The sequence below is a fragment of the Sander lucioperca genome, chromosome 12 (genome assembly GCF_008315115.2).
Source record: "Sander lucioperca isolate FBNREF2018 chromosome 12, SLUC_FBN_1.2, whole genome shotgun sequence".
NCBI lineage: Eukaryota > Metazoa > Chordata > Actinopteri > Perciformes > Percidae > Sander > Sander lucioperca.
Window position 1 is genome coordinate 27,197,322 of NC_050184.1, and position 71,245 is coordinate 27,268,566.

The 71,245-nt window shown below is 40.3% G+C and overlaps 5 protein-coding genes across 8 annotated transcripts; 2 read left to right on the forward strand and 3 right to left on the reverse strand.

The window, feature by feature from the left end:
* Window positions 1-7,179: 7,179 nt before the first annotated feature.
* On the reverse strand, window positions 7,180-10,114 carry b3galt4 (UDP-Gal:betaGlcNAc beta 1,3-galactosyltransferase, polypeptide 4). Its single transcript, XM_031316829.2, has 2 exons — window positions 9,672-10,114; window positions 7,180-9,519 (listed from the first exon to the last, which is right to left on the reverse strand). The coding sequence occupies exon 2, from the start codon at window positions 9,486-9,488 to the stop codon at window positions 8,373-8,375; it is 1,116 nt and encodes a 371-aa protein (XP_031172689.1). The 5' UTR covers window positions 9,489-9,519; window positions 9,672-10,114; the 3' UTR covers window positions 7,180-8,372.
* Window positions 10,115-11,215: 1,101 nt separating this feature from the next.
* nr2c2 (nuclear receptor subfamily 2, group C, member 2) lies at window positions 11,216-24,707 on the forward strand. Of its 3 annotated transcripts, none has more exons than XR_004899050.1 (15): window positions 11,216-11,392; window positions 13,491-13,576; window positions 13,861-13,956; window positions 14,210-14,410; window positions 14,580-14,685; window positions 17,029-17,208; window positions 17,429-17,585; window positions 17,711-17,801; window positions 18,402-18,547; window positions 18,810-18,987; window positions 19,395-19,516; window positions 19,627-19,798; window positions 20,208-20,345; window positions 20,513-20,618; window positions 22,311-22,448. XR_004899050.1 is itself a non-coding variant. In XM_036008300.1 (15 exons), the coding sequence occupies exons 2-15, from the start codon at window positions 13,517-13,519 to the stop codon at window positions 22,398-22,400; spliced, it is 1,905 nt and encodes a 634-aa protein (XP_035864193.1). In that variant the 5' UTR covers window positions 11,216-11,392; window positions 13,491-13,516; the 3' UTR covers window positions 22,401-24,707. The 3 variants fall into 3 exon arrangements, 2 of the variants coding, with proteins under 2 accessions (XP_035864193.1, XP_031172553.1); XM_036008300.1 differs by having other exon boundaries at window positions 19,627-19,766; window positions 20,513-20,712; window positions 22,311-24,707; XM_031316693.2 differs by having other exon boundaries at window positions 19,627-19,766; window positions 22,311-24,707.
* Window positions 24,708-26,168: 1,461 nt separating this feature from the next.
* Window positions 26,169-29,150, forward strand: mrps25 (mitochondrial ribosomal protein S25). Its single transcript, XM_031316453.2, has 4 exons — window positions 26,169-26,420; window positions 27,508-27,614; window positions 27,725-27,812; window positions 28,214-29,150. Exons 1-4 carry the CDS (start codon window positions 26,287-26,289, stop codon window positions 28,401-28,403), a joined length of 519 nt encoding a protein of 172 aa, XP_031172313.1. The 5' UTR covers window positions 26,169-26,286; the 3' UTR covers window positions 28,404-29,150.
* A 1,885-nt stretch (window positions 29,151-31,035) lies between these two features.
* On the reverse strand, window positions 31,036-36,700 carry LOC116062016 (rabenosyn-5). Its single transcript, XM_031316450.2, has 12 exons — window positions 36,575-36,700; window positions 35,380-35,667; window positions 34,816-34,950; window positions 34,575-34,675; window positions 34,401-34,446; window positions 34,136-34,297; window positions 33,757-34,019; window positions 33,514-33,584; window positions 33,313-33,399; window positions 33,097-33,199; window positions 32,770-32,874; window positions 31,036-32,678 (listed from the first exon to the last, which is right to left on the reverse strand). The coding sequence occupies exons 2-12, from the start codon at window positions 35,540-35,542 to the stop codon at window positions 31,566-31,568; spliced, it is 2,349 nt and encodes a 782-aa protein (XP_031172310.1). The 5' UTR covers window positions 35,543-35,667; window positions 36,575-36,700; the 3' UTR covers window positions 31,036-31,565.
* A 6,958-nt stretch (window positions 36,701-43,658) lies between these two features.
* trh (thyrotropin-releasing hormone) lies at window positions 43,659-46,285 on the reverse strand. 2 transcript variants are annotated; one of them, XM_031316452.2, is made up of 3 exons: window positions 46,088-46,285; window positions 45,409-45,616; window positions 43,659-44,956 (listed from the first exon to the last, which is right to left on the reverse strand). In XM_031316452.2, the coding sequence occupies exons 2-3, from the start codon at window positions 45,596-45,598 to the stop codon at window positions 44,337-44,339; spliced, it is 810 nt and encodes a 269-aa protein (XP_031172312.1). In that variant the 5' UTR covers window positions 45,599-45,616; window positions 46,088-46,285; the 3' UTR covers window positions 43,659-44,336. The 2 variants fall into 2 exon arrangements, with proteins under 2 accessions (XP_031172312.1, XP_035863900.1); XM_036008007.1 differs by having other exon boundaries at window positions 46,049-46,212.
* Window positions 46,286-71,245: the final 24,960 nt, after the last annotated feature.

A 71,245-nucleotide genomic window follows, 5' to 3' on the forward strand; every position in this document is an offset into this window, starting at 1 on the left:
TGGGAGGCTAAGTGGGCTTAACCTTATCTTTATCTTATCTTTATCTCACTTAACTGCTCGGTGTCTTCATCTGGAAATGTGCTGCTTCTCCATTCCTGTCCGTGTTTCCTCTCGGAGATACTACAAACCACGCATTAGCTCGCAACATTTCCGCAACCCCACCTCTCTTACCTATCCCACCCGTTCCACACACATTCAACACCTTGTTGCAGGTGGCCTGTGGAACTGCCAGTCTGCCACTCACAAGACTGAGTTCATCTCTGGCTTTGCCAGCCTGAAATCCCTTGACTTCCTTGCTCTCACTGAGACCTGGATTACACCGACCAACACATCCACCCCTGCTGCCCTTTCTTCTGCCTACTCTTTCACCCACACACCAAGACCCACTGGTAGAGGTGGGGGGACAGGCCTACTCATTAACCCCAAGTGGAAATTTTCTCTCTACCCATTGCCACAGTTCACTCCACAATCTTTTGAACTACAACTAGTCATCATTGTTATCTACCGCCCACCAGGTCCTCTGGGAGAGATTTTGGAGGAGCTGGATGTCCTTCTTTCAAACATCCCTGAAACTGGCCCTCCGCTGGTACTTCTGGGCGACTTCAACATCCAGACAGAGAAGTTAGCTGCCTTTTCTCACCTTCTCTCTTCTTTTGCCCTCTCACTCTCTCCTTCACCACCCACTCACAAAGCTGGCAACCACTTAGATCTCATATTAACCAGAAACTGCTCTACAGCCAACCTCACTGTTACTCCACTCCATACCTCAGACCATTTCTTCATCTCTTACTCTCTCCCGCTCTCCCAAGCTCACAACCATATCTCAAGAGACAACATACCTGTCCGCCGTAATATTCGTTCACTCTCTCCTTCTTCTCTGGCGGCATGTACTTTATCAACCCTCCCTCCATCCGACTCTTTCTTACTCATGTCTCCCAATGATGCCACAGACACTCTCTTCTCTACTCTATCCTCCTCTCTCGACTCTCTCTGCCCTCTTACTTCACGACAGGCTCGCAAATCCTCCCCAGCTCCGTGGTTATCTAACTCAGTACGTGCTGAAAGATCAACTATACGGGCAGCGGAAAGGAAATGGCAGAAATCTAAACACCCAGATGATCTGCTTACCTATCAGTCTCTTCTTTCCTCCTTCGCTGCCTCTATTTCTGCAGCCAAAAGCTCTTTTTATCAAACCAAAATTGAATCCTCTTTCTCGAACCCCAAAAAACTTTTTTCCATCTTCTCTAACCTCCTAGATTCCCCCAGTCCACCTCCTCCCTCCTCCCTCCTACCAACCCACTTTGTCAACTACTTTGTAAAAAAGATAGATGACATACGCTCTTCATTCTCAACCACACCTCCTGAAATCACCTTACCATCCATCACTTCCAGTACTCTTTCCTCTTTCACCCCTTTATCTCCAAACCAAATTCTTACTTTGATTACCTCTGCCCGCCCAACCACCTGCCCCCTGGATCCTATCCCTTCTCACCTTCTCCAGTCCATTGCTCCGGACCTCCTTCCTTTCCTCACACATCTCATCAACATCTCCTTGTCAACTGGCTGTTTCCCCGATGCTCTCAAAGAGGCAAGAGTGACCCCACTGCTAAAAAAACCAACACTCGACTCCTCTGATGTAAATAACTATAGACCCGTCTCCCTTCTTCCATTTCTATCTAAAACTCTTGAGCGTGCCATTTATAATCAACTCTCTACCTATCTCCACCAGAACAACCTTCTTGATCCCCACCAGTCTGGCTTCAAGGCTGGCCACTCAACAGAAACTGCCCTCCTTGCTGTCACTGAGCAGCTTCACATCGCTAGAACAACCTCTCTCTCTTCCATTATCATCCTTCTGGATCTTTCTGCTGCCTTTGACACAGTGAACCACCAGATCCTCATTTCGACACTCCGAAATCTGGGTGTCTCAGGCTCTGCGCTCTCATTACTCACATCTTACCTGGCAGACCGAACCTACCGGGTAACCTGGAGAGGGTCTAGCTCAGAACCTTGCCCACTTCAAACTGGGGTTCCTCAAGGATCAGTCCTGGGTCCCCTCCTCTTCTCTCTGTACACCAACTCTCTCGGGTCTGTCATTCAGTCGCACGGCTTTTCTTATCACAGCTACGCAGATGACACCCAACTAATTCTCTCCTTTCCTGAGTCTGAAACTCAGGTAGCAGCACGTATCTCGGCCTGTCTGACTGACATCTCTTCTTGGATGTCCACACACCATCTGAAACTCAACCTCGACAAGACTGAGCTCCTTTTCCTTCCAGGGAAGGGCTCTCCTACCCAAGACCTGACTATAACAATTGACAACTCTATAGTAGTCCCCACCAAGACTGCTAGAAACCTGGGTGTAACACTTGACGACCAACTCTCCTTCACTGCTAACATTGCTGCAACCACCCGATCGTGTAGATACATGCTGCATAACATCAGAAGGATACGTCCCCTTCTAACGCAGAAGGCGGCTCAGGTTCTGGTTCAGGCTCTAGTCATCTCACGTCTAGACTACTGCAACTCCCTCCTGATTGGCCTGCCTGCATGTGCCATCCAACCCCTGCAGCTCATTCAGAATGCAGCGGCTCGACTTGTCTTCAACCTCCCCAAGTTCTCTCACACTACACCTCTCCTCCGCTCTCTTCACTGGCTACCAATTGCAGCCCGCATCCGCTTCAAGACACTAGTACTTACGTACAGGGCCACGAACGGATCAGCACCCGCTTACATCCAGAACATGGTCAAACCATATACCCCAACCCGCCCACTTCGTTCTGCATCAGCCAAACTGCTGGCTGCTCCCTCACAGCGAGGGAGAACTAATCCCTCAACGAAATCCTGACTGTTCACTGTCCTTGCTCCCAAATGGTGGAACGAGCTCCCCATCGATATCAGGATGGCCGAAAGCCTACACATCTTCCGCCAAAGGCTAAAAACGCATCTCTTCCGACTACACCTCGGATAAAATCTTGAACTTGCACTTTCGAACCTGCACTTTCATATGTCTCTTTGTAGCTTTGCCTATTTAAAGCTACTGTATTTGCACTTACTACTTATGGTCTGGAGTTTGAACCTTCACAGTTGAAAGCACTTAATTGTAAGTCGCTTTGGATAAAAGCGTCAGCTAAATGACATGTAATGTAATGTTGCTCCGCTTCCATTTCTTCCTCAATGTCAAGATCATCACATGCCTCGTGGAGAACAGCCAAGTTGTAGTTGTGGTCGGACATGATTCCAAACAAAGAAGAAAAAAAAACCAAAATGATGTAGTAGCTTACTTTTGTCACTTGATTTTGACCCTACATTGAATAGCTGGTTAGTAGAGGGGGTGTTACACTAATTTATCACATTTCCAGGACTAAAAGAAAATTTTTACCAGAGCCTGCAAAAAGTGCTGCCACTCACTCCGCCATCTTGAAACCCCCCCTAGCGTGGAACAGATCGTGCAGGTCGTATGGATACCTAAAACAGTATTATCTTGCGCATGTGCAGAACGGATCGTGCAGGCAGAACGGATCGTGTACCGACAGGTACCATGTTGTCGGTACACGATCCGTTCTGCCTGCACGATCCGTTCTGCACATGCGCAAGATAATACTGTTTTACGTATCCATACACGACCTGCACGATCTGTTCCACGCTAGCCTCCACCGGGAAGCTAACGTTAGTTTAGCTAACAGCTAATTCGGCTAACCGCTAGCTGACAGCTAGATTCAGTCTAAAATAACGTTAACTCAAACGTAATGGGAAAAGCAGGCTACAGCTAAATTAAGACTTCACAGTAATAACAATAAAGACAAGTATTGAGTGATTGTATTTTAAATGAGCACAAGTAAAGTAGAACTGACGTAACAGCTGTTATATATGTTAGGTGTTTGTTATATATGTCAACGTTTATTTTCAAGTTTTATTTTGAGGGTCTTTTAAAGTTATTACATGCTGTCTCAGCTAGCAGTTAGCCGAATTAGCTGTTAGCTAAACTAACGTTAGCTTGGCTGTCGACCGGAAGCGTGGAACAGATCGTGCAGTGTCGTAAATCCTCGTACAACCGCGCATGCGCGAACATTTTGCGCATGTGCAGAACGGATCGTGCAGGCAGAACGGATCGTGTACCGACACATGTAATGGAAAAACGCCATAACCACTTTCCCGGGCTTAGTGCCAACGTTCTATACACACTGTATGACGGCAGTCGTACAGCAACACGTCACTGTCGTAAACATCATACTAATTAGGGATGGGCAATACCACACTTTTAGGATTCGATACGATACCGATTTTTCTTGCATTTTCATCGATATCGATACCGTTAATTTCTTATTGTCAGTTTTTGTCAGTAAAAATATTATTACATTTAAGACAAATCACAAGACCAATACAGACCATTTATACAAAATGTATTATGGTCAATACATAATAAAATTAAAATAAATAACATAAATATGAATGAAATAAATTAGATATGAACAAAAACATACACATTTTCAGGCCCTTGGCTGTGTCGCTGTCGGCTGTGTCACACGTTGACGCTCATTCGCTCGTCTCCTGTCACTAGACATGGGCCAGCTCAATACGCCGCCAGGTACAGGGGTGTCCCGGCACATAGTAATTTAAGTAAGTAATCTAAAACAGCTGCAAGTGATGCATACACCCCCAATTATTATTTTTTAGTTTATATCGATATTCTTTTAAGGAAATCAATGCCAAATGAGTACGCCCATCCCTAATACTAATGTTGTGAACCTAAAACATTACACGGACATGCATGAATATTCATTCTACCCCACATAAGAGGGAAGCTCATGCTCTGAGGTGTTTGCATGACATAGACAGGAACAAACATCAAAAGCCAGAGTGGACACAGTATAAGACATCACCGCAGACATCAATGGAAAAAGATGTTGGGCCATGAATCTGAAATAGGCCCATGGCCTCCACGGAAGTGAAATGAGGCAAGAACATCAGATGCCCCCTAAAATATTAGGATGGTGAAGATGTAGGCTTACCCAGGCTGCAGGCTTCCTGGCTCTCTGTGTACTGTATCGTCATCCTGTAGGCCTATAGGGTTGTGGGCCTATGTGATGTGAACTGTGGCTGCACGATTCTTTTGTCAACTAATTTGCCAGACCAAAACATGATCATATAGTGATGAGCATATCACAGACTTGGACTAAAATAGACATCATGTACATCCAAGGCTTGTAGTTTAGGTTGACTCTTGTCTCTTATGCATTCCCATAACTGAAGCTATGGCTTTGTTTCCACAAATATTTAGGTGAAAGAATGTTTATTTTTACAAAGACAGATATAAATACAGCATATTTGTCCGCATTGGCCCCAGTGGTGATTTGGTGCAATACAGCTTTTTAAGCTTGTGTGCTGCCAAGTTGTTTTACTGTTTGTATTACCATAAATATGCTTGCAAAATATTACAGTAGTGTAGTTTCTAATATAATTACATTGATCATTGTGGGTTTTTGCTGTGGAGTTGTTGAGGCCATGCAGCGAGGGTTCTTGTCAGCCTCATTCAATGCATTAAACAGGTATGGCTGGTCCTATCTGTCTCAGTACCTCTGTTAATCCCTCTTCAAATAACTGCAAAGCTAAATACAAGTCCTACTCTATTGCTAGAATTTAGTAGACTTGCATTAAGAGATACTGGACATGATGATGTTTGACAGCGATTAAAACATACACAGTATGTATGAAACCACATTGAATAAGCTAAAATGGACCCCTATACATTATACCAATATTTACCCTCTGAAGAGTCTCTGATGCATATATTGGATAGTTAATTGTAAATATTGTGAAATGTTTTTACAAAGTAAACATACAGTACATTAATGGGATAAGTCTGTAGATATATTGAATAGTTGCTTTTAATCACTATGAAGTATTGTTTGTACATAGTAAACCTGATATATTAATGATTAAAGTACGGTATATTATATAGTTTATTTTTAACGCTATACAATATTGTTTATATAAAGTAAACCCTTATACATTTACGGGGAAAAGCCTGTAGACATATTGAAGAGTTGATTGTAATTACTGATAAATAATGTTTAAAGTAATTACTATAAAATAATGGTTCTGCAAGTTATTATCACATATTGTTTTTTGTACAGTAGAAAACCAGTATTAAACAGTTGGATAATCATGTAAAATAAATGCCTAAAGCTTTTAAGATACTATTAATGGGCTGTCAAATAGGGTAATTTTACATTAATTTGACATGATTTTTGTGTGTTTTACATCCAGACATCTGTACTTTAACAGGGAGTTCTTGTGGATGGATTGCATAATCTTGTGAATTTACCAAAGAAAACCGTATGAAAACAGCAGTTTTCATTTAAATTATGTAATGTTAAGGTATTTTGCGATATTTTTCAGTGTTTGTACAGATTTATACATTTGTTTAACATTCTAAATATGTTTTTTGATTACAATTCTTTTAATTTTTAAAATTCTTTGTAGAATAACATATGGTTATAATATAATAATAATTATAATTAATATACATAAGGTCATTTCACGGTAAGTGTTGGGCAACTTTTGCTGCCAGACTTTTTACCGTTTTTTTCAGATTGTTTTTTAACGTTTCTTTACATTAAATTTAAGGTTTAACTGTAAAAAAACAGAAAGATGCCTCAATTTTACACACCGTAAAATTATGTTTTTTTGTCTTTTTACATAAAATTCAATGTAATTTAACTTTCAAGACCATTAAGCAATGGAATTATCCTGTTAAACAACTATATTATCTCATTATATCAATTTACAGACTAAAACCTTAATTTAATGTTTTTTTTTAAAATAAAAGTATTTTTCTGTATTTATATGGCATTAACACTTAATGTAGAAAAAAACTGAAAAAATCCATAAAATTATACAGTGAATTCCAGTGAAATAACTTTTTTTACAGTGTACGGTCACTAGTAGCGATGACAACAGGAGTAGGGCTGTGTAAAATAATTTTGGTAAGGACATAAAATGATATACGTGAGAAATATAGAGGTAAGAGGAAAGTGAAACAGGCAATGAAGATGTGGGGTATTGCTTGAGAAATTACTAACACAAATTATACCTGAACTGAGAAGGTTTCCAGTAACATACACTTTATTACTGGAATAATTTAACAAGTGGAACAAACTTCGAGACACTCCCATAAGATACAGAGTAGTTTATTGTTGACCATATTTGATTCAAACATATTTCCTGAGTGTAAACACACAGACTTTCTCTTTGTTTACATTATGAGTGGATCAAGAAGCCTGAGGCTTCATCCTGACACCTTGTAAACTGTCTTTTAAAAATGTCCCTCTGGTGGTCTTCTGGCTCAACGGATAAGTTTGCTTGGATAAAGCCTGGCATCTGATGTCCCTCCCCTTCTGTTATAAATACAAACAAACAAGTGCATTTGATTTCCCCTATTCCAGAATAGATACGCGGTGTAGCCATACTCGTGACAGAACACCATCATTCACACCCCACTTAATGTTTAATCTCACTATTACAGCAGAAAGTAATATAATGCTACAATTCATTAGGATAGTAGCTATGTACAAGTCTAATGGTTATAGTTTTGATGTCAGATGATATGAGGCAGCAGAATAACCAAGCCTCCAAAGATGAAAGATCAAATTCCTCGTCTGTTCCCAGAACTGGCCAAATAAATCTCACTGTCTACAATTTGAACTGTCTAATTATTATTATTATTATTATTATTATTATTATTATTATTATCATCATGTCATTATTATTACTGAAAAACACAATATTGAAATTAATCGGATACATCCTGTAGGCTACTGAGGTAATTATGTTTCTGTTTTGAACATAAAAGGTTTTAGCGAATACATTTCTTTTTGTATTACTTTCTTCCTAAGCCTGTGGTTTGGTATCTATTGTACTATTAGTTAGAGCGTCATGCATTTAGGCATCTTAATAGACTAACATCTACACTTGAAGTACCTGGTGATAGACTTAACAGTTGTTATTTATGTGAAGGTAGCAGCCTATAGATGCCAGACTTGTGTATTAGAAATAATTGTGCATTCATCACATAAGCAGCTGTATTTCCTCAGTGTCAGCATGCCATTGTTTGTTCTACATCTACAGTATGTGTCGGTGATAATGAAGGATGCTATAACAGTCTAAGGATAACTTATGACTACTGTAACACTACTTCATACACCCAGCTGATCATCCTCTTTCCTGCAAAGAAAAATCCGGTTAAATACACAATACTGTTTAAAAAAATAAAGCTATAAAAATAAAATGACATTTTACAGCCTGAAGAGCACTTGTGCTGTTCACAGTATTGAAGCGAGGCACAGCCCCAATAAGTACAGTTTTCCTTATCACAACCCCTGTTCCAGCCCCAGAGCTGACCCGAGCATTGCCCTGATTTTGCAGAGCCCCAGAGAAGCACGCAGACTCAGCCAGGAGCAGGGGTGTGATGTATGGACATCAGCCCAGTAGTGTAGCATCTCCCTGGGTGGGATGTGGTGGATGGACACCATGGCCTGATAGCAGCAGCGCCCGTATGGCACACCTGGGCCACCAGAGAAGAGTGGGCAGTGCGAGGGCAGCACTCCAGCTGTCCGGGCACACAGACCAACAAACACATCCTCAGGAGGCAGAGGTGTGGATAAAGGTGATGCAGAGGCTGCCAGGGAAATCTTGAGCAATGCAGAGCGGGACAGAACATAGGCCGTACCACTGCAATAGTCCGGGAAGACAGAAGGAGGGTAGGCCCCTGCAGGGAGGTAGTGCTTGCTCTCCGGATCACGGTCCGGGGCCACATGGAGATGCACCCTGCCAAGGTACAAGTCTCCTTGTTCATAGGGGTTACGGCTCTTGTTTAGGTAGTGCAGGAGTGCGCTGGGATTGAACAGGACGTCATCATCCACTTTGGCCATGAAGTGAGCCTGAGGGCAGAACCGGCGGGCCCAGCCCAGCAAGGACAGGGTTTTTAGGGTGAGATTCGAGTAGGTGTCCAGAAAACGCCCCTGTATTAGATCTCCTCGCTCTCTGGCCTCCTCTATCAGCAGCTTAGCCAGTCCAGGGTCAGAAGCCACGCCCACCATGAATAGGGTCATGACCCGCAGGCCCCTCACCTCCACCTCCCCTCCCCAAGTGTTCCTGATGGCTTGGCGTGCCCTCTGGTTGGCAGGAGCCGAGATAACCATGGTAATGAGGTAAGGCTTTGCACGCTGGCACACGAGCGGGCTGGGCATGAGCAGGAACTCCTCGGGTCTGGTGGGAGAGACGCTCTGCGGAGGGATGATGCCTGCGTGCGGCTCCACTACCGTGTTCATGCTCATGGAGGTGACCCATGACTCGATGAAGTCCACAAAGAGCAGAGCCAACAGGGATGCGCTCGCTATCGCCGCGCACAGATATGGCAAAATACCAAGCCTGCTCCCCCGCTTTCCAAACCGGGGCTTACATACCCATATTCCCCGTCCGACCATAATCAACCTCGACTACCACTGCGCAGCTGCTCAGTGGCCAGCAGATAAGACTGAACCTTGTACTGGGCGGCTTCCAGGTATGAATGTGTAACTGTGTGATCAGGGCGTTCCTGCAAAAGAGACGTTGCCTATCAGTGAACCCTCCCTGAATAAATAAAGGTTAGCCTAAATAAATTTTTAAAAAAAGACCGCGGTAGCTGCTACAACTCGCCTGTTTCTCACCGGTCCTCCTTCCCTTGTCTCCCTGATTAAAATCCTTGCATTGCGTTTCCCCAGCTCTTGCCTCCTTGTTGCTCCTTTGCTCAGAGGTGCAGTAGCCTAACGCGCAGCAGCAGCCAGATGAGAGTCGTGTCCGTGAGGATGCGGTAAATGGAACTGGTATAGGCTACTCTTAAGTGCTGCTGCAGCCCAGTCCGTTTTACAAAAGTAGGATATGCAGCTGCGCAAATGCATGAAACGGTCGATTAGGCAACAGCCCGAAGCTATTTCTGCCCTGATTCTTTAGCCTACTATAACATGGAAGTACTCTGGGGTCAGTTGCAACAAAGGGAAATGTGCTAAATGATAAGAATTAGCATTTAGTGATAACGCGCTCTGGTGATGACTTCTGCTTGTGATGAGAAGTCTGAGTATCTGTTAGGCGTACCCTATAGGCCTAGGCTACAACTGTCCTGTGGGCAAATGCAGAATTAACATCAAAATCCTTATTGGCTTTCAGTATCGACAAATGTTGACCTAATGCATTAAGGCTTTTTAAATTCAGATTCCGATGATAGCTGCAATATGGGCAAATCATAGCGATGGTGCAGGGCGACACCTGGTGGTCATTCAGAGGTACTTCCTTTTTTTCTCAGGTTGTTTCCATAAAATGGGAGAGATGGTCATGCAAATACAAGCAAATGGTTAATGCCAATTTGAAGTCATTCTCATGGAAAATGGATCTAACCGAGTGCACAAAGAAACACTGGAAAGAAATGCGTGTTGAAAGATTATGTATGTGTTTATTTAAGATAGATAGATAGATAGATAGATAGATAGATAGATAGATAGATACAAGTAAAAGAGTAAAAAGTAAACAAAAAGTATGCCCTTTAAAGGTGCATGCATAGTGTGTAGGTTGTGCATTGGGTGTGCAAAATGGGGAATAATATAAATTGTACAAAAAGATTTATATTGCACTATGCCAAAGTTGCAAAGAATATAAATGTAAATGTAAGTCCAGTTACAGTTAGTGAGTGAGTCCAGAGAGACCTCAGCAGCCTTTCAGTCCACTGATGTCCATTCTAAATAAATTATATTATTTAGGGTAGTAGTTTACTTGATGAGGACAGTGCAGTTGCAAAACTACACAACTCCATTACCTCCATTTTTCTTTATAGGATGTGTTACATATCTTGACTTTTTATTTATTTATTATAGAAATATATAACATTTTAAACCATTTTTTACCAGATAAGTTATATGTTTTGTCTTATATGACACCTCCTTGATTTTGCTTGTAATGTTAGTCGTCACAGTTTCTCTCAGTCTCCCATCTCCAGGCTTTGTCATTATATTTTATCGAAGAGAGTAGACAAGAAAACAATGCTTATGATAAGTATGGCTTTAATACGTCTGTTAGTACACTTTTATTGTGTTAATTGTATAATACATAACTTGACAACAAAGTCCATAGACAGTAAGACATGATGACGTCAGTACTGTCTGGCTCGCGCCAAGGGTGGGTGGGGGGTGTTGGAGGCGCGCGGGGACACGACAGAGAGGAAGGAGAAAAAAAACCTCAACCATCATCAACGCGCTGGCGGTGCGGGGTCACGAACTATGACCTTTAACAGAAGAAAACCAAAACAAATATTTTATAAAATAGCAGAGAGCCGGAAATCTGTGACCAGCGTTTCTCGGAGGTAAGTCTCAGTCCCGAATTGAAAACCGTAGAAAGCTCCCTGAGATACTGGATGATAAAAGAGCGCAGCTAATCTTCTAGCTAACTTGTTAGCTAGCCGATGCGGAGCTCGCTTCCTGCCCGACTCTGGCAGCTCGGGATGCGGGCAAGGACCGTGAAACGCTGGGCGGAGTCTGGCTACGCTGATATTCTTAACAGACAGTTATACTAACTATTAATATGTGACACTACTGTAGACTGGAACATGAACCAATCCCTGCATGCTAGAATGGCAAATCCAGGGGAGAGACGGGTGCAGTCAGCTCTTGCTGCAGCCGTTGTTCCGTTTGATTGTATTAAGCTAGCTAGCTAGCTTAAACAGATAACATAGGAAAGCTGCAGTTGAACTCGACCCTATTACCTTTGCCATCTCGGGGACTTAAGTGTGTTGACATGCCTATTACATTATTTAACAAAGATGCATTTCTAGATTTACTACCAGCACATAAACAGTCTGCTGCTCTACTGTCTGGAAAGAAAATTGCTCTAATATATATCACAAGGATTCGTCTCCAGTGTTATTGGCTGACTGCCAGATTGTCCATTTTGTTCTCTGTGTTGTGATGCGTTTGTAAAGGGAGGTACAGATGGGCACTCTGTTAGACCAATCGGTAAACAATATGAAGCAGCATGCTCCTCCCTTTGGTCAGTAAGCGTAGGAGTAGCATAGGAGCTACTGCAGGCACATTAATCAGTTTATGCTGTCAAATTATTCTTTGTTATAATCCCAAATCAGCAAATATAGAGTCGAAACTCTCAAGTGCAAGGAGGTAATTGATGGTTGGAGTAGATGCTATTACTTACGTAATTCTGCCAAAGGAGATGCTCAAATGCATAGTGGTTACTCACAATTGATATGCAGTTTTATCGGTTTTCAAGAACCAACAGACTGGGTAGGGGAGATGTCCATAGCCTCAGTGGATAATACTTTATTACAGTGTTTCTTCACTGATTTGATGCACTTTGGCCAACTGTGTGTACAAAATGTAGTGATCTCAATGTGTGGTCACTTAGCATTTGATGATTTGTGGTTCTTTTTGCTCTTTAGACAACTATTACATAGAAAGAAAAACATTTAACAGAGTTCAACTATAACATTTTCGCAATCTTTATTTCTAATGAAGTAAAATCTTTTTCTGTGGTGTCAGCTTATTCTCTGTGTGTGAATATGCAGAGGTCCAACACTTTTGACTCTATAATCAGTATAAAGTCACATGTAAAGTGACACACCAGGTTTGTTACCTAAAAATGGAAGCGAAGATTGCAGGAAAAGCAGCCGTTATGTTATGTAGGGATGTTCATATAAAAGGTGGTACATTTCAATGGAGGGACATCAGTTGTCTGCCTTTGTTACAGTGTCATATTGGAAAATGCGAGGTTCCATCAGACTGTAGTATAATCTAGTTATCAACCGTCTCTCAAATCTCATGTCTAGGTCTCACTCAGAGGTCATAGACACGGCTTGTGGTGACATAGTCTATATTCACGACGTTCCACTTCCGGGATTGTTCCGGTGCCGCAGGAGATTCTGCCGGATGCATGTCTTTTTGCCGATGTCCGTTTCCTTCCACTTTCTTTGTGTTGGAATTTTAAACTCCTGTCGATTTATGAGGACTATGGTTAACTGCTCCTCAGATCTCTGCAGGTTAAATTGAGAGAGCTAGCTAGACTATCTGTCCAATCGGAGTTTTCTCTCGCACGACCAAAACAACTTTTCACATATTTTTTTTATGTTATAAGTGATGTTTTTTTTGTGACAGCAATTTCTTTTTAGACACTTATGTTTTTAACAGTGCGTCAAAACAATGGAGAATTGAATAATTGCTGTGCTGCTACATCATCCAAGTCAAATAAAATCAGACAAATCTTCCCCTCTAAGTCATCAAGAAGAAATTAACTTTTATCATGGATTAAACTTTGTATTTCAACCAATGTCATCATGTCATCTATGATCCACCAGCACTGACACTGTATTCATACATAAAGCTGAGCGTTTGGCCTGCTCTTCTGTGACAGTTTGCACCTTTGTGGTTGATTGTCTGTGGCATCTTTCCAAACAGACCTCACTAATGACCCTTACATCATCATGACGACCAACCTGAATCTGCTCTCTCAGCAGAAAGTGGACTCTGAGCATGAGGCAGAGGTGAGCGTGCAGAGGGAGAATTTCATGATGCACCGTGTGCTTGCAGTCTCAGTTGTTCCATATAACCATACAAAGGTTATTTAAGTTGAAATACTATAATGCTGCTGCTTTTATTTGTTGCCATAGATACATACTTTCTATAGACAGAGGTTTTCTAGACAGTTCAGACCTGTATTCACATAAAAGTGTTGTATAATAAAATTCAAGTAAAATATATGTGTTGCAGACTTATTGATTGTAATTTTTATGTCTTTAAGCTTGTTGAAATGTGTTTCAAAATGTAGGTGTCATCCTCTCCTTCAGACTCAGTGATGAGTGAGTCTCCACAGCGCTTTCAGGTCATCTCCACTGAGCCTGCAACAACACCACAAAGGATACAGGTAACTGCTGTACTCTCAACATTATTTGACCTTATTAGTGACACTGCTGCTACCTGTTGATGTAGTCCTCTTTCGGCGCATTAGCATTAGCATTAGCAACGAACAAGTTAAAACGTGTGACTTATCTCTCCCACCTTCAATGTCACTCTGTCTTTTTTTTTTTTTTTTTTTTTTAAACTTCAACCCCATTGGTGCATGTTTATTTACACCTCCCTCTCTTTCTGTCTCTCTCTTCCATCTCTAACATCCTCAGATTGTAACTGACCAGCAGACAGGTCAGAAGATCCAGATCGTGACAGCGATGAAGCCGTCCTGTGCTCCCAAACAGCAGTTCATTCTGACTACGGCGGACAGCTCAGGGGCCAGCAAGGTTATCCTGGCTTCACCAGACAGCCACAACACCAAGCAGCTCATCTTCACTGCTGCAGACAGCCTGATGCCAGGAAGGATACAGGTACAGTTCCCCCATAATATCACCCTCTGGTTCTTAGTGTTGATACTATTGGCAATATGTTCTTAGTCTTAGGCTTGATATTTGTTGTCAGTCAATGTCATAACCATAATTCTGACATTTTTAAGGTGAAACACAAGATTAGTGGCCTGTGTTTGACATTGCTTTTCAGATCGTCACAGATCCAGTGTCAATGGAACGGTTGTTAGGGCAGTCAGGGGACTTGAGCCGGCCACAGCCAGTGGAGTACTGTGTGGTGTGTGGGGACAAGGCTTCAGGTACTAAAGCTTAGAGCTGCATTACCTGGTGATGTAAGGATTTGTGTGTGTTTCACCTTGTGTATCCTGATGCCAAATGTAACTGAATGTTTTGAATGAATGAATGAAAAGAATGAATTAAATCTTTATTTAGAACTATTAAAAGATATATTTAAAATGTATAAACAAATAACATTTTTATATATATATATATATATATATATATATAAAACAAAACAAAAAAATTTCAACATAACACTCGACCCATTCGAAAAGGGATAGGTAGAAGCACTAGGCTTGTCAAGTCCTACCCCAAGTCTTTACCACATCTAAATCACAGTCAAACAAGATAAATCAAACAGACGATTTTAAATAATAATAAAAAATACTACTCCAATTTACGTCCTACTTTATCTAGATATTAAGATAAGGAAGAAAAAAAAAAGCAGCAGTAACATCAGTGTAACTCTCTTTCCTCACTTCGGTACTTTTCAAAAATAAATCTTTTGTACCTTTTTTTTTAAATTGCAACATGTTTACCCTATGTGTGTATCGATTAATTCAGACTATTCCACAAAAGCACCCCACAAATCGAAATACACATACTTTTAAGTTTTGTCAGAGCATACTGTTGTTTCAAATTTGCTGCAAATATTCCCCAGAACAGAAAATATTAGTATCATTGGCAAAAATCACAACTTTAAGAGGTTTATCACCCAACATATGTCATTTATATACAGAATAAATAATCTGGGACCCAAAATCGACCCCTGTGGGACTCCACAAGTGATACCCGTGCACTCTGATCTGAACTCTCCTTTTGCACAAATTGAAGTCTGTTACTTATGTAACTTTTCATCCAATCAAGTACAACCCCTCTATTACCATAGTTTTCCAGTGTATTGATTAATACATTACTAACAGTCCTCTCATCTATAAAATGCTGAGGGTAGTTTATATATTTATTGATCCATTCCTGATTATATTATTTAACACATTCCATATGCCCTTGTTATCATTTTTATTATTGTTTAATATTTTATTATAATACTCTTTCTTACTTATCCTCATATTACTAGTCAATTTATTTTTTTATATCTTCTGTACTTGTTATCTGCTTCTATAGTTCTGTATTTTATGAATTCTTTATACAAGGTATTCTCTTTTTTTGCAAGCATTTTGAAGTCCCTTTGTCATCCATGGTTTCTCTATGAATTTTTGCTTTTTGTTAAATTGTTTTAAAGGACAGTGTTCATCATATAATGATTTAAATATTGTCAGGAATGTATCATTAGCTCTGTTGGTATCAATCTTATCATACATTTTTCCACATTTCCAATTATGTTTTAGTAATTCCTTTTTAAATCACAAGATCACAAACACACATAACAAAAACTGGCAAATGGTCACTTATGTCATTTAGTAGTAACCCGCTCTTTATGCTATTGTCCATTCGGTTTGTGAATATGTTGTCAATTAGAGTTGCACAGTGAGATGTTATTCTGCTTGGTTAGTAGAAGAAAAATCATACTGAACATCGATAAATTGATCAGTCAGGTTGTGCTTGTTGGGATTTAAGAGATCTAACTTAAAATCCCCACAAATGAACACAGCTTTGTGATCTTTCTTGGCAAACAATCTTTCCATACTGTTCTTAAATATTTCAGTATTGGAACCAGGAGCTCACAGCTTACAATTACGTTTTTCTTTTTTTCCAGATTGATTTCAGTTATAATCTCCACCACATCATCAATATTAGTTATCATATTTTTCACAATTTTATAATTTAATCTTCTATCTACATACAAAGCCACTCCATCTCCTTTTTTATTCTCCCTATTGACGTAGTTCAGTTCCTATCCATTCAACTCACAATTCACACCCTTCTCAGTGGTAAGCCAGGTCTCAGATATGGCTATCACCTGGTTTAAGTTCAGATGACTTAAGTATTATTTGATGTTCTGCTATTGAAATGAATGATTAACATTCCATGTTCTGATTTTATGTTTGTGTTAAATTGATTGAGTAATAACAACAGTTGTTGTTTATATTGTTAAGAAAATTATTGTCAGGGTCACTATCTAGTTCAAAATCATGTAGATTATGATCAGTGAATTTAAGTGTTTTAAAGTTACGACCCACACAATTATCATTGTCACTCACATTTCCAGCTGTTGTCAAGTTTAAGCTGTCAAGCTCTTCAATAGAGTCCATAAACATTTTAGTTCAAGTCAGTCACACACACTGATACACAAGTCTGTTACCTTGGTGTGTTGCATGTTTTTGAGTAAATGCTGAACATTGTCAGCAATCAAAGGTGCGCACAGTGGCTCACACACTCTGACTAGTTTTCTCTGTTTTCAGGGCGTCACTACGGAGCAGTCAGTTGTGAGGGATGTAAAGGCTTCTTCAAGCGGAGCGTGAGGAAGAACCTGACCTACAGCTGCCGCAGTAAACAGGACTGCATCATCAACAAACACCACCGCAATCGCTGCCAGTTCTGTCGGTTAAGGAAATGCCTTAACATGGGGATGAAGACTGACTGTGAGTTTGCATCCAAATCCAGGACACCATACGAAAACATGTTGACAAAAACACTCAGAAACACATCAGGTATTATCAGGGTATCTGCAGGTCTTGAAGTTCCCTCAAAAAAAGCCTAAGAAGGTAATCTTAAATATAATTTACAAAGTCTGGAATATTGTTTTTTGCCTGCAATAGACAGTAAAAGTAGTTCTAACATTTTCTTTTTGTCTGTCCTCAGCTGTCCAGAGTGAGAGAAAGCCCATCGACGTAGTGCCCAGAGAGAAGCATGCCAACTGTGCTGCCTCCACCCAGAAGATCTATATTCGCAAGGACCTAAATAGTCCGCTCATCGCCACGCCAACCTTTATCTCCGATACAGAGACAGATGGCTCCAGGTCAGTGGGAATCAGACCTACAGACAAACCTCAGGCTCTGTTGTTCCATCTCTCAACTGTTGATGTTGTTGATATGTGAACTGGATTTTGATGATGATGATGATGATGCTCTGTGACATGTGCAGATCCAGCCTGCTGGACCAGGGCATGCTGGTTAATATCCAGCAGCCAGTCATCCAAAGTGATGGAACTTTGCTGCTGGCCACTGACTCAAAGGTATAGCTGCTTCTGCAGTTACTGTAAATAGAACTGCCTGCCTGTTCTGCTGCTGTCTGTCTCTTGAGATGTTGGAAGGTTTTGTTGCTCTTGCAGCTAAGGCTGTTATATTTGGTGTAGTATTTTGAGGTTAAAAAAAATAAAGTTTTTTAAGGTTGAAAATCTGTAAACCTGTTTTTATTCATCTTGTACTGTATGTTAACTCACAGTACATGTTTTAATCTGCCTTTTTGCCAGAACATGCAACTTTTATGTTCACACTGTACGTAAGGACTGAGCATCCAGTTGGTTTGCCCATTGACAGTTCCAATAAAGTTTATTCAAACAAGATAACTGTGTCCTCAATGTTGACAATAAGAGAGAAAGGCACTATGAACTATGAACCAAAAGAAAAATATAGAGCTGCAGATGGCTGGTTTTAGAACAACAAATTGTTCTTTATTTATCCTTTTAATATGTTTAAAGAACCATTTGTCATTGCTCCAACTCATTTTTGTACTTTGCTCCAGTTTAGGACACACTATTTTGTGTCTATAGTGGATCCCAGTTCGGCTGACCTATTTGATGGAAAATAATCTGCATTGTGTCATTTGTCTTCAGATGGATCCTGGGCAGGGAGACTTGGGGACACTAGCCAATGTGGTAACATCACTGGCAAACCTGAGTGACTCACTAAGAGAGACTCTAAACAATGGTGATACATCAGACAGCCAACATGAGGAGCAATCTGCCAGCGAGATAACACGGTCAGTCAGCAGTTCATAGAGAGGAGGGGAGTTTGTTAGCGGTATCTGCAACGTCTCAACACTTCAACAGGCTCCTCATGAATTCTCATCTTTTCTTGGTCAGATTATTTAAAAGTGAGCATGTTTGTCTCTACAGAGGCAAACAAGTACAAAAAAAGACAAAACACATTTTTATTTATGTTGCAGAAAGTTTTCTGTCAAATTAGGTCATTTAAAGGAAGGTGTGGGTGTGTGTGTCTGTCTGTCTGTTTGTTGTGCACAGTGCCTTTGACACCCTGGCCAAAGTTTTCAACCCACCTGAAGTAGGGGTTGGACTGAGTCTGGCAGATAAGCCTCAGTGTGTCAGTGGAACAACCATCCAGCTGATTGGTCGAGACCAGGAGACCCCCATCATTGAGGTGGAAGGACCATTGCTCACAGACAGCCATGTTGGCTTTAAGGTGGGTGAAGTCAACTGATACAGCTAATGGCCCAACGAACACACACATTTGATACTTATTATTTATGATTTAGGGATACAAATTGACTGAGTTGTCAACAAGAGAGGGGAAGGGCCACTGAGTCATAAAATTACAAAACAATTAAAAAAGCCTTTATTCATATGGCTAATTCTTAGAAATTATGTACATGCACGTTTACCTTACAATCTTGAATTGTGTATTAGCTAAAGCTGTATTCTGTCGAAACATACAGACACTGTTCAAGTGGCTTGTTGTCAAATGCAATTGAGACACTTGTTTGTGTTTCTTTTACTTTGGCATTCATCTGTAGGTAGTCATTTGTCAAATATTTTATATATAACTTTCTCTCCTATGTCCTTCTTCTCTATCTTTTCCTCTTGATCTAGCTGACCATGCCCAGCCCCATGCCCGAGTATCTGAATGTACACTACATCTGTGAGTCAGCATCTAGACTTCTCTTTCTCTCCATGCACTGGGCACGCTCTATCCCTGCCTTTTCAGCTCTTGGGTGAGAATGCATTTGATACAGGAAGACATACATTATACAGTTATGCCCCTTCCAGGAATGCAGTGCATTATTGTCTACATGCTCACACTCATCTAGTTTTTTTTTCTCAGTCAGGAGGCAAACACCAGTTTGGTGCGAGCCTGCTGGAATGAGCTGTTCACTTTGGGTCTTGCTCAGTGCGCTCATGAGATGAACCTGTCGACCATCCTCGCTGCCATCATCAACCACCTTCAAAGCAGCATCCAGGATGGTATGGACCACAGGCCTCGTCATCCCTTCTCAGTAGGACGCACACACAAGTACAAACAGGAGTCAAGAAATGTGATTTTATTTTGTGTTATCATAACAGACTAGACCTAAAGCGTAGAAGAATGTCTTGGGAGGACTATAGCCATTGTAGGCTTTGTTGATTAGATTCTGATGAATTTCGAAAAAATAATGTGTTTTACCATTCTATTGTTACACATTCGGGTATTACACTTACGAGCCCCAGATGACTGATGCTACATCAGTGTTTGTTTCATACATGATGGCTCAGATACCACAGAAACAACATGACAAAATCTGTCATTAACTAACAGTAATGGGGACAACCTTTGATGGTGATATGTATGTAAGTGCCTTTCCTGGTTAGATAAAGCTTAAAGTAAGTTATGAATCTTAATATGTGTAACATTTTCTTCTCTCCCAGACAAGCTTTCGGGGGAGAGGGTGAAGCAGGTGATGGAGCACATTTGGAAGTTCCAGGAATTCTGTAACAGCATGACGAGGTTGGAGACTGACAGCTACGAATATGCCTACCTGAAAGCTATAGTGTTGTTCAGCCCTGGTGAGTCTGCTTCGAGGAGTTCCTGCTTTTCTTAGTCAAGTTAATAATAGACATTCAAGCTTTTATCATTCAAATAAAAATAATTCCATGGAAGGGTGAAATTGATTTGAATAAATTACTTGTATTTGCAGTTTGGACAACGACTGTTGTGTGTTTGACTTCATCAGATCACCCAGGTGTGGACAGCAGTGGGCAGATTGAGAAGTTCCAGGAGAAAGCCTTGATGGAGCTGCAGGACTACGTGCAGAAAACCTACCCAGATGACACCTACAGGTGCATTCATACCTCCAGTCTAACCAGTCAGCTCAACTTCCCCACCATAGTGGTAGCAGTAAGCCATAGTGAATTACAGGTGATCGTTGTGAAAGTAAGTTTTAAAGAGGTTTAACCTAATATGTAGTTCAATCTTCACAGTAATACTTAAGTGCTACCTACTTGGCAACCTGAAAAGTATCCTCTATTCCTTGAGAGCTTAAGGTACGGGGCAGTGATTCCCAACCTTGAGTATGTGTGCCCCAGGGGTACTTGTGCAGTTGCCGAAGGTACACGAAAAGATTGTGTAGTAGCTCAACTGATAGAAAGCTAAAAGTACTGGGTTATAGGTTGAAACATCCACTCCAAGTGGTAGTAATAATAAGAATGCAAACCTGACTGATACAGAAATAAAGAAACCAAGCCTAAACATAGACAAATCCAGGACATAGACTAACCCTAACCCTAACCCACTATGTCCACTTTTGTAGGTTAAAATACATTAAAATTAGGGCTGTCAGCATTAACGCGTTAATCGCGATGCGATTAAGGGCCGAGCATAACGCGTTCATTTTTTTTAATCACATGCCGCCATTTATTAATTTATTTTCACTTCACTCTGCTTTGCGTCATGCCTAACAGGCTACTATTTTGACCCTTTGCTGCACTTTGCCATACTTCCTCGTAACACATCCTGCTGCTTCAGGCTGCAGGCATGATGGAGAAAGACAGCAGCAACACGATCTGAATGGCGCTTTTTATTTTCCAAAACTCCCAGACGGGTCGAAAGCCATATGCACATTGTGTAAAACCGAATTAAAATATCACCGAAGCACGTCAAGCTTGAGCTACCACCTACGAGCTAAGCATAGTAGTACAGTTAACGTGACTCAGGTTGATGCTAGAAGGCTCAGGCAAAGCACTATTTTGGGGAGTGCTACTTGCCGACCTGTGGATGAAACCAAATCCAAAAAACTGCAGACCTGTCAGCATCGTAGAAGACTTGGGTCTTAAAGACTACGGTTGGCATGTTCTGACCCGTCTTATACATTGCCGTCGAGGGGGACAGTAGTTTCACACATACACAGCCTGTACGACACGGAGAAAGCAGCCAAACTGGAACTGCTGCAAAGTGATGCAAGGTGATCACTGGACGTCAGTGAGTAATCAAAATTATTTAGGAGTTACTGCACACTATATTGACTCTAGATTCAGATGTGTGACTAGATTCACACATTTTTCTTTTGTTTACAGTAAATAAATAATAAACAAATACAAATCTTAAAATCAAGTTCATAAAGTCACTTTCTTTGCATTAATTTGATTCCCAATCAAGATACACTGGTAATAATTGCTTTCCATTGTTAATATGTACTTAAAAACAGTTCTGAAATGCAAAATAATAGAATTTTAATGTGATAAAACATGTGATTAATCGTGATTAACTATAGAAATTCAGCGATTAATCGCGATTAAAAAGCCCTAATTAAAATGAATACATTTGGGACATGACGGGTGGTGTTGAGGGGTACTTGAGCTCATCTGATGCTGCTGTGGGACATCTGACAAAAAAGGCTGGGAATCACTGGTATAGAGGATTTAGGTGTCTGTCTAGCTAACTGACATAGATTTTGGCACTGTAAATGCACAATAAGGATCAAATTAAGATATCAAGATGACTTTGCAGTAATTGTTGTGTGCTTGTTTCCCCAGGTTGACCCGCATCCTGACTCGTCTCCCAGCCCTGCGCCTCATGAACTCGGGCATCACAGAGGAGCTCTTTTTCACTGGCTTGATAGGTGATGTCTCTATTGACAGCATCATTCCCTACATCCTCAAGATGGAGACGGCTGAGTATAACAGCCAGGACTCTGACCCTACAGAATGACACCCCATCACTCCAGCACCCACAACTGTCAAATTAAAGATTAGCGAGTCTCCACTTCAGGTACTCTTATTTGTCTCTCGTGGGGATTACCGTTGAACCCCGGTTTGAAGTCCTGCAGAGGCCCCTTGTTTTGTAACGATGCATGGTGCAAAGTCATTCAGGAATCCTTGGTAGATAATTGGGGATTAGAAAACCAGGATGACACTTGGAATGTTTTCTGGAGCTGACACAGTGTGGTATTCTTATTTCTGGCTCTAAAGTCAGTACCTCTGTACTGAATGGAAAAGGAATCCTCTGCAGCTGCAACTGTTCTAATCTCCTTTAATGTCTTTATGGCACTTCAAGCTAATCACATATGTACTTTACCTTTTGACCTAAGCCTTTCAAATTGTCGTAGTCTTATCTAAGCCTTACCATGCTCTCATATTTATCCCATACATTATATCGCATTAGGTTGCAGATAACAGATGAGCTGTATCGACAAGCTCAAACAGAAATCTTACATGTGAAAGTGAAATTTCACCTATTTAAAAGTCTAAAGTAAATCTGAGTACTTACTTTAAAAGTGTACTTTGAAGCTGTTAGGTATTTGTTTATGTTGGTATTTTGGAACATTGGAGCAGTATAAACTGGTATTTGAATGAATGTGCTGCTAAATTGAGAATTCAGGCTATTACAAAGACTAAGTATGACTTTTCTGAACGTCATAGCACAAGTAATAGTAACATGCTGCAGTGATTGTCTCTCTTTTCAATTTTGAAATTGACACCATTTCCTCGAAGGTGAGAGGCATTAATGTACAGTTCTTTACTTTAAATACATTTAAATAATAGTTAGAATGAGAACTCCAATCAGGTACAAACACTAACTCAAACCTCAATGAATTAGTCTTTAGTCTGTATTCATATGGACTGTCTTTCATAGCATTTATCTACCAAACAGTGTATTACAACATGACCTGATTTCATTCGGTTTCACTTTTAACTCACATTCACAAAGCAACAATTAGCCAGTTAAGATGACCATATGTCTTATTTTATACTGAACGACATCTCAGAGATTTTAGCTTTGGGGAGTGCTTTTATGTTTAGGTACACTTATTTCTAGATTATCATGAATATGTTGCTAATATAACCTGTGCAATCACCTCATCACTTTTCCCTTTACGACAATCAATTTGTTATTTCCTTCTGTCCCATCAGTGTCATGACAATGCTTCTCAATCTGTGTGGCAATGGCAGTTTTTATTTTTTTTATTTTAAGATTTTGGGTTCAGAAATGTTACTTATGTGTAGCTATGCTACTGTTTTTGTACTTGTGTTTGCATTTGTACTATAAGTGCACATCAATCAGCCTCCGTGTTCATGCTGACTAATACTTTGGGTTTTCTATGTTTTCTAAAAACTTTAATTTGTTGCATACTAAGTGTACTTAAAGTACTTTTGGGCAGGTTTCCCTGATTTAAAAAAAACCCAGATCTTCTAGGAAGCCAGTCTCGAGTGCGTCTTAAAGACCTTATTGAGACTTGCATCGGCTCACCCTCTTGTATAATGGTTCAGAATAGGCATCCACAGCAACATGAATGATAACGGGAATGTAAAGAAGTCAACAATGATTATGTCTTGTTAAATAAATGTCAATTGTAATATTTGGGGTTTGAAACCCGTACAGACTGTTTATAAAGGCACTGTTGTGAAATGACCTTTGTACATGTAGTTTCATTAAAATGAGTGCATGTTGTTTTTAAGCCAGGTTTTATAATCTTGTCGCTGTTTGCCCTAAAAACAAGCATTGTTATGAATTTTATAGTGCATTGCAGTGCATGAAAAAGTTGCTTAAGTGCATTTTATTAAATGCTATTTGAAAATGTTTATTTAAATGTTGTGGCTTTAAAATATTTACCATGAGCAGCTCCCACATTAGAGGATTAGATTAGCAGATTTTTTTTTGTGGATTGAGTATCCTATGGTTAAAATTTTATACGATGTAAATGTACTTTGTTTTTCTGCTCATGTAAAAATGTATTTCTTCAAACATTGAGATTGAGAAGGAACATTCATGTTTTTCTCAAGTTTGTCATGACCCCACATTTCTACCTCACACCAATGAAAATATAACACAAATGTATTAAAGACTAAGCTCCTGTATCAGCATTCCAGTCTCTGAGGCTGGCTTTTCTGAAGCCACACGCTTTAAAAGAAATAAACAATTATGAAATATGACATGACTGAGTCTGTTCTGAAAACGTCTGTCCGATGTCTAATACCTGGATATTACAGCTAAAGTGAAACAATGACCAATGATATTTGAAGGGTTTTTAAGCTTTGGTAACAACATAGACAACATCACCCCACAAAAACACGGATCATTCACTCAAACTACTGGTCAGAGAAACCCTGCTGTCAGTATTCTGTAGTCAGACACAAGGATTTTAATACAATGTTCAACCTGCCCTGCTGTTTGTAAATGTGTTGTTCAATAAAGGAGAAAAGATAGATTTAGATCAAGAACAAAACATAAGTAAGAATTGGCTTTCTTGTTTTTAGTTATTTATTTTCCTTGTTTTGTTGTTGTTGCAGCAATTAATTGTTTTATTGTATTTATTTATTCTTTTTCTACAAGTCTTCACAATAAAGAAGGAAAACTCGGTACCTCGGGTGACAACCATAGACTTTTTTTAAGTTATATTTTTTCTTTTTATTGTCAATATAAAATCAAAGCAGTAAACATGGAACGCAACAAAACTACACAGTACAATATATACAATAAAAGAATAGCATTCTTACATGCTCTGGTCCTGCACTGAATGTTTGAACAAGCAGTTTTCCATCTCGTTCTTTTTTTTTTTTTTTTTTTCTTTTTTTTTTTATTTAAACTTTATTTCAAAACGTAGATTACAAAGGTTCAGTCATTGCAATGTATATACAAATAAAATACAAAAATATATACAAACTATAATATCGAGGTAAAAATGAAAATAATAAACTAAACAAAAGGAAATAAAAATACAAAGAGGACAGACTTCCAAAAATCAATAGTGTAGACAGCAGGAGTATTTAAACAAATAAATTGGAGTAGACATCACATATTAATATAGCTTTCTTATTGGATACCAACTTAAGAGACTCAAAGTACATGTCAAATTCAACCTGGAATAATTTGAAGCATGGTTTTGAACTAGAAAATTTAGCCTTACGAATATGAAACTTACCTAGTAAAATAAAGAGATTTACAATATTACATAACTTTCTATCTTTACTTTCAAAATAAGTAATAATATGTTTCCCTTCAAGTGTGATTGAATGTTTTGTTTTAGATACCATATAATCTTCAAAGCTTTTCCAAAATGAAATACAAAATGAACAACCATAAAAAGGATGGGTTAACGACTCTTGTTCTGTTTTACAAAAACTACAATAGTTATCAACAGTCATGAATTTCGAGACAAATAGGTTTGTAGGGTATATATTATGCAATATTTTCAAATGTAATTCCCTAACTTTGTTTGTGATACAATATCTAAAGGGAACAAGCCACGCCCTATGCCAGTTATCATATCAGTAAAATGAGAATTCCAGAAAAATTTCCCACGAGGTGTTATTTTCTTTAAATTTAGAAAGCATTTTCTAATGTGCTTATTAGTACAAGTGCTGCTGGTGACAACCATAGACAACATAGGGTGACAACGACTTTTGACGTCATCAAAAGGCGCCTCGGTCTGCTTTTGCGACTAGCTCTGGTCTCTACATTCAGGCGCAGGCTGCTTTCAAATGGTATTTGTAAATAAAAAAGGACTTTAAAATGCCTATGAAAGGAAGGTTTCCGATCAGGAGGACTCTGGAATATCTCCAGAAAGGCGACATCATCTTCAAAAACAGAGTGAAGATCATGACGGTCAATTACAACACTCATGGAGAACTCAGCGACGGAGCAAGGTCAGAGCTAACAACAGCTAACTCAGCTAGCTAACTAAAACACTGCAAATATGTCTCAAAAGCATATTAAGTACCACCACACTAAAACACGGTGTCTGCTCAGTGCGCATGCGTAATTCTGTCAATCTCAATTCAACATTATAATAACGTTATCTTATACAATACATGTACATAGCTATTAACGTTACTGTGAAAAAGTAACGTGCATTTTATGCATGGAATTTGAAGTGATAGCTCAATGCATAGAACGCTGTCACTTCAAATGTCATGCATAAAATGTAAAGTTACCAGCACCGTTTTTTTCTCATCAATTACACTTAACACAGGTAGCTTTGGTATTATAGGGCTGGGCGATATGGAGAAAATCAATTATTACGATATTTTTGACCAAATACCTCGATATCGATACCGCAACGATATTGTAGTGTTGACTCTCGGTGCCTTCACAAAATATTTACACAATGAGATTTTTGATAAATAATCATCAGTAACGTGGATATAATGACTACGTGGGTAAAGGCAAATAATAGAACAGTTACAACAGTCTGCTAAGTTCAGAAAATGACATCACTTTACTGTAATGCAGCCTTTAAAACCAGGAAAACACAACACTTATGCCATATTACGATATCTAGTCTCATATCACAATATCCATATAATATCCATATATTGCCCAGCTCTACATGCATACTTCTGTGGATCTTTTAAGTATTTAATTATATTTCAACAACTAAATCGCTATTACAGAAGATAAATACATGTGACAATGTTCAAAGGTCATGAGTAATGTGTGGACATATTTTTTCAATTTCCTTGGCTAGATTAAATAACTTTAGAAAACTCACTTAAATCAGCCTTTAAGACCATTGCTATGACAACTGTTAATAAGAAAATAGTATGGAATAGTTGGGTAAATTAAACACTTGTGGTTTTGTCCGTTAATCAGAACCACAGATGTTTTTTTAACTTAAACTAACCTAAACTAAAAAAAAAAATTGTTTTCTCAAAAAATGTATTTAAAAAAAGTCAGACTGCCTCTCATGTGAAGCTGTTCTTAAATTGTGTACTTTCTCTCTCTGTTTTGCAGAAAGTTTGTGTTCTTCAATATTCCTCAGATTCAGTACAAAAACCAGTGGCTTCAAATAATGATGTTTAAAAATATGACACCATCACCGTTCTTGAAGTTCTACCTGGGTGTGTATCCTTCCACTCTTGTTTGACCCGTATTATTATTATTATTATTATTATTATTATTATTATGTATTGTATCAAGCTTGGGTTAATATCCTCTGTCTCTTTTGCAGACGATGGGGAGCAAGTTCTAGTAGATGTGGAAGGGAAGGACCACAAACAAATTTCACAACACGTCAAGAAGATTTTGGGCAAATCAGAGTAAGATATTCAGAGTTGCTGTGAGTTATATATATTAGCATATAGTATATATATTGAAGTCACATCCATGTATTCCTGATGGATGTTATAAGATCACTACCTGTAGAGAACCATGAATGTACTTGGGCAAGCAGATATTTTGATTTGTCAGAGTAGGAAAAGCACAGGTCATCATTCATGTTACGAATAACATAAATGAAGGCTCTGTATATTCAAGTGTTTCAGTAAGCCATGACAGTGTCATGGTGAGCCAGCATGCACGATACAGGAGCAGCAAAATGCAATTTAGCCATCATTAGTTTTATATTTACAACTGTGCTTTTCCTACAATGACACGTCAAATCCCTGCAGTGACCAGATAATCTATAAATATATTGATTTTACTCCTTCGCTGTTTACAGAGAAGTGTTACAAGCTGAGGCTCGAGCCAAGATGCAGGCGTCCAACCCCGCCAACTTTGGGCCCAAAAAGTACTGTCTGAGGGAGTGTATCTGTGAGGTGGAGGGCCAGGTGCCGTGTCCTGGCAGCACGCCGCTGCCCAAGGAGATGACGGGCAAATATCGTGCCCAGATGGCAGCATCACATGAGTGAGAAGCTGAGAACTGGACAATATGGCACTGTTGATTTTGTACGATTACATATAAGGACTACCGCATTGCATATTTTGTTGTAAATTCGTGTAACTAAATGGGTCCCACTATGCTGTGCATTGTGAGAACGCCACTGGCTGGACTGAGACCCTCCAGTCCACATGAGTAGCAGAAACTTACCAAAACATGACTGTTTGTATAGGTTTGGATAACTTGATGTCACACCTGGTGTTTTTATGTGATGGGGTTGAAAAATCCACACATCCGAATGCAATTTACATCAAGCACAGTGTCAACACTGCAATCTAAACAAATAAAAATGATTTGCCTATGTGGCGGTAGTTGTCGCTCTGTGTAAACATTAGGAAAATCTAAATCCTAAGTATTTTCATGCAAGAGGCAGTATCAAGTTGAGATTGAACACGTTACCAGATTTATGACAAGAATGACAAACATTTTACAGAGATGATTTTTTTTATTGGTTCTGAGATGGAGTTTTCTAAAGTTAATAAATTGATGTGTGTCTAAATTGTCTTACCAAATTAGCTAAAATCAACTGCTAATACACAAGAAGCTCCTCGAGTTATTTACACTGTCACAAAACATTTAGTGTTGCATGTTTTGCTTAAAATCTTCTGTGGACATCAAAAATCAGCAGTGCGAGATCAACAGACGATACAAAACACTTTGTTTATGAAGAGAAATATGGACTTTATGACTGAAAGGAAAGCACTATGACAAATCACGTTAAGGCTTAGCAGCACTGAGTGATAATACTTGCTGGCATTCATGTAGTGTTAATTTAACTGACAAACAAAAGCCTGGCTAAAATGTTGCATTGACCTCTAAGAGTTTAGTTGATCTGAACATGCGGTTTTAGTAAAACTGGTATCTTATTTGTTGACTTGAAGTTGCCTATGATGTGCTGGGGCAGATAGTGTTAAGTATGTTCATGATAAGTGCTGGTTGGATAAACTTTGAATGAACTTCTTAGATGAAACTACTGAACAGATAACGTGCTTTACATACAGATCTTGGCCGACAGCACGGAACAGGAGCTTGGTGAGTTCTAAGATTTTATCGGTATGTCCAAATGTATAAAACAAAAGTAAGCAGGAAGACAAGCTTGGCCACTAGTGCGATCAAAAGTCCAACAGCACTTTAAAGAAACACAGACACATGAATCATGCAACCCAAGTGCTCAGTTGGATCAGTAGTGCCACTGTTAATAAGATCACAACCTTTAGGGGCCGTACAGTAGGACGTGGAAAATACTTAGTTCACTTGGTTCAACGTGGCATTGAATATGATTTTAAAAGACAAAATAAAAGGCCAACATGACAGACAAGATACACAAAATAAGATTACTGATCTGAATCTGCTTGAGTAAGACCATACAGACAGAAAATGTCACCTAACAGCGATAGGTTAACATATTCATTTGAATTCAGTGTTACAGAAAAAACAACTTTCACTGTAAAAGAAATGAACAAATACTTATTCAGCTCTTGTCATACACATTGTATTTGCAGATGTACTTGTGGTTATTCATAGTATGCTCAAGGATTAAAAGCTTTTCCCCGTGATCATGTCATCATAGTCAGCATGAGTAACACTTAACAGGGGCAACAACAATGGCTTGATTCTGTGCGTTTAAATTTCTCTTACAAATCTAGGTCACAAAGTGGTCACAGGCTCTGCAACGACAAGCGGGGCTGAATTAGAAATTTTAGCCTGTGATTAGATGTTAATATATAACAACTTATATAATGATCAGTTTCCTTCAAACACTAGGCTGTCCAAATATGGTCATATAAGTCCCATTTCATTTGTTTCTAATGAAATGATCAGATAGTTATTTTGTCAATGTTTGTGGTCCAGGTAGAACAGTAATGCATGGCTGGGTTCTTTGGTATTGGTTCAATTACCACAAACTAAAGTCGTTGGTACAACAAGAGGGCACTAATATCAATGGAATTAAAGAGCAACTTTTGTTTAACGATACATTTGGCAACGTGACATCATGACTTCGCGTAAACATACACGCCACTTTCTAAAGCCAAGTGGCGTGTTATCTGTACGCATTTTGAGCTATCCGCGTGTATGTCTACACCGTATTGACAATGACGACATACGTCATGGTAGCTTGCTGTCACGTGACGATTTGGGAGGTGTCTGAGCCCGCCCACTATTTAGGATCCTACGCTATCGGTTGTCAGGGGCAACAGTTTAAGAGTGACACAGAGACAGAGCAGGAAAGACGGCTCGAGGAATTAGCATCACGGCGAACGGTTGGGTTTAGGAAACGTGACACGCGAGTTGGGTTTAGGAAAAGAACAAAGCGACGGTTGAGTTTAGGAAACGTGACATGCGGGACACGATCCCCGGTCTCCTCGGTGAAAGTCCTGTGTTTTACCCATCCACCACCCCGACTGACCTCCCTACGCGGATTCTCGCCGTTTCATACTACTCGCTACGGCGTAAATTCACACGCAATCGCAAGGTAATGTAAGTCAAAGGAGGCCAAACGGCGTTGATAAACACACTAAAAAGTATGCGTCTTGATAACGCGCCCAAAATGGCATACGAATTGGCGTGTCATACATACGCCACTTCATGAGATCAGTCTGCATTTGGAAACGTGCATCAATTGCTTGGTTTCCATTTGTTCACCCTTGGTCACAATTCCATCTTGACTTTGTTTATAGCTTCTGCCAGAGCTCCAAATCATCCATCCTGACTTCTACAGCCACACTCGATCAAACAAATATCTGACTGTCCCATTAAAAAAACATTGTTTAAATGGCATTATTCTGTCCTCAATTGTTTGTGTTTTCCCTGATGCAACAGGGTTAATAACAGCAACATGCCGTACAAATGGATGTTTACTTGCAGTGCTTTCAGACTGTGCATGCTGGGAAAGGCTCCAGCCCTCTGCGACCCTTCACAGGTTAAGTGGTTAAGAAGGATGTTTGGAAATTAAGGGAGTCACTCCAGACTATTTAGCTCAAGTGCGTATTTAATTTTGGGACTAACCTAATCTTTTTGTGATGCAGCAGACCTCACCCAAACTAAAATCAGTGGGCTCATTAGTCATGTAAAGTGAGCTAGCCTTGCAGGACTTGGGAAGAAGCAGATAATCGGAGATTTTGAGAGAAAGGTATCAGTGCTTCTTCTTCTTCTGTTCTTGTAGGGTGCGCTGTAGCTCTCTGAGGTTCTCTGACAAGAGCTCCACCTCGTCGAGACGGCCACTGAGCTTGGCATCAAAAATGTAGGCCCTAATGTTGTCAATCTGCTGCAGCAGCAGTTCCTCCTCTATCATATCCACATCGGGCAAAACTTCATCATCATCATCATCATCATCCCCGTCAAAGGGGTTGGTCGAGACTCCTGGAGAATTCCCAGAGGCTTCCAGGAAAGGGTTACCTGTGTCGGTATCGTCGCTCTCCTCAAAAGGATTGCTAGGTACGGTCTCCGCCTGTTTGTCCGCCTGGACCTCTTCATCAAATGGGTTGTATTCTTTCTTCCCATTGCTTACCTCTTTGTGTTCCCTCTTTATGTCCTCAAAGAAGGGATTGGATGAATCCTCCTCGATGGGAGTAGAGTCCTCCTCATCAAAAGGGTTAAGGGAGGCAGTGTTCTGTCCTTCACCACCAGGGGGGGTTACATGCCCCCCTAAGCTCCTCAGCCTGGGAGGTGACTCCTCCTGGCTTGTAAGAGCAGGGAACGCTCTTACAGAGGACGGACTCCTCTCAGCTTTCGGAGTCAGGTCCTCTGCTTCAGTGTCTTCCTCTTCTTGGAAGACCCCTGCCGGACTGATATCCAGAGACCTCTCCCAGGTGAAGGAAGGCTGGGAGGAGGCCACAGCGGGGCCCCAATGCTCCCTCTCCTCCTTTTCCCAGGCTTGCAGACGATCTAGCTCCCCCTGCTGCAAGCTCTCCTCCTCAGCCAGCTTCTGGGAGAGCACGATGGCCAGGCTGGTCTGCTGCTGGTCGTATTCATCCTGCAGCTGACGCAAGTTCTCCTCCAACATGGCCACCTCGTCCGTCCTCTGGGCCTCCCGTGCCTGACGGAGGAATGACTGTATGTTCTCAATCTGCTGCAGCAGGGGGTCCTCCAGCTCGCTGCATGCATGGACGGAGTCTGCGGAGGGCAACCAGCCGCCAGCTTTGGTCATGCGTGGAGCTCTAGGGGCCCGCGGCAGCTCTCCATTAGTACTGGGAGGTTGACGGTTTTTCTCAGACTCCTGCCTTCTCTTAAGGGTCTCCTGGGTTGCCTGTTGAGCAGAAAAATACATGAAGTAAAATATTTAGTAACTCGTTATGTGTATAAAATATCAACAGAAAGGTATCGGTGCACAATCTCACCAGTCTCTCTTGTTGCAGTCTCTTCTCTTGTTCCTGTTTCCTCTTTTCTTTAAGCTCTTCATATTTATCCTTAGTGGGCAAAGACATGAGACCTAACAGTTTCTCCTAAAACAAGGAGGACATGAAGAATGGGTGAATTCAGGGAAAGAACGGATCAAAGGAGAAAGACATATGTATCAGTTGTATACATGTAATAGAGTGATGATTGGAGTGATACTGTACAGCCCCATTGTGACAGAATTTATTTCTTGAGTGTGTAATATTTATTCTGTCCGAATGGGACTTGCTGTATGTCTTTTTTCATGCTGAGAATTGTCTGAACTTCACCTGGACAAATAGTGTGGCTGTATAGCGGATCATCCTCTGCAGCTGGAGGGCCTTTGGATGCGGTGGTGGATCATCTTTTGCTCTTAGTGTTAAAATCTTCTTACTGAGAAAAAAAACACAGAACTCCATTTGACCTTTTTAAAAACTCCATATTTGACAAAAATGAGAGAAGAATTCTGTTCAACTTTGAAACGGTCATTTATGACCGACATCTACCTCAGGGCATCAATTAGTTCGTAGTATTTCTGCACTTCCAGTCTCAGTCCGCCAGCAGTGTCAAGATTGTATGTGGTTTCTCCGGCACTGTGAAAGCATACAGCCATGACGGTTAGCACGCAGTCTCTCAAATCAAAGATCCAAAAATGATTTCTCACATCAGGAATGCTTATTAAATAAGTGCTTTTTAATGGGGCTTACTTGAGCGACTCTGCCATTCTGATGTATTCTGGAGCCTTTTCATCCACCTTCTCCATGCACATCCTCAGCCTCTGACAGGAAGACAAGTTTGGAGCAAGTGAACAACAGGAAACCCCAAAAGACAAACACTGAATGACGGGACGGATACGACAGTGTAGATACAACTCAAGAGACTAGTGAGAACAGAAAAAGACATGTAGTGATCCTTTTCATTTTAACTATGAGACTTTTTGATGCGCCAACCTCGTAAAGTTTCACTACATCCGGCATGTGGTCCTTCTCTTCCAACTTCTGCTGTATCTTCAGCAGTGTGTCCATACAGTGGTGACAGCAGCGGATCTTCTCGTCGTCCTTTTCCTCCAGCATGGAGGTAACGCTGCTCAGGCTGCTGATGCTGCCTCTCCTGGAGCCCATCCCACTGCTGCCACCTCCTGCTGGGGGAGACTGGGACTGAATGGGGCTTCCAGGTACACACAGGGCCTCTCGTGTCCCATTAATCAGCTTTTCTGTGAACAGATAATAGGCAAACGTTTCGCAGCTTTGAGACACATATGGCAAAACTTGATTTCAACTAGATAGCTGATGATTTCCTGTAGTTTGCACGGGTTATGTTCATACGTACGAGCCAAAGGTAAGGGGATAAACTCCATACACTTCCTACACATGATGGACCCACAGAGACGACAGTGGTGTCGCCTGTTCCGGATGTTGAACTTGTTTCCACAGTCGGGACAGAGCGGGACATCCGAGTCATTCACCCATGACACCACTGACTTCTCAATGGCTATAAAGGAGGATGAACATGCATTCATTTCCAATATTTAATAAATCCTACTGACATACACTGTGAGGAGTCAGAGTTGTAATGAAAACACATGTGGACAAACCTCTGATTTTGGCGGCATCTGAGTTGATCCTGTCAAACGATGTCAACTGAAACAACAGTTTTCATAGTAAATGAGTTGGCACAGTTACGCCCATCTTAAGGGTAATTTTGACAACAGCAGGAAGAGATTTATGGTGTGAATGAGTTGTGATTTGTGCTATTGTACGAAGCATACTTTTTCCAGTCTAATGATGAGCTTGTTGACCTCAATGACATAGTGATCTATCCTGGCTGCCCGGTGTTTTTTAAAGAAGTCCAGGTGACTTCTGGTTGCTCCTACAAAAGTAGAGAAAGGAAAGTGTAAGAGTTCCGCATGTGGTTGCTGCTTAAAGGCGCTTTTTAAATTATATGACAAACCAAGCCACAAAAAAAAAAGGTGGAGTGGAGATTTATTTCCACCAAGTTTCCAGTCTCACCCAGTTCCTGAGGCTCCCACATGTAGGGGTCCACTCCACCGTAGTAGAAGGACTCATAACTGCCTGTATCCGGTCTGTCATCTCCATCCCTTTTCAACAGCTTGTCTTTTGCTTTCTTTGCCTTCTGGACCAAACCTGTGCACACACAAACAAATTAGCACAGCTACCTCCAAGTCCACAAGAACATCCACATCCAACTTTCCAGTTTCATTCTTAATCTGAACAACTGCATACAAATCAGAGAGCTAACCCTCTTTCATGCCTCTGTTTCCAACCGAGATTCGTCCTCTCTACATTTGATCATTTTCCTGTTTCATCTACTGTCCCTCCCTGCAGCAGAATATTTTGCCAATTCATCCTGGCAACAATTTCCCCTAGTCAAACACTGCAGTGCACTTACTGTATATCAAATTCAAATTGTACTCCTTAAACTGCTTTTTAAGAAGGCCACAGTCATTACAAAGTTATTTTTGTTCCTTTAGACTCTGTTTTGCACAACATGATATGACTTAAATGGCATTGTGGCTGTGAGCAGAGTGTTCATGTACAATCTATTGGACTCACTTTTGAGCTGTCCCCGAACATGGCGGTCATCCCCAGAGTGCTCCTCCTCATAGTGGTCTTGGAGTTGGTAGAATGACTGAAGGTCCTTCAGGCACAGCGGGCAAAGAAAGCCCTCCTTCACTTCACCTGTGCCCTCAAAGGGGGGTGGATAACTGGAGGCCATGACAGCTGTGGGCTATGTTTTGGGAGAAGAGGTGCAAGGTGGGAGACTTTGCTTCGGTCCACATGTTATGGGGTGTGCAACCCACCACATAATAGCTCCATCACGCCAGAGAAAGTCCTGGGACACTGAATAGTGGGGCAAAGCACACTGACATTGAGGCTACACATTTTTAGCAAAATCCATAAAGGAAATTCCTGATACTATGGGGGATTCAAATGTTTGTGACTTTTATGTGATTAAAACATGGGAGGCATAAAGGGCTGGGTAGCGAACTTCAATACACAGCATCACAGCAATATCTGACATGCACACTTAATTGGAGATGATTGTAAAGCTGAGATATATTCATACTGTCATGTCATACTTGGTATAATCGAATACAAGTGTGGTTATTACACCTGTACAGACTTAGGCTAATTATCGTGTAGTAACAAAGGTTCAAACTGACAGCCACCCTAGTCCCGTCGTAACGTTAACTTAACTTACACATGTTCTTTTTTGAGAGGCTAGCAAACGAGCTAACGTTACAGCAGACAGTTTTATGAGTTGCACAAATATTTTACATCAAACATCTTACAACGATTACAGCGACTTAACGTTGCATATGTTTTCTGGATCTCATGCACGTCAAAATGAACGTAAATTAACTTTTACCGCTACATTTTTACCAGGTATTGTCAGCTAGCTAATGTTGATAGTTTACTCTTCAGCCTGTGTCCAACCCACGCAGTCAGCGAAAAAACACACCCAACTAGACGATAAGTTGTTGTTTTTTCTAAATGCAAGCGAGCACTATTTTACTCGCTATGTGATATTTGCAAATTAACTATCCGACGGCTAAAGTTGTATTGTTTAATGTAACGTTGGCCGCCCTTATACTGAGCAAAGAATGAAACGTTAGCTGCAACATGCTAACAGCAGCACTCGCTTTCTGTAGCCATCATTTCTCTAGTTAATCTCGTTGCTCAAAACACGGCGGTAAATAACGTCAAACAAACGGATTAATCAACACGATGAATCCGTTATACTTACATATCAATCCAATAATAACTGTGTGGTTGACAGCTCGACAACACAGCTGCAGCAGCAGCAGCCCTGCCTGGTCGTGTGATTAGCATTCAGTTGGTAAGGGAAGAGAAGAGGGACAAAAGACACGAAACTCACACGAAATGTGGGCCTCAATGTAGTAGCCATTGACATATATAAAAGAGGTAGTAGCCCTATCACAACAGTGGTTGGGCCATATTCTGCTTCAGAATTTGGACCAGATATTAAATCCTACCTATTAATCCTATAGGAATTATTAGGGAGTATATCCTCTTAAGGATTAAGCTCATCCTCTTAAAGGTCCCATAATTTTCAGGTTCATACTTTTTTTTGGTAACATCACAGTATTTATATAGCACCTAGAAATCTCTTTTTTTTTTTTTACAGTATGACACATTAAGGATACTTTTCAAAGAGTGTATGTGTTCTTAGCATTTTTTTTCCTAGGTCAAATGTTCAATATATGTTTCCCTTGGTCAGTTATGTTTAAATCACCCACCTATGAGTATAGCCTACTGATCTAACTAACCTACTGTTATACTTTGATATTGAATTGATATTTCAACAGTGGCTGACTGGACTTTTAAATATTCAAACGGCATTAATGCCCATCTCCCTTTGTTCTTTTGCAATTTGAACTGCAACAATAGCCCTTACAAATCTCTTACAGTGAGGACCCTGGGAACATAGAGGTGACCCCAATCATTATAGCCTCATTCCATGTTTTTGGCAGCCTTCATTCCTCCAAAAACCATGTTATAGAGAACAAAAAGTTTCCGTAAAAGCCCTATCAAGACCTCTCAACATTACAGGACATATTTGAACTTTCTCTGGATACGTAGGCTATTATCTGATTAATAGCTACTTTCATTTATTCTAAACTGAAAGGAAAATTGATTGGTTGATAACCCAGGGCTACTCCTTTGCAATGCTCCTGGATGTTGTCTCTCTCTCTGATATTTCTCCTCTCCTTCCTTATTAGTGGGAATGCTGATTCAGCAGCATTCCAACTATTGTTATTCCTTTTGGTCATTTTTATTATTCCGTACGTTTTTTGGCTCTCCGTAACTTCTGCATACGTTCAGCTATTGCGTTCAGCATGCTTCAAATCCTTCAAATCTTCTTCCGCTCCCAAAGTTTTCAGCTCCTTCAAACTTTCACCTACAGAAGCCAAACAAACTTTAAAATGTTCACGAAAACGTCAGGTATTAGGGTATTGTTGTTCTACAGTTTGATATCTTTTACAGTTTTTGTGAAAAAGCTGTTTAAGTTTAGTGATCATTTCAGGATTTTTCTGCGTTTCTAATGAGTGTGTGTTGGGGCCACCTAGAATGGATGATGTCATCGCCAGAGCACAGAGCCTTAAAAAATGATCTTTGTCCCTTCTCTATAAATTCCTCTCACGCCCACAATATCTACTTGTCATACACAATTTATACATGAAAACGTAGGTATTTTTGTCTAGTTTCAGGCAATGTGCTCAGTTATGCGATATGACATACTTTTGCCTCGGTGAGCTTCCAAATGACAAGACTTCCACATCTTCCTCCATTCACTGCCCTGTTTAATATTCTCCACATTTCTGAGCGAAACGCAGAGCGAACCACTTTTTTAAATCGCTGATATGCCCACATTTTTAAGTTTATCAACATAAATTTTACATGAATATGTTCACAAAGGCCTTGTGGTGGTCACGATTACATCATTTCACTGATACCCCTTATCGTTTTAGCAGTCTGAGCCTTTATTTGAGAGCTTGCTCTGTGTGTTTGAATAGCTCCAGCGGGGCACAGCCAGGGGTGGACTGGCCATCTGTGTGATCTGGAGAATCACAGAACGGCCGGTACTCCAGGACGGCCGGCGGGCCGGCTCACCACCCGCCACACACGCAGTCATCACCTGTTTTTTTCCCCCACTAATCTGTTTCACACTCCAGTACTGTAGGTGGCAGCAATGCACCTTTAATTTGGATGCCAGCTGCACTGACCGTGGCCGCCAAGTAAGGAGAAGAAGAAGTGGAAGCAGAGGAAGAAACCAACAGCAAAGACGTTAGATAGAAGCATAGAAACAAACAAACAATATGCATAATGCGGTCGCGGGTAAAAAACAGAAAGAAAAGGGTGGGGCTGAGAAGGCGAGAGAAAAAATTGCGGAATTTAGATACTGAAGCCGCTAAATGTCGCAAACTAACTGAAATATTTAGCAGCACAGCCAGCAGCAGCACCTCGCAGTTAAATATTAGCAGCAGACCCCCAACAGACCCAGCAGTGAAGAAGTGAGCCAGACAGCTATGCAGCAACATGCCACCAGTGATGATGAGGGACAGAAAGATGAGCTGGTTCCACAGGCAGATACAGGGCAAGTAAGTATGGAACATGAGAGGAGAAAGAGAGTTACTTGCTAGGGATGATGTTAGGAAGTGATATTCAGCTTGCTACATTTTTAATGATTACAGTAGTTAAAACAGCTAAACTTCAACATTTTAGCTGTAAAATGCCACATGCAGTAGCTAATATTATATAATATATAATAATATATTAATATATATGTTGTGCTTTTACTTTTAAAAATGTTGGTAACGTTACAGTTAATGCTTACAAACTTTGAAGATTTTGAATACAGAAGTTACATTTGTAATGGTGTATTTTCATTTAGATGCGGTATTATTATTTGTGCAGTAAGATTAATTACTGCATAAATTAGTTAAGATTATTAAGTAATAAATTCATTTTAAGACAGCATGGAATAGATTGTATAATATGCTGTTATAACAGCATATTATATAATCTATTACACTCATGCCAGGCGGCAGGTGTTATTGTTGTTGTTGTCAAGTTTCCACGCGCCGATTGCTTTGGGCCGGGCCTAGTCAAAGTCCAGGGCCGTTTTTTTAGTCCCAGTCCGTCCCTGGGCACAGCTGACAGTTTCAGCAGGTGACACGGTCGTTAACCTGATTAAAGATCAAAGAGATCTCATCACAGACTTCAAAGGGTGTTTTCACTGGTCATACATTACCATGACAACCCTTTCACAGACAGTTGAATTGAATACTACAGGCAGTAATATGAACATTAGTCTATATCTTTTGCGTTCCACTTCTGTCTGTCTGTCTCTGTCTCTCTCTGTCTGTCTCTGTCTCTCTGTCTCTGTCTCTCTGTCTCTCTGTCTGTCTCTGTCTCTGTGTCTCTGTGTCTCTGTCTCTCTCTCTCTGTCTGTCTCTGTCTCTGTCTCTCTGTCTCTCTCTGTCTGTCTCTGTCTCTCTCTGTCTCTCTCTGTCTGTCTGTCTGTCTGTCTCTCTCTGTCTGTATCTGTCTCTGTCTGTCTCTGTCTCTCTCTGTCAGTCTCTGTCTCTCTGTGTCTGTCTGTCTCTGTCTCTCTCTGTCTGTCTCTGTCTCTCTCTGTCTCTCTGTGTCTCTGTCTCTCTGTCTCTCTGTCTCTGTCTGTCTCTGTTTCTCCCTGTCTCTGTCTCTGCCTGTTTCTGTTTCTCCCTGTCTCTGTCTCTCTCTGTCTGTCCCTGTCTCTCTGTTTTTCTTTCTGTCTGTCTGTCTGTCTGTCTGTCTGTCTGTCTGTCTGTCTGTCAGTCAGTCTGTCTGTTTGTTTCTGTTTCTTGTTTTTATTCCCTCTAACATACTTTTTTTGGCTCTCCGTAACTTCTGCATATGTTTAGCTATTAAAACCATTCAACTTTTAAAATGTTCAGCTCTTTCAGCTAATGATGGGACTTCTTCCCCTTCTTCCATCATTTATACTTTTTTAAATATTAAGTTTTTTAACACTTTTTTTAAACATTGAAGTCAATGAGAGCATGCTTCAAATCCTTCAAATCTTCTTCCGCTCCCAAAATTTTCAGCCCCTCTATACTTTATACCAAACAAACTTTAAAATGTTCACAAAAACTTCAGGTATTAGGCTATGGCTTTTCAGTTTGATATTTTTTTACAGTTTTTGTGAAAAAGCTGTTTAAGTTTAGTGATCATTTCAGGATTTTTTTACAGGTGGCAGTTTAACAGCAGGTGACACGGTCACTCGTCACCATGACAGCACTTTCACAGACAGCATCAGCAGTCTTTCAGCCTTTTCAGGCAATTCATTGCAATGTATATGGCTGATAATAAGTCTTTTTAGTCAATTCATTGAAACTTCCACTTTTGACAGTATTACAGTTTAGCTTCCAGCTTTTCTAAAATGTATTTCAGCTCTTAACTTATGTGCAGTTCAGCTTCCAACTTCCAAGTTTTTCAGCAGTGTAGTGCAATGCATTTGAGATTTTTCAAACAATTTGTTCCATATTTGTGCATTTTCATCAATGTTTCTCACAGTATTGGTAAGTTTTCCATACTGATTCATAATTTCAGATAAAATAAAAATAAATTATTTTATACATTAGTGGTGTTATTCAACTTTTTAATGAAATTCATAATCATTCTACCGATTTCCACTTTTTCAACTATTCTCACTACTTCAACTTCTTCTTACTGATTTAAGCTATTCATCCAGTTTAGCTTTAGCAATTCAGCTATTCAGCATTCCCACGCATTTTCTGCAGGAAATGCATTTTCTAGTTCAGTCAGATATACTGAACTATGTAGGCTATCTGAACAAATGCGTTCACCATCATTTCAGATTCATCCCTGTCTGTAGCCTAGTAGGCCTACTTCTGTTCCTGCCTATCCTCTTAATCATACTCCACACTTCTGCTATTGAGGCAGTTCTCCCAGTGTCCAACTTTCTTTGCTTATCTTATTGTTCTTCCCACTACTGCCTGAGCTCTCTTCTATGCAACTAAATGATCATATTTCAGACATACCAACTCTACTTATCTAAGAGAGCTTCAATGAGCCCCCTACCCCGAAGTTAATTGTGGGAATTAAAGTCTTTTCACGATATTAGGCTGTACTGTACATTCCAATTTGACCCGGATGTGCTCTTTCACCCACTGTCTATGCCCACAACTTGCACCTTTTTCGCTGCCTGAGCGTACTGGCAAAAAGGTATTAGTCAGTAGCCTATTCTGTCCACTCTCAGCTTCTGTATTTCCTCTAGTAAAATTGCAAGAAAAATGTGTAATGACATATCTTGGAAACTTCTGTTTTGATCACTCTCCCCTTGTGTGCCACTCTAAAGTTAATTTTATTTTCTCTAGCCTTTTTGCTTTTGACTCTTTCTTGTACATTGACAACATTTGTATTGTATCTATGCATGTATAGCCTATTCTCTTTCCCCTACGAGAGTTTTGTATGCTTTTTTTTTTTTCGTTTTTTTGTCAATAAAAAAAACAACGTCCTGTTTTAATACCCCATCTCACCTGTAGGCGGCGCTGTGAGTCTCCACACATTTTCCAACCTCCCCCAACACGATTACTGGGAATCTCACAGTAGACCTACTGTAAGTAATATTTTTCCGATTCGGACCGTCAGAACCTTTTCTTTATGTTCTCTCCTCGACAAATCACTTCCCGCCATCTTTTCTTTCACTTCTAACTTCCATATCATCCCAACCAGAGTGATAGAGAAAGACAAGACACCTCTTTATATCTCTATGGCTCTGATCCCAACCATTTCGGAAGCCGTTTCCTGCCATCACACCACTGGACCCCAATGCTTAAGTAGCTTATACTGTATCATTTCTTTGTCTTCCTGTGCTTCTTATTTGTTTGATTCTGCTTTTGTTTTCTGTCGGCTGTTTATGAGTGAACTAAATGGCCCAGGCTTTCAGTCTTTGAAACATAAACACAAGCAGTTCATGCTGCACAAAATTTTGCCCTGACTAATTGAGAGTGCTTGCTGTAGACTAAGGTTGGTGTGCAAAGCGGGAAGCAGTCGCAGGGGGCCTCAGGTTCAATGTGTGTCAGTTGGTTTGGGACAATTTAATTAATTGCAAATTTGTTCAGGAATATGCTCTACAAAATGACCTGAAATGATAAGAGACTAAAGTAGATTCCTGCATTATTAACCCCTGAGGCAGTGGGAGAGTGGAGGGTGTCCCTGTCAAAATCTAGTTTCAAGACTTTTTGAATATTTCCGTAATAGTGTGGACTGTATATAGATTTTACACAATTAAGGTGCCAGGTGTAGTAGGCTATGGCGTGTGCATGACCCATGAAGTCCATGGGGGCCCAAAGCTCATTTATGCCCTGAGGCTCATTTATGCCCTGATGCGCAATGAATTGGTTGGACTATCTCAGCATTTCTCAATCTTGGGGGTCAGGGCCATGAATCTAAAGATGATTAAATGTATAAGAATGTAAAAGTATTTCTGTTACGTTAAATGTTTAATGTAAATCAATGTCACCCATTTTTGCTTTTGTATTGTAAAATCCTGGATAGTTTAACCTTTTTCATGGCTATAAAAATCCTTCAAATGAAAAAATCAGGAAAATCCAACAACATCCACAAAGGACGTAATTGGTGATGAGCGGTCACAAGTAGACTTTTTTTTTGAGGGCTCACAAACCAAACATTTTGGAAAAAAGTGTGTGTGCTGGGGTGTGTGCATAGCCTATCACTTTCACATTCACAGATAGGCTTGTGTTTAAAGACTTTATGTATGGCCTAAACATAAAAGAAACTCCTAAAGAATTTCACTAAATTATATGTAAATTATGAGTTTACCATATTGCCTATCTTCGTCCTTAAGCCATTTCAGGTTGTGTAAAATAGTTTGTGCATCTGCAATTGTTCATCCTGTATATCAGATAATGTGCATTTTTTCCTGCTTGTAATGGTTTGTTGATCCACTGAAGCATTACCGCTGGAGTTGAAAGTTGTGTGTGCGCTTCAGTGGAGGTCCTCTATGAAATCTCCAGTTCTAACCCACGTGCTTGACGAATAATTTGCATATTGATCAGGCCTGTGCAGCTGCTCTGTTGGAATAAGCCCAATTGAAGTGAGAAGAGGATATACCTGACATTCTATCTGCTATTGAATTGCATTAATCATTCTAGATTAGGCTAAAACAGAGGGACTCTTGTGTTGGACTTCACACTAATTAGACCTGTTGGGTTGGATAAACAGTTTAATAGAGTTTAATAGTGCTCTAAGACATGAATTACTGCAACTAATGCAAACTATACATTTTTACCAATGCGTTTTATTGTCCAACAAAAACACTGGTGATTGACTTTAAGGCAAAGGTAGCTTTTAATTTACAACATTAAGTTAAATAAACTTAATCCATGCAATAATATGTTGAAAAATAATCAATGGCACATTTTATATTTGCTGCGTTATATTCATTATATTTTACATAAGTAGAAAAGAATGAAACATAAATCAATCAATGAAGGGATTTCATTTTGCAAAGCTGTAAACGTTAGCCACTTTCATTGATCAAAGCATGTACTGTACTGACAAGCGTGTGTTGCCTCACAGAGGCAACATCGCAGAAGTCAGTAGACTAATGCTTTCATTCTTTGACTTGGTTTTTAACATAAGTAGCCTAATTAACGGAATAAATACTAAATCATTCTAATAATAACTCATTAATAAAGTTCAACATAGGGAACGCACTCTAATGAAAATCATACAGCGATAGTCAGTTTGGAGGACAATTACGCACAAGCTTTCCAAAGAAACAAATAGCAGATTTATGCTTTGCAATGATTATACAGTAACCGCTGGCCAAAGAAAAACTGTGGCACAAACGTTTAAATGATGTAAATTATTTTTTCATTTTTAATAATTCATTATGGTCACATATTTATTTGTTTACAATACAGCAGTAAACGCACACCAGACTTGTGTTTAATCTACTCTTCCACTAAATCCTCCTCGGGTGCAAACCTTTTACCCGGGTGTTGTCTCTTCTCCTCGACATGACTCTTGTTGATGTTGTCTAAAAAGTCGAGCAGCAAACTGGTCTTTCTGCAGCTCGTATGGTCCAATACATCACATGGACTGTTTGTGCCTATATCCGGATTGGAGTTATCCCAAAAGCGTTTTCCGGGGTGCTGACGCTTTTCCAACTCAACGAGGTCTTCGTCTCCATCTGCATCCGCATACCACTCCCCATCGTCGTCCTCATCCTCGGGATGACGCTTACCTGGGTGCTGGCGTTTGCTGTGCAGCACCAGGTAGCGCTTTCCCGGGTGCTGTCGTTTTGAAAGTTCGCTCAGGAGCATAACGGGGTTTTCGGAAATCTGTCCCGTCGTGAAGCGCTTTCCCGGGTGCTGCCTTTTCTGGAGCTCCATGAACGAGTGCATTTCGTCTTCGCGCTTACCCGGGTGCTGTCTCCTTTGAACATCCAAGTAATGTTCATCCTCGTCTTCTTCTCTCCTCCCCGGATGCTGGCGCTTCTCAAAATCCTCGCTGTATCTCTTACCAGGATGCTGTCGTTTTATCACCCATTCTGCCTGAGAGGAAGATCCCTCTGGAGAAAGGAAAACATTATTTAGGTTACTTCAAGTAACCCAAAGTCTAGTTTAATATCCCTTTACTGTGTTTCCCCAGCTCGTCTATGCCGTGCGTAAATTGCGCACAAACGAGTGTTGGTGGTCCATCTTCCTTGAATCGTATCAAATTGGAAAAAGATAATTTGCCATTTTCATTCATTCGATTTTTCATTATTTTTTGATGATTATAATTATCTTCCCGAAAAAACGCGTGAAGCTCAAAACGACTTGGAACATTACTTCGAACTTTAGTTAATGACTTTTAGTTTTAAACATGAGACAAATGGCCCAGATATCAATGTCATGGGAGTGGGAAATTAAATTTGATGGCAGGTTTAAAACTGAACATAAAACCTTTTTTAAATACTGTTTGGCACTATTTTGCATCAAATCAGTCGTTGCCTGTAAAATTGATCAAACATTTACGCACCGTTTCTGCCGTCTTCATCCTGCATCTTTTTGAGAATGGACCGTAACAGGATACTTTCTGCTCTCTGTAGTATGATGTCGTCTATGGTCCTTCCGTCCGTCTCGTCCTCAGCGGGGATGCCCTGTCCTCCAGACACAGTCAAGTTGCAGAGCACGAGGGAAGCCAAGATGAGCAGACATGTCGTCTTCATGGTAATTTAGTTGGTCGTCTGATGAAGAAAGAGATGGGACATAATACATAAGAGATTAGATTTAAGGGGGTCAAGGTGATCTTTCTAAACATGGCTTAGTAAAACATCGAGACCCGGAGTCCTATTTTCTGAGAAGAGGTGTTAAACAATCGGAGGAGAAAATTGATCCAGTGCAAAATTGCAATTGTTTCAGCTTAAGAGCAATTATTTTTAAACTGACTGCTTTCCTTTATTCTGACCAGTGACAAGTTCTTATAAAATCCTTAAACAAGTCAACCTGCGTAGAAACAAATGGAATAATGTATTTAATAATTACTAAAGCATTTTAAACTTGTTTTACAGAATGAATAGATGTAAACTGAACCTCGCAAAATCGCAATACAATTCGAATAACACACAATAAATGTGACCCACCCAGAAGCAGAGCCACCAAGCCAAAAGATAGACATATTTACTATAAGGGTTTCTTCTGAGGTGCGCCAGACTTACCTGGGAAGTATCCAAAGTCTCCTCTTTCCCAGCGTCTGTCGAGCGTACAGTGATGATAGTTGCTCTCAGCTTCAGCGGTTGGTGAGCAGTAAAGGCCAGTCTGGAGGTATGAGCAGATAACTTCCCGTCTCAGCATTTATACTTACCGGTCACTGTCGTCACACCAACGCTGGAGTCATTTTTCGGGATCCCTCGACCCCACTGATGTCACAAAGTCGTGCGCAACTGGATGTGGTGAATGATCGCCCAATAGGGGCCGCTGCCCAATTTGTCATTTGAAAAACAAATAAACGCTAGAGTATGAGATAGACAGCAAGCACTACACTATGTAGTGCTTGTAGTCTTTTCAACAAATACAATGTCTTAACATAAATCCAACTTATTATTAGCAAATATAAATGAGCCTTGTGAAAATAAACGTATTAATGATACTGGCCTATAGGTAAGGAAATCACTAAAGTAGCCATCCACAGATATAGTTTATCCTAAGGATTCACTGTGCCACATGTATTTTTAACATTAAAACATGATTTATAAAATCATGCCAACAAATATTTTAGGTTTGTATTTTATGCACTAAAAAAAGTAGGGGGTCCCTGTTTCGTCTCTCTCTTAGTTAAGGGGTCCTTGGCTTAAAACATGTTGAAGACCCCTGTTTAAGACCACACAAGTCATTTATTCATACTAATCCATTTTCTTTTTACCTTGAATTATCTTTCATTTTTATGTGGATAAATGTTTCATTTATTCAGGTTTTTTTAATATACGGAGTCTACGTACAACAAGTTTCTATTCTATCTCCCTGCTGTTTGCCACTCAGATGACATAAATGGTCTGCATATCTTAAAAAAATCTAAAGGGCTCCTATGGGGCCCCAGTAAGGACTGCAGAGAGATTAATTCATATTTTTCATAAATACCCTAAGGTCACAGGACTCAGGAGGGAGAGCTGAATCCATCTGGTTCTTCTGAGCACAAGTAATGCACTTTCTGGTCACGATGCAACACAGCTGAATATATTAGAGCGGGATCTAACAAGTTTTACATGGAGTGGGAGCAAAGGATTTTGACTCGGGATGTTATGAAGCAAACAGAAAAACACAAATGTGGTGACCTTTGAAGCCAGATTTATTGCTAATTAATATAATTTGTCAAATGCCGTGATGAAAAGTAACAGGATATTTACTCAACTGTATAAGTAGAAAATTACACATACTTATACTAGAATATTTCAATTTTCTGGTATACTTCTACTCCACTACAATGCTTTTTACTGCATTACATTTATCTGACAGCTGGAGTTACTGGTTACTTTGCAGAGTGTATACATTAGAACTTGAAAGTGATTGGATGATTCGTCAATTATCAGGAAATGAATCTTGATTGATCAATATCGTACATACTATTTATATTTTTACAGTGTGGAACTGATATTTTTACTTTAGCAAAATGCCTGAGTACTTCTTCCATCACTGGTAAATTTGATTACATTGGGTTTGTGACCCATGCAGCTACAGTACCTCTGCAGGTGAAAGGTTGTGGAACTAGGGAAACCCAAGCATTACACTTCCAAAGCAGACATTTTGACTTTATAGGAGGAAAAACACAGGTGAAAATAATGTTGTCAATGATGGCTTAATTCCATTAAGTTCCATTATAGAACAACTCATTTTTTCTCCTTTTTGTGTTCTCTCTTCATCCAGATATCTCTGATATGATTTGCTGAGGTGTCAAAATGCATATATGTGCTGTCTAAGATCTGTCTCCAACTGTTGTTTTTTACACAGAAAGAAGTGTGTCGTATCATCTTGAGACCATCACAAAAGTATGCAACCTGGTGGATATAAATACACAGGGTTCCTCTCAGCTGGACGTCAGGTCAGTGGTGGTTGGTGAGTTCACTTGAGTGTTGTCATGAATGAGCTGGTCTTGGTAATGAGTACTTATACATTACCCTATTACTTAAAAAGAAGAATAACTGGATTTGAATGCACCTGTCTGGATTCCTGATCACTCCTGCATAGTAAGACTCAGTCGTTGATGAATGCTGCTGTGAATTGAATTGACCGCGTAATGCTATAATTATTTGCTTTCAAGGTGCTGTCATGTCCAATACTTCAAGTGGGTTTTAGACTCCCACAGATCCTGCAGTCAAAAACACCAATATCACGGTGGAAATCATTAGGTACAGTGTGCTTGATAACATATTTCTCATTGAATAGTGTCAGAAATCTTTAGCTCATCTTTAGCTGTAACATAGTCTGGCTCTGTGGATGTAGAGATAAAGCTTGACATCCGGCGCCCCCTTTCCGCTATCTCCGCTATCTATTTTGCAAGGGCACTGTAATGCAAGTTGCATGCAAGTTTTTTAAATCTGCAGAATCGGTTTGGTGAACGCTGGGTCCTGATACCGAAGATGTAGAACAATTAAAACAGATGGAATGATTGCTGCAGGTGTAGCAGCATTTAGGTCGCCACTTTTTTCCGCTCTTTTATCGCTGTAAGACCGCAATTAAAATATGCTTCCCTTTTCTCTTGATTAATTCTTACTCATCCTGCACAACAAAAAAGAAGCTTGCTGTCAGAGACTTTTAGAGCTGGGAAATCATAACAATTAGTATTCCGGTCAGGATTATGTGCCTCATGTACTGAGGAAGAGGACAGGTTAAGTATACACCCTGTGCAATGAAAGAAAATAATAAGACTCATTAGCCTCTGTCCTCTGTTTACTCTTGCTATTGTTAATTATATATCTTTAGAAAGTCTTGGTGAACTTCTTCAGTGTGGAAAGAAAGTTACTGCAAAGCATGGCTACATGTGTACCCCGGGTAATGCTGTACACATCAGAAGCCTGTAGTGGCTTAGCAGCTATCTTTGAGGTTTATCTCAGGTTTTTGAGTATCACAAAGCTGGCTTTCTTGTAACCGGGTTAGATTACCATGGTAACCTATGCTGCACACAGCTAACCTGCCCCAAAACAGGTTCAACAAGATAGACTTTGGCTATGGCTTAGATGAAACTAATAGCCAGACTTCAAACAGATGTCTAAATCCATCTGTTGCACGAAGCACACTCATTTTTTATCTTAAAAATATTGTAATTGTAATATAATATTAAAAAATATTTTATTTGTCATGAATTTTGGGTTAGTTAAGACTAAAAAAACATGCCTTACCAAGCCACCACGTGAGTTAACAGAGTGAGTTAACCTGCTTTGTGATACCTGTTTTCCAGGATCAAAAATAGTTAGTTGTGTGAAGCCAGGTAACACAAAGACTAAGTTGAACTTGCTCTGTGATTTCGGCCCCAGTTCCTGCAGCCTGTCTTCAAGTGTGGAGCTCCTGAGACTGAAACATTTTCCTTGGTAACTTATAGTGCCTAATGATCCCAGCAGACTTCAGTGTAATCATCGCTCTTTCAGTACTGGGAAGTCAAAGGCAGCTGTGGTGTGGTGTGCCTTCAAAGAAAAAGAAAAAAAACAGTATAATATCACCATGTACATCACGCACACACACAACCATTGAACTAGAGAGATAAGCATATTTAGACATTTAACTACGGATGAAACTTTAATGTTCACAGAGAGGAAACTGATTCCTACGCAGCAATACATATAACACAAATAATTGACATTATTGCATTCATGTTAAATTCAACTTAAATAGCTTCAAATACTATCTCCTGACAAACTGGCATATATAACTCTTATCATCTCCAGTGACATCATTCACATTAATCCTCAATTTCAGTCAGCAGCAGGGTGTTTTATTGGCTGTCAGGTTGACTGGGATTTCATTGAGCAGGATGTGATCTGAATTTGGTTCTTGATATGTAATTTTTGTGACTCACTGAAGAAGATGACAGTAAAACAAATCTTCTGCAGATGAGTTAAATCCTATAAAACAGATATATCTGGTCCTCATCTCAGACATATTGAAACTTTTGAGTGATGGCTTTCTGTTTTTTTAACCTGCACTGCAGTAACCTTTTTTGCCGTCTGGGGCAAGCCGAACAAGCTGTAAACACAACACTGAAATAGTATCACTTTATACAGTTCATGTGGCGAATGTGTTAGCAAACAGTTCCTATTGCACACATCTAACAGAAAAAGAGCAACATCAGTTATTTGATGTTGTGTTTCTAGGTACATGATGATGGTTAAGTCCAATTGCTCTCCTTTAGCTCTGCTTTGGTCTTTACCAACTCCTGTGGGAAATCTCTGGCTCTTTAGCTGCTAAATGCTCCACTTTGTTCACCAGTTAGTTGCTAACTTTTTTGCTAACAGTTAGTGTACATTGGGTTTTGAAAGCTTTTTCTCCAAAAACAGCTGCCTGCTGGGAACTGTCTTCCCAAAAAAAATTACAAAATGAATTCACTTCAGTGCCCCGAAAACGTTTTTTATTTTTACATTCAGCTTACAAAGCTCTCTAATGACGTTTATTATAGTTTTATTATAGAGCGACAAAGTCCGTGTGTAGGGAGGTGGTCAGGGTTAATGGATGGGTCAATAAAATGTTGAACTTTAACATGGAAGGCAGCTGTTAATTCAAGTAAGGAATTGATAGGTGGTCTGAAAGAACAAACAAGTTGACTGGGTCAAAAACCCAAACCATGATCTTTCAATGAGCTGAAAGATGCTAAAACGTTATGTGGGTTTGTCACCAAGAGTGACCTCTTTCACATTACATATAGTCGTCTGACCCATTGTTATATAATATAAAAATATTTATAATAGCAGGTTTAAATGAGCAATTGTGCTGTCATAGGGTAACAGGTTGGTTTGGCAACCATGACATTTATACTGTTCAAAAACCATACTGCAGTAATCCACAGTGGTGAACAATGCCTCTTAGCAGCTCTAAAATCACATAGAGACACATCCTCTCATGACTTACTGCTTAATAATTCTCCAATATTTCTTTCAGGGCTTGGAATGAGGGGTTTTTTGGTTGCACAAAAACAGATGAGTTCAGGAAGGAAGAGTCAATAAAAAAAGTCTTCCAAAAGTTCAGTGAAACTCACTGAAAATAGAGAGTGGCTCTGTAGACAGGTGAAACCCTGACACGTCAGGGTAAAACAGCCAGAGGTGGTGAGTTAAAAGACATCTGAGGGGTGTGTAGGAAGCGTAGAATAGAAAACGGACAGGATGAAGGCAGACACTGTGAAATGAGACGACACAAACAAATAAACAAATGGGAAAGTGAGTGAGTATGGATGGCGTGATAACCCTATCCCCCAAAAGTGACACAGGCCTGACAGGGGTCAATGTGGCAGGGAATGAGTGACAGCTTACAGGGTGTGCCTGTGCCTGTGTGTGTGTGTGTGTGTGTGTGTGTGTGTGTGTGTGTGTGTGTGTGTGTGTGTGTGTGTGTGTGTGTGTGTGTGTGTGTGTGTGTCACAGGTCAGTAAGACAGAGCTTGTTTTAGTGGCCAGCTTGTTAGCTTTGTCTTGCATGATAATGTGCATAAATTCTAAGGAAAACTTCTCAGTAGTGACTCCAGTTGGAATATTTTGTCATGTGCATTCAAATGTATTGGTTCATGACTGTGCATGATTGGTTTTAAATGAATTTCTTACTACTGTTTCTCTTTCAATAGATGCATATTTTTTTTCACTTTTTTAAATTTTTTTTTTTACAGTAGATTTGTTTAAAACCGCTGTGATATCTTTTGTTGATAAATTACTACACAAAAGAATGTGTCGAAATTGCGTCAGAGTGTATATTCACTGGCAATATACTCAAAGTAAATATCAAAATGGGTTGTTAAAAGGCTCACACAGTGGGTGATTTTACATGAGCCCCCTGCAGCTGTTTATAAAAATAGCAACACTGTCACAAGACCTGAGACCTGCACTGCAGCTGCAAAATGGCTGTACAGGGTGGTGGCATCAAGTAAACCCATGGTTGTCACACAACTAACCCTGCAATTCATGGCATGATTTAAGAAACAAAAAAAGATTGAGAAAACCATCTTTTGATTAGCTGCATTTGAGCTCTTCTCACAGAAAGATAATCACATTTATCTTATTTAGGCTTAAAATGCATATTTACAAAAGTTACGAAAGTTTTCCAAGAATGCCAAATCCAGAAGTAGTGGTCATGAGTGCCACTGGATATCAGAATTTCCTTCCTTGTGATTTTTATTTTGCCATTTTGTGGCCAGGAATCTATAATCAGTACTCAGACTCTGAAAGCTGAGTTTGTTTCTGTTCCCATATTGACTAATGCCTTATTTCTTCATTTTTCATCACACAGAACAGTTAGTTATAGTCACAATACTGTATATACACATAGGTACAAAGGCACACAGGCACACACACACAGCAAGAGAGAGAGTATTTTGCATTATTTATTTTCAAATTTCATCTGTCTTTAGCTGTGTGTCTGTTGCCCTGAGAATCCCATTATCTTTCAATAACCTGTGAGGCGCCTGTGTGTTTCCTCAGCCGGAGACCATGATTAGTGCACTACTAGCACATGCTACAACTCACTTATCATCACGCTCCCTCTCTCTCCCTCCGTGTCTGTCCTCGCTCGTCTTCGCAGCCCTCCATCACATTCAAGTAGTGTCTGGGACCAGCCTTAATCGTGCTAGATTGAGCTGATCTTTCAGTCTCACGCCTGGCTGAAATGGCAGATGTGAGGTTTTAAATATTTCATTCTACCAGGAGTGATGAAAGGGAACATATTCCATGGGGGAAAAAATCTATAAAGAGTCCCTAATCAGAGCACTGCAGGCATTTTGTATTCGTCATTGTATATAATTGAGTCCTAAAACCTCTATTTTCTTAAAACAAATTGAAAAATAGATTTTGTTCAACCTGTCAGATTGATAATTATACAGAATTGTCATTTTTATCGGCTTTATCTGCATTGTTCTAAGATTAAAAAAAAAAAAAAAAAAAAACGTTTTTAAATATATATTGTTAAAAAGTAAATTTGTTTCCAAAATTAGCTGAAACAATCTGCAGAGATTTTCACTTGTTTTGAGAAACTATGCAGGACTCAATAACAGACAAATTTGCTTGTTAGGATTGGGGGGTATCACGTGACTACTTTTATGTGACAGGGGTCGCTCGTAGGGATAAACCCACTGAGAATTATCAGCCAACTCTGCAGTTCCTCTCAGCTGTATGAATTAAGCTTTTTTTCCCCCAGCTCATTGTTTTGTTTTTCCAGCCCGCAACTTCACTGGTAAGGGAAAGACCATGGTTTGGGTTAAAATAATCACTTGTACATCAAAATACACTATATTGTACAAGGGCAAAACTCCAGGGAGAGAATGTATTTTCAGGGCAACGGGCCTTCAGAGCCATGTGCTGTTTTCGGGATAATAGGCTATCGGACTAATAGGTTTTCGGTCCAATGGGACATTTTTTATACTATTGGGGTTTTGGATTAAAGGCCGCCGTCATTCAGACCAACGGCATGGCACTGTTTTTGGCTGTTCAATGAAAAAGTCAGACTGCTACCAAATGGTGTGTTAAAAAAAAAAATGAGTTAGAAACTAGCTATAAACTGCAGGTAAAGAGCCACATATTTCCCTCTAGAGTTAGTGGTGACCAAAAACCGCTAGTAGGATAGTAACTATTGGACTTACATTCATCAGATGACCAGAAATATAACTGTAAATGAATGCTAATGTTACTTCATATCTGCTTGATGTGTTAACAAACAGCTGCCAACAAGTTATAGTATATCCATATCAGCTTGTTGACATTATATCAGTGTTGTGTTGGCAGCTTGTTTCTGTTCCCCTGCCAAGTGGCCAAAAAAATCTGTTATTGCATGTTTAAAGCCAGACAGGCAAGATTTCTGAGACTCTGCTAATTGATTGAGATATATTGCCATTGTGCTCTGACTGAGATGTGATACATGAATTAAGGCTTTTATATTCTCGTCCCTCATGACATTAAGTTCATTAGCTAGACGTTTTAGTCCTGGTTTCTGTGCCTTCAGTCATTCTCTGTACTTGTCCTACAATATCTTCAGATTTCCGAGCCCCCAGATATTATAGAGGTTTAGACTTTCAAACCTTTTAGCACTACAGCACTAAATTATTTTTAACAAGGCTATACTACCCTCAGAATATTTTACATGCATTTCAGAGAGATCTGGCATTTTCAGCCTTTTAGGGTCCTCAGTGGCTGTGTGGGAATGTGTGAGGATGTAACAAGATGTGCTACTGGTGTATCACTATCAAAAAGCTGTAGCTGTGAGTTGTTTAGCCGTCACATGCAAACAATCCATCATGTGTAGCTAACCAGGAGGGATTGCAGACATGCACAGCATCCTTCTCTAGTATCCCGCTCTGAACATCCTTTAGCTTAGTTAATCTAATAAGGGAGGATGGTAGGCAGCTGAAAAGCATATTAAAAGTATATTTATCGCCTAATGTAAATGCCAAAACATGCAAATGCTGCTCTCTTCTTCACCGTCATCTTCTCCTGCTTAGGACGGAGTGGTTATGTCGTATTTATTGCACACACAAAATATACTTCAGAAACACAATGAGCCTTTTAAATATTTCTGTTTAGAGAAATGTAGGAACTGTCTGGGAGCTGCAGCTGTTAATATCACAACGTCCTCTGTCTGTTTTGAGTCAGCATTTTGGTAAAATGGGATGGATGTTCAGGTGAAATGGGCCAGTAAAATGGACAGTTAAGTTAAATTGGACCCTGTAATTTTTAACTATTAATAGTCTCACAACTTCTTGTGTCTAGTAGTACTACAAACACTATTGCTGTTGCTGTTACTGCTACTACGACATTCAGCTCCTTCTGGACAATCCCAAGACGTTCTTAAACTAGTTGTCCCTGTGTCTATCCCAGGTTCTCCTCCTGGTTAAATGTGCCCAGAATACCTGCAAAGAGAGGCGTCCTAATCAGATACCTGAATGCAATTTTGCTTTCACTTAATCATTCATTAACATGAAGGACAGCAAGATTAAAGCTATAGACATTTCTTTCCATGCTCAGTGACTACAAGTACAGTGTTGGACACCACAAGTGTCTTGCCTCGAAGGAGAGAGCTTATTGGTTTGAAGCAGAGGCAGTGTAATTCAAATCCAAATAGTGTGATATATTGGTGGGGAGAGGTGGGCAAGAGTTCACGGGCAGCACAGTTCTTTATAGACATACTTTGCAGGAGACCAGATAAGAGAGAATTACATCCATCACTTCTTGATGTTATCATAATATATAATGTAACTGTGTATAGTATACAAGTATGTAAAACTCCTAACTGCAAAAACCTACACCAAAAAAAGAGTTGGATTTTAATGAGTCACATATATATATCACCTGCCTGGAATGCTTAAACAATATCACTCTGTAAATAATAACTTCATCACAGGATGCAGTAAGATTAGTTAAGTTAAAGACAAGGGGGGAAATTAATGCTGTAAACCCACACAGACCTTTAGCTGTACTAAACAGCAGAGTTGTAGACTTTAAGCTAGACTTGCTTGATGGTGTTTTAAGCCCCCAACGTCTCCTTCCAGGCAGCGCTGTGACCGTTGACTTCAAGGCACCTAACCCTAACCTTAACCCTAACCATAACCATAACCATTGCCTAATCCTAGTGCCTTCCAGGCAGCCCTGCCTGGAAGGAGACGTTGGGGCCTTAAAGTGCCCATATTATGAAAAAAACACTTTTTCTGGGATTTGGGGTGTTATGTTGTGTCTCTGGTGCTTCCAAACACATACAAACTTTGAAAAAAATCCATCCATGCTGTTTTGAGTGAGATACAGTTTCTGAATGTGTCCTGCCTTCAGTCTCTGGGTGAGCTGTTCAAAATCGGCACGGCTTGTGACGTCACAAGCCGAAACGAGCAGGCTAACCGCAACCATTAGCTCGTAGCATGCTAATGCTAACGCTAGCATGCTAACGCTAGCATGCTACCTCATTCTCAATAGCAATGCACTGCTACAACACACACAAGTTCACCATAATCTACAAAAGAACTACTTACATGTGTGCCCTCATTTAGAAGTCTCCCAGCTAATCCTGCCTTGTAACTGACCGAGGTTGTAGAAACAGCCTCTTTTACTGTCTATGGAGCTAGCTAGCTGACATGATCTACATCTGAGCTACTGGGCATGTGCAAGTGCAATCAAAGATAGTACAGAAGAAGAAGAAGAAAAGAGGTCTCACTCTGTAGCTAAAACAGAGACCAGGTGAAAAGAGGATCTGCAGCAGTGAGAGAGAGCGGTGCAGTACAACAAAAATATGGTGTTTTTTGAAAATTAAACCATGTAATCCTATTCTGGTACAACCTTAAAATACAATTATGAACCTGAAAATGAGCATAATATGGCTGCTTTAAAACACAGATCAACGCTAGACTTTAGGGTGCAACGTTGTCACAGTGGCTCCTGGCTATCCCGATCCTACTAACAACTGCAAGACTTGCAACTGACCTGCAATGTGCTTATGAATACATGTGCCTTGACTTGAGACATGCTTTGACAAGACGCAACTTAGACTTGTATTGAATGACTTGAGAACTGATTTGAACTCGGCACAAAAGCCCGAAAGTAAACAAAACATTTGCTGTCATGTTAATGGTATTTGTATACAGACTGGCAAAAGTGATGTGTATATATGTTCTGTATTTTACAGCAGGTATTCAGCTATTTCCTCCTTTTCCCACCTTGTTCTGTCATCTTGTCTTTCTAACAAGCAAACTAACACATACACAAGCACACACAATCACACCTGTTTTTGTGCTTTTTTGAGCTCCCAATCAGAAGGTGGACTTAAGGGAGGCTTGCTAAAGACTGCTTGATAGTGTAGTTGTAGAGCAGAGTGCGAGCAGCTATTTACGTCTGCCATGATGATCGATGGGAGATGCAGTGTGATTGAGGAACTTGATGAGCAACACATTGAACCAAAATCCAACAATCAGAGATACCCCTGGGGCCGCCAAGAAAAGGCTCCCCATGTGAAGCCACTCCAAGTAGCTAGGATGAACCTCCACACAACTAGAAAAGTCCTATTCTGTCTCATGTGAAATCTTACCTCGCTTGCTGATTTAGATCTAGATACAGTATACATTTAGATATATAGACACCTATACAAGAAAATTTGCATTATCCTGCTGTCTTCTTCAGGGTGGTTCATGTATGGAAAGGCCACCTGGGCAGTCAATCGAATCACAGAGGAACCCCCTTAGATGTGTTTCTGCAGCAGCAGGTGGTCATTCTCCCTATTGACCTATTCCCAGAAGACAGCAGAGGGGAAGGTGCCCTCTGCTCTGTCAGTTGTGGTAAGGCTGTAGCCGGAAAACAATACTCCACATTTTTAATTACTTTCACTGCAGAGAGATGTGCGCCTGTATCAGTACTAATAACATTGTTTTACATTACGTTAGGTCAAATGAAAGCGCAACCCATTAGGTCAAAACTATTGTTCTCCTGCTTTATCTTTGCTAATGAAGTTGTGTTCAGTTTAGGCCTGCTGCCATTTCATTTGCTATTGTCATTCCATCTGAATTTGGACCATATTGTATCACTCTGACAGACAAGTCTGCGGTCTCCTGGGAGGACAACACAGCCGTTGGTTACAGTAAAGAGCAGCCGTGACAGGGTCATCTGTTCTGCTAACCTAATTGTCCGCAGGCGTGGATGAAGATACACTGTTCTCTCTGCAATGTTAGGAGAGATTGTAAAGGTCAGACTGCATAAAGTTGATCTCAGGGGCAGACAATCATGTTTTGTTGTGATTAAAGTCTTGTCAGCTCCATAAGATGCCAACAGAGTTGTACTACCTTGGAAGTCAGTCACAGGACAGGCCCGTAATTTTCAGAAGTACCAAACTAAAGCCATTCTCTCCTGAGTGTGACACTATATTTATATATTTTATTTTTTAAAGATTTTCAATGTGTTGTTTTCCTGCCCAGCAGCTTCACAGGGAGGAAATGTGTGATGGAGGAAATATGTATCTACACTCAGCTTTTTATTGTTATTAGCAACATTTTTCTTGAAATTTGATTTTAGACAGATGGAATAACATAATTGTCTTGTGGCAATGGATGTTTGAATCATGTAATTGACAAGTGTTTGCAATAAGGGCTACCACTCTGTACTCCCTGCTTTACAGTGTTAAAGGATAAGTGGTGCAGTTGTTTATTTTTCTTACTGTCAGCAAATCCCATGAAATCACCACAATAGCTTCCATCTTCCCCACCCTGTCTGTGGAACTCAGCGCCGCCAAGCCAATTGGTTTTAAATATGAAGCTACTGACGGCAGCTAATAAGATTAGCTCACTAATTGCAACATATAGTAGATCCCAGGTCTGATGTCAGATCAGCAACCTAGCGGCAGGGAGCGAGGCAGAGGTTAATTCTTGTCTTATTTAGGCTAAATTCATCAAATTCAGTGCCCCATATTGCTGTTTTCCAAGCTACCTTAGCTGTCATATTTCGCGGGACCCACATGACCGCGGTTTCCATGGGAACCCTTTCGTCCCTGTTTGTTACTCTGCCTGAAGAGAAAATGCTATACTGTGCTATGCTGTTGTCTATTTGGTTGTCATTACTTCGTGAGTGATTGATGTTCTGTCACAGTTCCAGTGGCTCTTCCTCAAAGATGGGAGGGAGCGGACAACCGTTTTTTTTTTTTTTATTTCAGTGGAGTGGACAGCTCCGCAGAGTTGTGTTATTATGACATTTCATAAAATTCTCAAGCGGGCCACAGCTGCAAAATGTATATAAAAGAAACACTGTGGATACAGCATGTGAATTGCTGATTGCTGATTAGAGGTACTGGTAGGCATACATTGTTACCTTTAAACTAGTCTCGCTTTAGCAGACCTTCCTCCACAGAACTACAGAGGAGGGTCTGGCTAGGCCACACAGCATTCCGGGATGGGAGAAAAACGTACTCTGGTTTATTGGCATTTCTTTAAACCAATCACAATTGTCATGGGCGGCGCCGGACAGAGCCATGGTGCCGCTGAAAAATAGCCTCGGGAAGGAACTTGTTTTGGTGGAACAAGTGTACGTACAGTAGTTGTTTTAGTCATGCAACAGATTTGACAGATATAGTCTAGCTAGCTGTCTCGATTTACCCTCCATAGATCTGAGGAGCAGTTAACTATAGTCCTCATAAATCGACTACCTTAATAGACTACTACTACTACTACTACAGACTATGTAGACTACCTTTGGACAGAGCGATGCTAAATAAGCTAAGCTCACCATCTGCTGGCTGTAGCTTTATGTTTAACTGACAGATATGAGAGTGGTTTTGATCTTCTCAGCCTACTCTCAGTGAAACAGCATTTTCCACAAAATGTCGAACTATTGCTTTAGGTAAATGCATTTGTCATAACATGAGCAACATAAACTTTCCCAGGTGAACCAGTGCATAGAAGGTTGCTCTGGCAATTGGGGGTGCTATTGGACCTCACCAACTGGAGAATGGGAGAAACATTGTGGGATTAACTCAAAATTAATCTTACAGTTTTTTCTAATGGCTTAGGCAAATTTTTTGTAACTATTGGCTATTTTTTGCAAAACTCTACATACAAATAAGAAAACCTTTCACCAAATCAGCAAAACATTGTAGTTATCTTGCAAAAGCTAATAAACCTTGCTTAACTCTTCAAACCTTCGTAAAAATGGTATTTTCGTATCAACACAAGCCATCACATTAATAAGCACACAATGCACCAACTACACACTGATGGCATGAATAAAGAACACATCTGGCTTTTGATTCCTCTGTGCACAAGGTAGGCTATGTCAGTTTGAGGTCATACTTTTGTCATAGTTCTGTAAACATACAGGGATCCAAACTTCAAGTATTGGTGTTTATTTACACACATCAAAACAAACACAAGTATTTTTTTCCAAGTCAACACACAAAATAGTAATTTCACTGAGAAGAAAAAAAAAATCAGTCTACATCGTATCGTCTCTCTGGGTCCGGCCACAAAATTTCGTCTACATCACATGCAATGTCCTCTAGTCCAAGGCACCGGGGAAAATATCTTCTGGAATGCCGTATCCAGCCCTGACATGATGCCTGGTCAATATCCCCACATGCCTCCTCCATTGCCTGTAAAAGGGCTATGCGTTGATGGGGATGACGGTCATAGACCTTCCAGCGCCAGGCAGAGAAGAACTCTTCAATTGGATTCAAGAATGGAGAGTATGCGGGGAGGTTGAGTACAGTGAAGAGTGGGTGATCTGTAAACCAGTTGCAGACCAAAGCAGCCCTATGGAAACGAACATTGTCCCATGTGATGACGTATCTGGTCTCCTCTGGTCTCTGAACATTAGTGAGCATGTCATGTAAGGTGTCCAGGAATGTAATGATGTGTGCAGTGTTATATGGGCCTAAGGTTGCATGATGGTGAACAACACCATTTTGACTTATAGCTGCACACATAGTTATGTTACCACCACGTTGTCCTGGGACATTGATTATGGCACGGTGTCCAATAATGTTCCTGCCATGTCTCCTTCTTTTAGTGAGGTTAAAACCTGCCTCATCCACAAAAAGCAGCTCATGACCCATGGCATCTGCCTCCAGCTCCATCACTCTCTGGACAAGACAAAACAAATGCAGCACAACAGGCCCATGCACAGCACTACAGTATGCACTTCCAGATTCAGTACCAATGATACTATAGCTTACCTGCACATAGTCATATCGCAGTTGTTTCACACGTTCACTGTTTCTTTGAAAAGGGTAGATTTGTTTCATTCGGATTCTGTTGCGGGCAAGTACACGACATAATACAGAAATGCTCACATTGTGTATGTTTTGGAAGGTGGTGTCATCCTCAATTATGCGCTGCTGTATTTCTCGTAGCCTTATGGAATTATTTGCAATCACCATATTGACTATATGGGTCTCTTGTTCTGCAGTGAACATTCTTCCTCTGCCTCCAGCATCTGGACATCTAGCAATTCTGTAAAGTAACAATTTCAGTATTTTTACATGTATGGTATTGTTGTGTTTCTCATTAGAGTATGGCAGTGCTACAAAACTTGCAAAGTGACTGTACTAACAGATTCTCATTTCGAAATGTCCTTATGATGCTTGCTACAGTGTAGCGGCTCAAGTTAGGCTGAACCCTTTGGCCAGCTTCCCTCAGGGTCATTCCATGGTTGATTACATGGTCCACTATTGTAGCTCTGATGTCATCAGTAATTCTATTTCTTACTCTTCTTAAGAATGCAGCTTCCTGCTCTTTGAATTTTAACAGAATGGAACAATATCTAATCAATCTTCTGCATATTCAGGACTTTAGAATAGCACCTGAATGTCTGAAACAACATTATTCAAAGATGGCTGCTTATAATAAAGACTGATTCATTCAGAGTATGTATAGTTGAATAAAATGAGTATGTTTTCGTTAGGGACAGGAAGTTAAGAGAGGGAAGACTGACAAAGGTTGGACAGATGGGATCTCATCACGTGAGTCAACTGATCATTTTTACTTAGGCCCTTTGTTACTCCTGAAAAGCTATTGAGCTGCACATAAAGTAAGCTGATTTTACTAAAAAGGCAGCTAAAGAAAAAATAATGCTGTGGTGATTGTGATGTGGGTGGCTTCCTTATTGTTCACTACAGCAGCAACGCACACAGCTTCGTCAGACTGATGCAATGAATGAGATAGGATTCTTCTTTTTTTCGCGATACAGATTCTGAATAACACAGGGATCAATCTATTGGCTCAAACTGATGCTCAAAATGAATTGTCTGTGCTGTATTGTTTACTTGTGGCTGACCTATTCCCCTGTCTATGTATGATGCAGTTATTCCCATGAGGAAAAAAGTTCAAATGTCATGTTGAAGATAAATCCAGCTTCTGTCAAAAAGACCTTTAGTATTCCTACCATGTTTTGCCTCATTCATCACTTTTTCCTCCTGCTTCTAATCTATAGGGATATTCATTTTTGTTAAAATCAGTTACTTTGGTGTATTGAGGTGAATACGGCCAGTTAAGATAAAGCTCTTCTTAACTCAAAAATGTGTTTCCTAAAATGACTGACCTTGACTATACTGACTTGTGTCTGTGCAAAGTTTGTCTCCAAAGATGTGTTTTCAAATGTCTGTTACTTCCCTAAAATCTGAGATTTAAAAGTATCCCAGGCAAGATAGATTATCTCCTAATTGGTTAACATGGGCGCCGAAAGGAAACAGGCAGCGTTTCCAGGCTCTTCGCGTTGCTTCCACCTCATGTCTGAACCCGGCGTGAGGCTCAAACATGTATGGCTGAATCTCTCCCGATGTTTCTAGCCATCTTGATTCACACTGTTCTTTGAACTGTTCTCAACTTCTCAATGGACGGGGCACAAATCCAGATCTAGAATTTCTCAATGAGGGAGAACGAGTAGACGTGTTTTTTTGCCCCTTTTCAGAGTTTTATTTTTACTGGGAATCAATGTTAAACAAAATATTAATCATAGCAGAGTATTTTTTACATACTTTATAATGTGTCTGGATGGGCACTTTAATGACACGGGGCAGAATATTTGATTCTCTGGAGTTTATGTGACTTAGCTTTCACAAATTATAGCTTTGTGATCGGGTCCAGTGCTCAAAGAACAGATACTTCCAAGACTTTCACCAAGGCCACGCTCCACACACTCTGTGATTGATTCTCAGTCTGCTGTCAAAACTCTGATGGACTTTTGATAAGATTGGATTGTTGGAGAGTTGAGATGATAGCTTTCAAAAACCCACTTAGGATTTGTTTCACTGTAATAATTTTCAGTGAATGAGTGAAAGGGAAAAATCACTAAAACAGAAATTGAGCCATTTCTACTCATTTTTAGTCACTTTAGGATTAAGTCTGGCTTAATTACTTGACAATTTCAGAAAATGTGTGTAGTAGCATATTTGTCATGCCCCTGACATACAATACACACCGTATCTTGTTATTTACTCGTCTAACAGAGAGGAAAGGTCTAGATTTCATGCAGTTATGTGGCCAGTCTCAAGCCCCCCCTGCACCATCCTCTGCCTCCCTGGCCTCGTGTCTGTTCTCCCTGTCAGACACCCCTGTCACTGTCCTGCTGCCCTGCCACCCTGCCAACCGAAGCCTGCCTGCTGCCACACTGATGGAGCTAAGAAACAACTAGGCTGACAGTCATGCTGACTCACCAACCTCAAATGGGCTCTCTAAAGACACCCTTAACCTCTGAATGAACAGTATGTACACGATCAACACCCCCGGTTTTGGTTCCACAAATGGGAACAATACCAGACTAATGCTACAGAAAGTTTGTTTTATCCACCTAGTAGTCTGGATCAATGATGAGTTTCAGAGGGTACATGAATTTCCAATGCTCAAGGAGACATTTCTTAAATGCAATTTTTATGAAGAAAAAATAATCCAACTCCTCTGATATGTCACTGTGTCCTGTAACATATCCTGGAATATTCAAACTGAAGGTGTTGTGGACATTTGCTTGATCACATCATAGGCTAGATGCTGCTCACCATGACCAGCACAGGCGGAATTAAAGAGATATTGATTGACACACACACACACACACACACACACACACACACACACACACACACACACACACACACACATACACACACACACATCAGTCATCACCAATGTAGCCCTTTACAATACATGAACAGTAATTGAGGGTCTTCACCGTTAGCATAAGGTAGGCTTACATGAAACTATTAATTAACAGGGTTTGCTGACAGCATTGCCACCCACATATCGATTTACATTAACTACAGAGGGAAAGAGAATGGCCTAGCAGATCTTGTATTGTTTGCAGGCAACAGTATGGAAGCTGCAGTAGAGAATTACAGAGATAAAGATAGCAAGGGGTTGTTGTGCTGTGTGTGTGTGTGTGTGTGTGTGTGTGTGTGTGTGTGTGTGTGTGTGTGTGTGTGTGTGTGTGTGTGTGTGTGTGTGTGTGTGTGTGTGTGTTAGATGGCCGCAGTGCTGTGGGTTGTAATAGAGAGGAGAGAGCATTAGGCACACTCGACACTGAGGCAGCAGGAACTTGCAGCTGAACTCCACAGAGTCCTCTCCATCTGTAATCAGCGGAGTGAGAGGGGAGTCACACCTACTTCTTTCTCCGCACAAACAATCCCTGCTTCTCCCCGCTTATCCTCTCCCATGCACAGACCGCTAGGCAAGGTGATTTGTTTTCAGTTCATTACATTGTGCCTTACATTAAAATACATAAAACAAGAAATGTGCAGAATATAAAACATTGCACTAGCTTAAAAAATGTAGACACTGTCTAAGAAATAAACCCTGTTACAATTAAGTTACAAATGGCTGCCCCTGCCTCTCCAGATGCACACATCTGTATACTGTGACATTTTTCAAAATGTGAGCAATATCTCGCTTCAACACGATGCCTCCCAAACTGTGTATTTCACATTTAACAGTAAACCTGCAACTTTAAACTCCTCTCTGCACTTCCCATCCGACCTCTTCTTCTTTTTCTTCTTCTTCTCATCTAACTTGTCACCACTTGCTGAGTCTTATATAACCAGAAATGGCCCTCAGTAATATTACCGGCTGTCTATTCTTCTCAGCCACCCCCTCCCACCGTCTCTCTGTCCATCCGCTAGTCTCAGCAGGGGTTTCTCTATTAAAGGATTCATCGCTGTGCCGATGGTTGTCCCCTAGCCCCCTTAAGGACCCAATTCATGAATAAATGAATAGAACTGGCAAATGATAACAAGATTGCTCATTTTGTTGCAGCACAGCATTGTGTGTGTGTGTGTGTGTGTGTGTGTGTGTGTGTGTGTGTGTGTGAGACAGGGAGAGAGAAAGATAATCCAATTTACTGACTCCAATTACCTGAACAAAACTGTGCTTACAAATACCTGCCAAAGGAACGTCTCAAACGTTTATCTGTGTTTTAAGCCCCCAACGTCTCCTTCCTGGCAGCGCTGCCTGGAAGGCACAAGGATTAGGCAATGGTTATGGTTAAGGTTAGGGTTAGGTGCCTTGAAGTCAACGGTCGCAGTGCTGCCTGGAAGGAGACCTTGGGGGCTTAAAACATCATCAAGCGTCTCAAATGTGCACGTCTCAAACATGCACGTCTCGAATGTGCACAACTGATTTAACTGTCGATTTGCAAATAGGATGGGACGTGTATATTCTCAAGTAATTATTTACTCACGGAACAAAAACAAAGTGGACATTTTCATTTATTTATCCTTTACTCATCACTTCCTATCATCTTCAGAGGACATCTTTTTGGCTTTTATTACTTTACTAAGAAGAGGAAAGAAAGATGGGGGATTAGATGCAACAAAGGCCACCACAACACCTTATGACAACTTTGTTGTCTTGAATCTAGTTTTTACGGATGTCTCATGGAGAGGAGAATAAACACGTGCAACCACAAGTACAAAAGAGTAAACAACTTAAAATATATCCATAACAACACTTAGGCGACAGCCATGCTAGTGGCTTTGTAGTCTTGCTACTCCACATAGCATTCAGGGATGGGAGGAAAACATGTTCTGGTTTATTGGCATTTCTTTCAACCAATCACAATCGTCTTGGGCGGTGCTAAGCACCGGAGGAAAGCCGCAGGCCGCTGCAAAATAGGCTCGGAAGGAACTTGTTTTGGTGGAACATGTATACGTTTAAAAGTTGTTTTAGTCATGCAACAGAAAACTCAGATTAGACAGATAGTCTAGCTATCTGTCTGGATTTACATTGCAGAGATCTGAGAAAAAGGTTAACCATAGTCCTCATGAATTGACCTGAGTTTAAAATGCCAACAAAAAGGAAGCCCAAGGCAACGGATACCCGGCCTAAATGAGTGAAATCTGGCGGATTTTCCAGCAACAACGGAGCAATCCTGGAAGTGGAACGTCAAGGATATAGACTAGTGGCTTTGTGATGCTGTACTGTGATCACTAATTAGCTGCTGGCAGTAACTTCATATTTAAAAGACAGAAATCAGGCTGTACTTCAGCAATCGTCTACTGGCGGAATAATAATGAATTCAGAAAATGTTTAGAGGAAAAAATGCTTTCTGGTATTTAGGATTTAGAGCATTCACAGCGGGTAACAAATCTACAGGGAGAGCGCACACCCACCCCCCTGTGTTTGCATTACTATTCACATGCTGATAAGTTTCGGTATTGCGAATCTAAGTCACACTGGACAACACCCAGGTAACAACACCCGCTGTGCCATTAAGTACAGTTTACTTAATGGCACAGCGATGCTTTGAGCTAAATGCTGACATCAGCATGCTATGCTCACAATGACAATGATAACATGCTAATGCTTAGCAGGTATAATGTTTACTAAAGTCACCATCTTAGATGATTGGAATGCCATTAATGTTGCAGGTATTTAGTCAATTTAGTTAAGCATTGGATACATGGAAATGTTTACCTGATGATGGCACTAGAGATGGTCAAAGTGATTACAGTTCACCCTAATGGGGGCCTGCCCGTACAAAAAATCATGGCAAGCCATCATGTTGTTCCTGAGACATTTCAGTCAAAGGTAGACAGTATAGGAAACAACTCCTTAATTCAACTTTCATCCACCCACACACATTTTAAAGTTTTAAGAAAGGATAGAGGTGGCGCCGTATAGGCGGAATACCAACTCCGCACATTGGTGATGGATGCATCTAGATTGATGTTCCTCTACTCCTGAAGTCGTCTCACAGTTCAGTAACAGTTCTAAGTTTAAGCTTTGTTTGTTATTTTCAGCATATGACAGTACAAGTATTTGGAATGTGGTAAATGTGCTGCTTGGGGGCTGTAAAAAGTTGCACCTCACTGCAAACCTCTCTTCTTTTATGTGAATCCTGGGATGATGAGAGTGAACTGACCTGCATCAAACTGCTTAACCAGGACTGCCACTGTGGTGTCTGTGTAACCAGATGCCATATCATTTATATCAATCAATCAATCAATCAATCAAACTTTATTTCTATAGCACATTTCATACAAGTGAATGTAACACAATGTGCTTCGTAAAAAATTATACTTTGTTCAATTATACAGAGTAAAATATATACAAAACATGTATCGAAAACGCACGCACTGAAGCAACAATATGACTGTTGTTACTCTCCTCTGGGGATTCAGAGAGTGCTGTTTATCAGCCGATTTTACAACTAGCCAAGAATGTAAGGCGTGTATGGTAGAAGGATGTTATGGATCTGGATGTCATTAAACGCACACATGTAAGCACACAATTGCGGACTGGTGGAGCTTCCTACTCTCTTCGTCTTTAATTGACCAAGTAACAAGGCACTAAATGGGTTAGGTGCTGTCATTGGGAAGGTCAGAGCTGTCACGTGTGTGTGTGTGTGTGTGTGTGTGTGTGTGTGTGTGTGTGTGTGTGTGTGTGTGCGCGCGCACGTGTGTGTGTGCGCGCGCACGTGTGTGCGTGCGCGTGCGTGTGTGTGTGTGTGGGTGAGTGTGCGTGTGTGTGTACACGTATACATGTATTTGGTGTGTGTGTGCAAGAACTGCTCAATTTAGGAGTCTGAATTGATTAAGTTCTGCATATAAAGACAGAGTCAGGGAGCTCTACGCCATCCTGATGTGCAGAGACTTGACTTTGGAGAACATATTCACGTCTTGTGAAGCTTTTTTCATTGAGACTGAGGGTGAATATACACAAGCTATCTACAGCCAGGAGCCAACTGTATTAGTTACATAGTAATGGCATAATAATTTCTGTTTATACGTGAATGTAAATTCTACATTTTCTAACACTTTGAAGACAAATTTGCATCACATTGTCATTCATGCACTCGCTTAAAGTAGTAGTTGTAGAAGCAGTTGTATAAGTACCGGTAATGGTGTGAATGTCATGGTGAATATTAGAATAAAGGTGCGAAGACACTGTTGATGTCCTCAGAAGGCCTTGTCGTCCAAAAGACTGCGAATGTGGCTTTTAATTGCTCTCACCATTATGTCCTAAAAAGACTTGCAAGACTTCAACCGAGAACTTTAATAAGACAGAATATAGCTGAAACCCAAAGTGGCATGTCCTATTAGCACAACGTAAAGAGAATGGGAAAGCTCTGTGTGTCACTGGCACAGACCGATGCACATTAGGCCTGTCGACCTGTCGCCCAGGTAATCACCAAAAATCGTCAAGGTGACACAGAGCAGGTATTATCCTTCTTCCTGCTCATTTCCTCAGTGTTTTTGACTGGTACTTTTACATTTACATTACGATTTTAAATAAGATAAATTACCAGCAAGTTCACAGCTTAGCATTAGTTAGTTAATGCTCGCCTGCTGTTACATTGGGAAATGAAAATAGAACAATGAAAAATAACAAAGCTGAAATTGAAGAAGTACAAGGGGATGACTTCTGGGTGATTTGTTTTTCTAGGATGCTAATCCATTTTTAAAGTAATTGCCTAGTTTGAAGTGAGAAATAAACTCATTTGCTTTCTGATTTCTGATGAGAGAATCGATAACATTCTCATGCGTGTCTGTTAAATAAAGCTAGGCGATAGTTATCTTAGCATAAAGATTGACAATGGGGAAATAGCTAGCCTGGCTCTATTTAAAGGTAACAAAATCTTTTAAACTTAATTTTCTTTTGTACAGATTGAACAAATGATATATGCTACACTGTTCATTATTTACCGTTAGAGATGCTAGTAGAGGGATTATTTAGTTTTAGACTGAGCCAGGATTGCTGCCTCACCCTGTTACCAGTCTTTGCGCTAAGATAAATATTGCCTAGCTGTAGCTTACAGTAATGGACAGACATGAGAGTGGTATCAGTCTTGAAGGGTGTCTTTGTTCTGTTTCCTGTTTGCTTTACATCACACATAAGCTAAAATCAGGTTGTTCTAAGAGGCATTTCAAAGAAGTGATGAGTCACAGAGAACTTAAAAAACAGTGTGCAATTTAGCTATTCTGCAAATTTAGATCCTAGGAATCACTATACTTAATCCTTGAATCAGGCTGACAGATTACACCCACATAGTTAAGTGACGTTCCCCCAAATACAGTTTAGTGTATAACTCAATGCTCATCTGTGGTTTGATACCTGGTAATAAGGAGCTCACACTTAACTTCGATTTGCTGTCAGATTAGATGAGACTGGTTGCTACCAATCCTATCCAAATAACTAAATACTAAAATACTTTTCCCTGCACCTATACTTTTTTATAGAATAAAAATAGAATACAGATAACAAATGCTTGTTATCGCATACATCCATTTATCTGTCTGTAAATGTAATCTTTCCATTTCTTTATTTCCATCAATCAATTAATTAATCCATACAAGTAGAATTTGATCACACCTTGGCAACAATTAGGTTTCGAGTCAGCTTGGAATCGTCCATTTGCATCGACACACAAGTTCATTATATTGGTCTGATAATAATAATAATAATAATAATACATTTATTTTTAGATACAACAAACAGAAAAGGTACATAGACAAGGTTACGTAACAGACAAAAGAAAAGAAAACACTTAGGTGCATGGACAAGCAGAGGCAAAGCAAGAGAGGTGGGCAATGAAAAGGAGGGAAAAACTGGGAAAGTTTGTTAACAGAAAAAGGCAAGTTCGAAGAGGTGAGTTTTGAGGGCCTATTTGAAGGATGGTAGGGTGCTTGACTGTTTGATGTGGTCGGGGAGGGCGTTCCAGAGGGTGGGTGTAGCAGCTGAGAAGGCTCTGTCGCCCCAGGTCCGGAGCTTAGTCCTGATGGTCTTGAGTGTGTTAGCATCGACGGACCTGAGGAGGCGGGCGGGAGTGTAGCAGGTGAGGAGGTCGGAGAGGTATGGAGGGGCAAGGTTATTAAGTGTTTTGTATGTGAGGAGAAATATTTTGAAGTTGATCCTGTGTTTGACTGGGAGCCAGTGGAGGTTGTGGAGGACAGGGGTAATGTGGCGGCGGCGGGTGGAGGTGAGAAGGCAGGCAGCTGAGTTCTGGACGTATTGGAGTTTGTTGGTGATTGTGTTTGGTAGTCCGTAAAGAATGCCGTTGCAGTAGTCCAGTCTGGAGGTGATGAGGGCATGGATGTTTGGACAGAGAGGGGCGGAGGCGTGCAATGTTACGAAGGTAAAGGAAGGCGGTTTTGGTGACGTGGTTGACATCCGTTACAAATGCCATATGGATCACTTGTGTTCTTCCACAATCCCTCTCATTACATTATCTCAGATCAATAAGGCATGCCGCTGCTCATTGTAACCCACACCAGCAATTATTGTTCTTGCTTTGCACTTAGAGGTTGAAAGCCCATTTAAGCCAGTTGGCCAGTAGCTCTGTGATACTAACAATATTAACAACAATGAAACATAAGCAAAGCACAAATGAACATATGCTGCCTTTACAAAGAAAACTGACCCATTTTTCAATAACTTTTAAAGGGTAACTATTGCGTCTTGTACAGTAGCTTCTACGTACATACATTAGCCTGCGTTTTTGGTTATTTTTTCTTGTCTATCTCATGCAGTCGAAGATTCCTCAGGGGCTATAAGGGACTCATTAATGGAACTCCCTCTTGTTGAACTTCAGGTATAAAATAACTCATACCATGACTCACACTGTATCGTGAAGTGTTTGTATCACAGCCAACCACTATTCCCTGATGATGAGCACACCTACAAGAGCCTGTGGCTGTAAATCAGGTTCAAAGAGAAGCAATTAGGCCTCATCTTCACAGCATTTCTCAAAATATCTCACAAGGCTCTTCTCCTCTATTCCATGACTATCAATTACTCTACATCTACCTTGAGATGCCTCACATGTCTCTCTAAAACATTGTCTATTTAAGTTGGTATCAATACAATTTTGAGCTTTGTCTTAAATACTTTTTTTTCCAGAGCTAAAACACAGGCAGAAATGTCCATGTTGTATTAAAGATTGTCATCTAAAGCAGAGATTGAGTTGTGCAACCCAAGGAGTTTATATGGTATCAGAAAAAAAACTAAGTAGGCTATTGGACAAATTTAAATGTAGACCTCATGGAAGTCAGGGTATCACCTAAGTCATTAGCATACATTGTCTGGGAATCATAAATGTGCCAATCCATTCAATCGTTGTCGGGACATTTAGCTAAACTAAATCAGGGGATCACCAATTCGGCTTCATCCTCTGGGAAAGATGAATGTCAACAAAATGTCATGGCAATCTATCCAATAGTTGTTAAGTTGATATTTCAGTATGGACCAAAGTGGTGGGCCAACGT

Bases quoted from the DNA above. Each gene is read 5' to 3' on its own strand.
- b3galt4 (XM_031316829.2), bottom strand. From the start codon at position 9,488: ATGGTCGGACGGGGAATATGGGTATGTAAGCCCCGGTTTGGAAAGCGG.
- mrps25 (XM_031316453.2), top strand. From the start codon at position 26,287: ATGCCTATGAAAGGAAGGTTTCCGATCAGGAGGACTCTGGAATATCTC. The intron at 26,421-27,507 runs GTCAGAGCTAAC...TCTGTTTTGCAG, and splicing joins GAACTCAGCGACGGAGCAAG to AAAGTTTGTGTTCTTCAATA. The intron at 27,615-27,724 runs GTGTGTATCCTT...TCTCTTTTGCAG, and splicing joins GTTCTTGAAGTTCTACCTGG to ACGATGGGGAGCAAGTTCTA.
- trh (XM_031316452.2), bottom strand. From the start codon at position 45,598: ATGAAGACGACATGTCTGCTCATCTTGGCTTCCCTCGTGCTCTGCAAC. The intron at 44,957-45,408 runs GTGCGTAAATGT...TCCTTTCTCCAG, and splicing joins GGATGAAGACGGCAGAAACG to AGGGATCTTCCTCTCAGGCA.
- nr2c2 (XM_036008300.1), top strand. From the start codon at position 13,517: ATGACGACCAACCTGAATCTGCTCTCTCAGCAGAAAGTGGACTCTGAG. The intron at 14,411-14,579 runs GTACAGTTCCCC...ATTGCTTTTCAG, and splicing joins TGATGCCAGGAAGGATACAG to ATCGTCACAGATCCAGTGTC. The intron at 17,586-17,710 runs GTCAGTGGGAAT...TGACATGTGCAG, and splicing joins ACAGAGACAGATGGCTCCAG to ATCCAGCCTGCTGGACCAGG.
- LOC116062016 (XM_031316450.2), bottom strand. From the start codon at position 35,542: ATGGCCTCCAGTTATCCACCCCCCTTTGAGGGCACAGGTGAAGTGAAG. The intron at 33,400-33,513 runs GTAAGCCCCATT...ATGCTTTCACAG, and splicing joins AGAATGGCAGAGTCGCTCAA to TGCCGGAGAAACCACATACA. The intron at 32,679-32,769 runs GTGAGATTGTGC...TCTGCTCAACAG, and splicing joins GACTGCAACAAGAGAGACTG to GCAACCCAGGAGACCCTTAA.